Genomic DNA, 70,667 nt, shown 5'->3' with positions numbered 1-70,667 from the left:
CCACGTCCATGCTTGTGTTTACGCCCGTGTTTTTTATTGCCATGCCCATCATCACTGCAACTGCCACTATCACTGCTGCCGCTACGGCCAGGACTGCCACTCTCACGATGACGACGTGGGCTGTGGTCGTGATCACGATCACGATCACGGTCAGGGCTGTGTCTGTCGCCATGACGACCACCGCTATGTCGATCATCATCCCTGTGGTCCTTTCCATGACTGTCTCCTCCATGATGGTCATCATCGTGGCGATCTCTGCCGTGATCGTCGTCATTACGGCGCTGTCCTCCATGATGGTCTTCATCGTGGCGATCTCTGTCATGGCGGCCGTCGTCACAACGCTGTCCTCCATGATTGTCATCATTTTTAGAATCCTGCCCTGCACCTCGACTCCCATGACGGTCTTGGTCCCCTGGTTGCGGGCCAAGGTCATACCCAGATGGGTGGCTGTCTGTAAAAACAAAAAGTTCAAAGAAGTGAAATCCTTAGTCCTTTCTTTTTAGTATTGGTAAATCTCATGGTGGTTACATTGGTTACTTCTCTAGTCTTATAACAAGACAATCTCTATTGTAATCCCTAACGGTGACTTATTTATTCTCAGTTTATTTTGTGGAATCTAGAGTGGCACGGTGAGTGGATTCTTGCCCACCAGGTAGTTGGTGCTCTGTGTGATCCCACCTGATCTCCAAATCCCATGTTGGGTTGTGTCAGAAAGGGCATCCTGTGCACAAAGTCAATTCACTGTGATGACCACTGCAGTGACCCCTGATCAATGGGTAAGCAGAACGTCATTCTTCAGAAGATGGAGCTTGTAATTGGAGCATGCAGGGTACAAGCCCCGGTCTGACTGTTGTTTGATGAGCAAGCAGCAAAAATTGCTCCTTGCCCCCGCAGGCGTAAACAAACACGGACAGCCTCCCCTGCTTCGAAGTGAAGTTTTAACCAGTAATAGTCAAATTTTAATAACTCAGGTTTAATAAAAAAGGCTTTCTTAAAAAAGTTAATTTATTTACTGCTACCATTGACATGTAGGAAGTACAAGACATTAAGGTGTGAGAGGTTCATCCCATTAACTATCTACTTAATTTTTTTTAAAGCAGCTGAAACCTTTTTGCTGAACCCTTTTTCTTCACTTCTCTTCCACATTTTTCCAGCAGTTTTTCTGTTGTGCTGAATGATTTTTTGTTTTTCAGCCCGGGAATTTTACTGACTTATAGAACAATTGGACTTCTCTTAGTAGTTCATGTTAAATGAATTTAAACGGAACTCAATATATTGATAAATAAAACTTAAAAACTAGAAAAATGAATGCATCTTACCTGAGCTGCTGCTGAACATTTCTGGTGTCGATCGTCACTCTGGATGGTGACGATGATGATGATCTACTCTAATAAATACATGGTACTGGGTGGTGCCCTTTTGGTTCCAGCCAAACCAGTTTGACATGTCAGTAAAAGTAACCACATCAGGAAACGATACAAAATAACAAGGACTGAAAACATAACAGTAGGTAAACATAAGGACTTCATGTACTCCTGAAACAGAAGCTAAAAGTGATGCTAATTGGAGTCACATTGTCCTTTGTTGCTTCTATAACCGTGGGGTAAAAAAAAAGAGACTCTTGGTAAATGTGTTTCTTTACTGTGGTTTCTGCCAGTGCAGACAGAGGGCAGTGCCTGTATTAACCCGTCTGGCACTGCTGCATTCTTGTCTCATCCTGTCAGCAGGGAGGCCGAGGGAGAGGCGTTGGCTTTAACAGAGCGCAGACTTCACCACACGTAAGAAAACAAAGGAAAAAAAACCACATGTTTTAATTGTGTTCAACTAAATTAAAAAAGAGTAAAAGACATGTTGGATGGCAGCAGTTTTTAAATCGACATAGGTAGTAGAAAGGTACGGATAAGGATAAGTGGGCCTCACACGTACTAGAGCTGCCTCTACCACCTGCATAACAGTAACAGATTAGAAATATCTTTACACTGAGACAGTGGTTCCCAAAGTGAGGGCGGGGGGGTTATTTTGGGGGGCACAGCAGGTCAAATTAATTAAATTAATATTTCTTTATTGGTGCCACAGTGAGGGGAAAAATTCACTGTAATGATTGTCGTTTTTATGACATTAAAAAATACCTCATAAGCAAAACTATATGGCAATTTCTATCTCAGTTCCAAGAACTTCTGGGGGTGTGGAAACAGGAAATGGTTGACAGATTAAATTCAGAGGACAAATGTAGTTTTTTTGTGTGTCTGCATATGTACAGTGACTTTATTGGAGGGTCAAATAAGTCACTTATCTCTCTGTCTTTGTCAGTGGGGTCTGTTCTGGGAGTAACTAATCCAGTCAGCTCTGTGAATGACTCATGCCGTTGCTACGACATGGCACAGCATCCTCTCTTGATGTGACCTCAACACAACTGAGACACAAAAGCTGTGCTGTCAGGTTGACACGTCACATATGTCTGGTATTTAAGGTCCAATCCAGGTTTCCCAGGGCAACGTCAAGCACCTATCAAAGTCTATTTTTAAACTTTGTCGTCGCCTCAAAGTGGAGAAAGAACTACAAAGATGTGAGTTCTTAACTAACTTTTATTTTTCTAACTATGAACAAATAATTAGAGTGCTATAGGTAGTCGAAAATAAACAATAAGAAGGAACGAAAAAAAAATCACTGACACGTTACATTCAGAATATTTCATCTGCACGGACAGAGTAAAACAAATAAAAGAACATGGTTTCACCACTGACGCAGGATTGAAGTGAGCTGCCGAGTCAAAGATCACTTCAAATCAGTGACATCAAATTCAGTGGCTGACCTTAACTGACAGTTCTCTTATTTCTGTTGCTGATTCTCTCTTACAATCTCAGTGTTATGCTCCACTTTTTAATTCTGTTCCCCATGTTAGGGAACCACACGACACGAACATAACATCTGAACCACAGTTTAAGTACGGCAGCATCTTTCTGACATGGAATAAATAAAAATCTGTGCTGTTTCAGTCTCCAGTGTCCATAAACACACACACACACACACACACACACAGACAGTCAAAATGACATTGATACTATATATTTTTTGGAAACTAACTTTTTTTTGCTGTTTTGAGTTTTGTCATTAAGACTTTTGACTTTAAACTGGCAGTGTCAAAGTGAATACAGTTGCAGGACAACAACGACAGTTTCTACAATCAAATGATGAACTGACAATTAATAAAAACACAAAACAAAGTCCAATTGTAAACATTATCAACGTTAAAAATAATAATGCCATACTTCTTGAACATTAGAAAGACTTAGGATTTAATCTAACCTTTGGCTGAGAAAAGCTTGGAACTCATCTTTGATTTGATTGGCTGAAATTTTGGATCCAACTTAAGGGAGATTCAATAGTAACTAAATGTGACACTATGTACATATCAATCACTGACAAAGGGTTTACTGTCTTCATTGGTTGTGCATTGATAACAAAGGGCCAATACGCTGCAAATAAACATTAAGAATAAGCAGTAAGGTCGTAGTAATGTGCTCATTAACATCAAGTGTCACCAGGACTATAATACAGTACACACCTGTCTAAAGATACACCCGTACAGATGTGCCTACAGCATTACAGCTACACTTATTTACACTGAGATATCCACACACTAAATACTGTACACTTTATCTTAAATAGATGAATAAATATCACACACACACACAAATGCACACACGCAGTAAAGTGTTTTCAGAGGGGAAGATGCATTACTCCACCCTGTGATGATGGCGCTGTAACCAGGCCACAACAGCATGGTCAAACCAAAACCTCTGCCACAGCGGAATTTACCCAGCATTCCAATGGTGGCGCTGTCTTTTCCTACAAAGCTGACGCTAAAATACATTATATATATATATTTTTTTTTTATATATGTGTGGGAATATTTTTATATTTATTACAAAACTGACAACAGACACTGACGACCTTATACGAAGTTGAAAGCGGGTTCTGGTGTTGGGTGTTCGTGACCAGTGTCTCCTCAGAGCATACCGTCCAAGTTCTTCTCTGCGTTCTGTTTGTCTGCTGTGCTTTCCTGGTGGCTGTACTGGTTGTGGTAATCACGCAGGATGGTCACCACGTCGTGGTGGCCAAAGTGGACAGCCTCGTCCATCGGTGTGTTTCCCCACCTGCAGGACATTCATCAAATGATGTGTATTTACTTTGTTTTCATTTGAACTCTTAACCTTAGACCTCAGAAGCACATTTGACCACCTGAAGTAATTACTGTGCATCAAGAAGGGGGCGCTCAAAGCACAGTTTGACTCAGGATCCTTTATGAATGGTCAAAAAGTAAGCAATTGGAGTTCCTTAACTCTCCCTCAATGGGGAAATTCAGTCAGTCTTTGCAACCCACACAGGCTACCACAGGAGGCGCCATTAGGGATATGAGGTTCCTCTGGGGCTCAAACCTACAGCTCTCTACATGTAAGGCAGACGTGCTAACTGCTACACTATGGAACAAAGATATTAGTTTACTTTTACTGTCTGGGAACTGTTTCACAGTCCGTGTCACTCTCCCCTCAGCCAACCAGCCACAAGGTAATGTATACAATGTTGTTTCCTTGCTTTGCTAAAGGAGGACACATGGGCAATATCAACACAACAAAGCATCTGAGAAGCTTATGCTAAGCTAAGCTAGTTTGATTTTACATGTACAGTACAACTGATAAACCTGCAGAAATTAATGAAATTAAAATCAAGCAGTTTGTAGTTTCAAACACAGAATCCAAGAACTTTTCACACAATTACTAAAATATGGTTTCACTTTAAATATGACATCCACTTCTAAACTATTACTCATTTTATTGTCTTTACATTGTTTTTACACCATTTTTTATTAGTGCTCCATCCTGTGTCTGTCTGTGGATAGAAAATGTTACCTGTCCTTGGGAACTGGGTTGACTTTACAGGCCTCCAGCAGGAATCGAACCACCTCAGTGTGTCCTGAAAAATAAATTAAAAGCACAAATTGACTGAAAAAAAGAAGTTAAAATGGCTGACAAAAAAGAGCTAATAGGCCTTTTTGGTTAAAATATCTCACCAACAAAAATATCATAAATGTTTTGGCTTTAATACATGAAAATAAGGCTGTGGTTTCTACCTTCAGCCGCTGCCACATGCAGGGCAGTCCTGGAGTCGTAGTCTCTCTGCTCCATGTCCATGGAGGACAAAGCAAACCTATGGAATAATCACAAAAATATATGCTTTGTAAACCAAACAAAGGATGGAGGATTTGGAACAAGTGCATTAATGAAGTCTCTTTTTTTTACCTCCTCAGAGCTGAAACATCTCCAGTGTAGGCAGCAAACAGCAGGTTGATCACAGATTTGACCTAAAAATATGAAAAAGGCTAATTAAAAAATGTGCAAAATTTGAAATATTGAAATAAATTTGAAAATAGCAGAGGTCCACCAACACACATTGGGTGTAGAAATTAAGCATCCAGCAGATGGAGCTGTGGTGTGAAGTCATAACAACAACATGTGACAGAACGTTTGTCAGAAAGGCCATGTTGGGAACACACGGAAGTCAACTAGAGAGAATTTTGAAGAACGTACCCTCTGGTCTCCTCCCTCCCTGCGAGGATCGTATTTCTTTGCAAAGTGCCTCAGATTGTCGTAGTTGTGAAAGTTGAAGTGTGAAACCAGGTCCTGGAAAAACAATTTGAAACCTGTTAGTTTCAAATGAGATCACAAAGGACAACAAAAATGATAAATCAATATCTGGTGAAGGAAACAATGTGAACAGTGAATGTACCGTACAAAACTGAATTCCCCTGACACTGTTGCCCAGTTTGTCCAGAGGGGGCGACCAGCACATGATGCCCATAACATTTGGTACAACCAGCAGAATCCCACCAGCGACACCGGACTTTGCTGGCAAACCAACCTTTAAACAAACAAAAAAATGTGAACACAACTGCTAGGTCCCAAATTTTTCACAGAATTTTACAGTTAAAAGTAGAAACCAGAAAACTCACATGGAAAGCAAATTGTCCAGAGAAGTCGTACATTCCACAGGAGTGCATCAGGCTCAGGGTGTTCCGCACCGCCTCGGGGCTAAGAACCCGCTCACCTGTGATTGGGCAGAAGCCACCGTTGGCTAAAGTTGCTGCCATGACGCTGGCACTCTCACAGGTCACCTCGATGGAACACAACTGCCAGTGGGGAATCAAAAACAACTCACAAGTGGGACTTGAACAGTTTTTTTGTTTTGTTTTTTTCAAATATGCTGAGGTCAGTAATAATCCGATTTTATAATTTCATGGTGTTTCACAATTTATTCCAATATGGATGTACCTGGAAGTAAAAGTCGAGGATGGACGTCATATCCGTTCCCTCTGGAAAACACTGAAAGTGCAAACGCAAAAGTCAACTTGGGTAGATTAATTTGTCAGAAAAAAATGTAAATATGGGATGTGATGTAGAAAAAGAAAAGCACAAGAATAAAGCAGATTATTTTAGAGCTCACCTTCTTCTCTTTCAGGTAGTAACCAATGGCAAAGTTTCTGTCGCCAGACTCACGTTCTGACTGGAATCTGGAAATGTCACATAAATTATATGAAATCATCTGGAGTAAAGTAACTCCTGATGTTAATTAGAATTCTCTATCCTGGTGTTTTACTCACGTGGCGTTGCTGAAGCCCACATACTCATTTCCAGCCAGTTTGTTCATGAAGTTCATGACCTGCAGAGCAAAGCAACAGAGTAAGAGACATAGACTGACCATATTTAGACAGACTGGATCCAACTTACTAAAAATAAATAAATAAATAAACAAACAAGTAAAATAAAAACCACAAAAAAATCCGTATAATTTTATGTTCTGTAACTCTTACGCTGAGATCATGTCTAACTAGAGTTGTCCTGACAGATGGCACTAGTGAGCTTCTTTCCACTTTAAAGTGCAGTTAGAATCAAGTGTGTTCAGTCTGCTGCAGACCATCTTTTCTAAACTGCCTGTTGGCACTTCCTTAAAATAGCTTGGAAAAACAAATCTTGAAACCTGGGCCTGTCTTTCAGTGTCCTTGGGTGACTTGAAAGGCGCTTATAAATAAAATGTATTATTATTATTATTATTATGACTGTGGTTTAATCATCATATAAAAATGACAACAATCACACACACCTGACTGTAATCGTACACAACCCCTGACTCGTGGTGAGTGTGCAGATCAGCTGGATGTATTCCACTCCTAACTATTTATTGAAGTTCACATAAATAGATTTTTTTTTCAAATGTACTTTTTGTTACTACTATTTGTTCTTACTTTCATCTTTCTGTCCATCAACAATTGACTTGATATACACATCATATTACGTATATAACAAATAAAGTATAAATAATAAAAGCATAATACCATAAAATACACCCCAAAACACCCCCACCTACATACAGTACAAACATTAAGGTAAACGACAATATAAACACAAAGAAAATACAAACATCCTTTGGTTGAAATCAAACAAACTAAATACATTTTGCAACTTGAGTCAAACATTTTTTATACATTTTACTTCGATGACAGTGAGCTACGTATAGTTAGAGTCATGAGTTCACTTTCCTTTTCTAATGTCGTACAAGTTAAACAACAATGGACGGTCCACTGTTATGAATGCTTTAGGTCCAGGGCTGCACACATACTGTAGAACTGAGGGTTTTCTCTATGATTGAACCACCTAAAGCTGCAGTTATTATACAAATTAGACGTAAATTCTCTCAGATTAGGTTCCTAGATTTGTGGTCCTGGAACTGTGATCAAAATATCAAAGAGCTGCACGACTTCTGAAGTCCTTTACTAAAGTCTAACACTTCATAAACACGACAGCCATAAAAAGGGAAAATAGAATTAATGTTACTGTTAAAGTAAAAAAAAAAAAATATATACATCTATCAACAATGTTAAACAGATATACTCACATAGTCAAACTTCTCAGCATTGCTGGCTCCTTGCTAGAAAAACAAAACACATAATTTATTTTATTGTATATAAACATTCAATTGAATTTTAATATATATATATTTTTATTTAAACGACCAATCCTGCCTCTAATAAAATGTGTCTAATGCAGTGGCCACAGTGGGCATGTCTACCATTTTCCACAGCTACTGTTAAATTCTGTGTAGTACAGTAAGAAGCCCGGAGGTCACTGTCACTGGAGATGTTGTGGTAAAGTATTCTTTGTGTTGAGCTCAGACCCAGGTTATAAACTGACTTTATTTCTCTGTATCTTATGACAGAAACACAGTTGGAATAATTAGACCTTTTTCTATGCATTTCCAGGAATTGCATTCTTTTAAATGTGTGTAAACATGGACAACATGGGCATGGACCTCCACTACATATGGAGACCAAACAAAAGTCAATGAAATTTGGGTTTTAATTCTGCTGTATATTCCACATTTTTAAAAGGACATACAGTAAGTGTAGCCTGAGAAACACTGTATGATCATTCTTATTAATAAATACTGTATATGTTTTTAAATATCCCAACAGTATTCGACCTCATATGCTAAACCTCAATGTCCAATAGAACTGGACCAGCTTTAAATCTGTGTCTGAGGTATAAGCAGGTACCCTCGCAGTTTCCTGGATTTCAAGCTGATAATGTTTCTGATCTGACGTGACCTGCGGCCCACGCAGCTGTGTCTCCACCCACTCTCTCGCTCTCTTATACAGACTTGGTGTATTAGGTGCAGGCTGACGGAGAGATGCAGCTTTCAGCCAAATCCCCTTTCAGCGTGATTATCTAGAACCTTAATCTGCCTGCGTGCAGAAAAGTGTCAGAAACACATCCTCCAGATGACAGAGGGTTTAGTTTTTGGATGATTTTGCTTTTCTAGCTCGGTGGTTCTCATTTATTTTCTGTCATGCACCCCGCGCCTTAGGGACAGAAATGTTTCCACGCTCCCCAACCCACACCCACACGAATTGTAATACTATTGATAACTTGATAACATGTATATTTGTATCTGTACAGCCCACTGTATTATAATATACAAGATTTCCGATCATAACAACAGCAGACAACACTATGTGCTAATGGTTTTTTTTTAAACATACCTTAATGAGGGAGGTGCAGACGATGGCACCAGCGTTAACCATTGGGTTGTGAGGCTTATCTGTGAAAGAGTAGAATGATAAGGTCATTTCTTATTCAGAGTTTAAACCCAAAGTCACTCTCAGCATACAGAATGAAGAAAACAACAGAACAATTTAGTCTTTATTCACAACTAGACTTGATCCTTGTGTCCTTTGAATTCAACAGAGAAGACATTTTATTTTTATTAATGTATGAAGCACAGTAATGAATAATATCCACCAAATCTATGAAAACAAAATTAGAGTTATACTTTTTTTTTTCATATTTTTCATATCATATTAATTTTTTCTGTTCCACCAATTTTCTTGTTAGTTTTTTATGTTTAGAAATGCTGATTAACTAAATTGATTAATTTCAATTAATTACGATAAATCCACAGCTACCTCATCATTAATCAGATTAAAAATCTGAATTAATCATTTGACAACCCTACTTTACTAGTTTAATTTTCTTTATTAACTGTTCTCTCTTGTTCTGTCCTGTATCAGAGCTACAACCCCTCATTAACTTTTCATCACACTTTCATGGTACGGAGACCTTGATGGATCCTCTTACTTAGCTTGTCAGCCCTGCGGGAGAAACTCCAACGAGGGCTGACAGAGTCACCACACAGAGGAGAGGCTCTGGTCTGGCTGGCAGCAGCTGTATGTATCAGATTAGAAGTGAGGTGTCTGTTTTCTCACCATCCTCATTCAGGAAGAGCTTGTTGAACCTGAGGCCGCTGGGCTCTTTGCCAATGAAGCGGTGAACGTACTCTGTGCTGTGGTCGTGGACCGCCACGGCGTACTTCAGCGGTTTGACGCAGGACTGCAGGCAGAAGGGCACTTTGGTGTCGCCGACGGTGTGTCTACAAAAAGAATCACATTGAGATACAATGAAAACTAAATCAAATCCTTTTATGTTCTCGACTACTTGGCTTCATGATTAGGTCGGTTTTGTTCAGTGAAAATGTCAAAAGCCTCACCGCTGTCCATCAACAGTGCACAGGGCCACGCCCCACAGATCTGGACTGAAACGGGCCAACTGAGGGATGTAGTCTGCCACCTACAGGAACATCTGGTCTTTTAAATGTTGGCACAACAGCAAGAACAAGTCTGGTTTTTGCTCTATAATTTTCTTGTTTTCTCAACTACTGCACACTCACCTGACCTCCTGACAGGTTTTTGGCTTTGTCAAAGAGGTCATCGATGTGGGCGCAAAAAGGCTGAAAGTCCGGGATAACAAACTTCTTCCTGAATGCCTGGGTCAGCAAAACGATGTTGCTCTGGACACATCTGAGTGCGAAAGGAGGTCAATAGAACTCGAATTTTAAAATTTAAAGAACTTCATGTCTTCACCCTCCTGTTGTCCTTCGCATTTTGTACACACCCTACATCCTAGCAACAGGTTTGCATCAACTGGAACATTGATTTCTATTTACCAACTTTCTTTGTGAAAAATAAGCTATATATTAGGTAAAGTGTTAGTTTTTTTAAAGTGTTAGCAATGTCGATTCAGTATGACTAACGTCTTGACAAAATCCAACAATCTGTTGTATGTGGAATGTGATGTATGACATTCATAGCATATATTATTACTTTAGTAATGAAGTCAATTTTCTCTTGCTGAGACATTTTGTCTCAATAAGCTCATCAGTGCCGATGTAGTCCTTGTAGCATGTTATCCCTGCAGCAAAAACACATGCTTCACTCAGTGGCCGGCCACCGTGATTCCCTGTGTGAGGCTGAGCTCTAAAAATAAACCTGAAGAAGTGAGGAAAAATCCAGCTAGGAGCACTGAGGCTCCGGGGTCTGTTCGGTGAGGCCTCTGGTGAGACTTCATATGCCCTGACTCACCGTGCCGCCACAGCCCAAGCTGTTACTCTGTTGCCTCTCCGACGTTCTGTGCTGAAGCGAGGGGTCGCACCAATGGTGGGGCATTTAATGATGCGCATTATGTTATTACAACTAAATTAAATAATGCATGGTGTTTAGGAATGCATTTCAAAACATGTCTGTTTTGTTATATTTCAACGGCATGTTTCCTTCTTCTGGCTGCTTCATAATGAATTCAAACAGAGGTGGAAGCTGAGAGCTGATGAATAATTGATGACAGACAGAGACCCTTTACTGACGCTGAGTGAATGTGGACCAGACTCTGGTTGAGACCAGTACGACCAAGACTTTTGTATCTGCAGTTTGGTGAGAAAGCCTACTTCTTGAAGAGGTGTCGGTCCAGTGCTCCGTCAGACGTTTTCTTCATGGTCACCTTCAGCATCTCCATACATTCCTTCAGCCGGGGGTCTCCTGTGCGGAGCCCGGTAGCTTTAAGAGCCTACACAGAGACAGCAAGTGGAGAGGGTCATGATGAAGACAGACTGATGTTAAATCAATAAAGCTACGAGCCGTAGATATTGTTTCCTGAAAAGGAGAGTCTACTAAATCATAACACAACCTGAGGCAGGTCCAAGATTTATTCAGTGCAAATATATAAAGGGTTTAACCTACAAAAGCCACAGGAATTGTCATTTAACCAAACATAGGTGCAATTTTCTACAAATCCTGCAAAAACTATTTTTTGACAATACAATTAACTTTATTCCTATCCATCACTTCAGCATCTACCACCAAGTCAGAACTGTTTAAGTTTAGGACCAAAAATTATGTACGCCACAGGTTAAATCCACTTGTCTTCTCTGTGTCTCCTATGTTCAGTAGGACATGGTCTCCTACTTTTAGAGTCTCTGTGTTTGTCAGTAGTGCTTGGAGTAAGACTCACTGTAGTGAACTTGTGTGCAGGGATTTTCTCCTGGCCTTCGGCAATGGTGTAGAAAAGCAGGTCCTCCAGACTGGGCAGGATGCCTGCCTTTCTTCTCCTGGAGAGAACAAAAAGAAGAAAACAAAACAAGAGTGAGGCCTGTTTTTAGATGTAGACATTTAGCAGCAGAGGGACGGGGAAAAGATCTTTGACTGCAAAGAGAAGCAGTGAGTAATACATTAGTCACAAATGAATCCTGTAGCAGGAAATATAACCTCACATTTGCCTTATGTTAGTATTTTAAGCAGTGGAAGAATTTAATAATGCAGTGTTATACCAGCAACAAAACATTTAGGTCTATATTTAGGAAAATAAAATTCAGTTCCAAACTAGATACAAGATCATGAATTTTTCTTCCACAGGTTAATATGCTGCCATAAGGCCCATGTAATGTTAACAATAACTGCCAGAATACCAGCCACGATGGCAAATGACCCCATCAGGTAACCTTACCCAACAACACACTACAAGCCCCTTAACTCCAACAAATAGTTGAAGAGCACCAGTAATTTCTGCATGCACAAAGCCAAAAATATTTTGAACATTTCATGCATTTTTGTTATAATTCCTCTTTATAGGCAGAAAATGTGGTGTCATTTCTGGATTGTGACCCTTATATTGTCAGTTAAGATAAATTACTTCAATTTATTTTGCTATGGAATCATGTCTACTATAATGAAATGCAATATTTTGTTAAAACTATATTGCTAATTGTGTGCCGAGCGTTAGTTAAATTTTGTGATCTTGACAATAACCTTGAAAAAATGTTATCCCTAAATGCCTGATGACATTCATGAGTCATCTATGGTTTGGCTGGTATTCCCAGTATATCCATGGTATTCTTTTTGGAGGAAGGTTAGTGGTGTTAAAGGAAGGAAGAGAGAGTTGAGGTTAGCTGTTCACAGCAGCCCTTCTGCTATGATTCATGTTTACAGTTAATCTGATTTGCTTGAAAAGCCTTTGTGATGTCCTGCAGTGTATCAAAGCCCACAGCGCACTGCATTTAGGATGACAGACGATTCAGAGGCACAACTGTGTTTGAATTGTTTTTTTTAAGGCATTATTGTTATATATATATACACACACACATATACTGTACATATACATACATATATGTATATACATATATATACAGTCCGACTAAGCCCTGACACACTTAACTCTGGATCAAACACCCTGTGGTGTATACAAAGGGATGAAGGAATAGAAAACAAGGTAAGGAGGGGCAGGGACTCAAGTGCAGCCAATAGAGGGAATTGAGGTGGTGTGAAGGTCTAAGCAGTTTTGGGGTGATTGCAGGAAACTTCTACTTCTACTGGGAAAAAAAAGAAAAGAGAAAGATCTCTGAAACTGAAAATAATAAATGAAAAATATACTTACAATGCAAAACAAGCAGATCAACAACAGGAGAAAAGAGTGCAGAAGAAATATTGAATTAGAGACAGAGTAACAGTCACATTTACAGTACAAGCAGAATAACTGTGTTGCAACATTCCAAACTGAGAAGCGCTTACATTTTTTGAAAAAAACTAAAAACAAAAAAACAAACAAACAACAAAAGAAACAAAAAACAAAACTGTAGCAGGATGTCAGACTTTATTCTAAAAAGATACAAAAGACCGTCCTGCCTGCAGTCCAGATGTGTTTTCATTTTATTTTGAATTTATTGTACCTGACAACAATGCAGAAATGGCTTTACCTACCTGACTATATTAGCAAATTTACATTGGGTTGCTGTACTCACCTTCCAGGTTAGGATTATAAAGTAGGTCTGTATCTAAACAAAGGAATAAACCTTGTGGTAGAGAATCTGTCACTAAAAACCTGTGTGCTGACCTGAATTTAAAGCAGTGCAGTTAGCATAGTTAGCATATTTACAACATTTAATAAAGACTGTAGACATACAGAGAATGAAGGACAGAGAGTGACAGTACGTCCACATGTTAGCCACCTTAGAGATATAAAGGAAGCATCATCACCAATAGGTCATAAGTGGACATCTTGTAGAGAGTCATTAATGTATTCCCCACCAAAAGTCAGCTCTGTCAGTCATGGGAGTGAAGCAGAAAAACCAATGGCACAAAAAAGACACCGTTTTGTGCTGGGTTGTCCAAACTGTCTTCATGGGCTGCCAGGGCTAACTTCTACCTTTGTAAAACCTCAGCCGCTGATCATTGGTATAAAACACATTCAGCCTGTAACTAGAAACACTAAATATAAGATGTGCACCATTTGGGATTTTTTTGGCCAAGTTCTTTCCAATATTTGGTAGGTGTAATGTGCCAATCCTGTAGAAATATCTGTATCTGTAGAAGTAATAATCAGACCCAATCAATGGTTTAAGTGTTGGCTGCCTGACAGATGCCATGAAAAACAGGAGGAGGATGGAGGTAGATAAATATCTGGCAGTGGTGAAAGGCAGCACAGCACAAATCAATCTGTTGGAGTGACTCATCTGCTCCTTTGTGCCATTACAGCTGCTGGGCAGTGTGCCAACAAACTGTCTAACGCCAGCTACTACCGTCAGATCAATGCTGCCTGTGCCTTTGGGGTTCTGTTGTAAATGAAGAATCATTGTGGAAAATGTGGTTAAAACTGTAAAAAAAAGTATACTGTACATATGTATATATTTGAGGGGAGAAACAGCTTAGATTGGCCCTAACACAAAGTCTAATAATACCAAAAATACCTTAAAACAATATAAATACATACATTGAAATAAAATAAGTCAAAACAAGATTAATATGACAAAAAGGTATGGACTGGGTCTAGTACTACTATCTGCTGCCATGGAAAGGCAACATAATGAACAGTCAGTAAGTGCAGCAACACTGACATGGTAACTTGGAGGTAGTTAAAAATAAGCTCAGGATTACTAAATCTAGTACTAAAAAGGATCCCCGTGGACTTAGACGAAACTTAAATGTAACTCCAGGGAAACAAGGTGATAACTAGCTGTCCAGTTGGCTAATGACTACATAAACATGGACGACAGTTCAAGCAAATTGACCGTGAACAGAAACAAATTACGCATCTCCAGGCTGCTAAAGCAATGAGGCATTTTATTTCCAGGGAGAGTGCACACAGGTTGTACAGGGTTGATAGGATACTGAACTGATGTTAACATTAAAGATGACAAAACCTTTGTTCAATATAAGAAACATGGTGTACTAGAACATATATTTAGGAAGAACATATCTACGCCTTTGGGGTGGATAAGTAAAAATACCTTTCAGCTGATTTTTCACTATTGCGGAAGAAGCAACTGCAGATACTTTGACTATCAATAAAACAGCGAACGTTCCCTGCATCCCTGACACAGCACTGGTAAAAATATAGTTTAGTAAGTAGAAAAATTCCCAAAGGGAACTGAAGACTCAACACTGTCATTTTCTAAATACTGATATAGCACTTCACAGTTAAGAGGCAGTATGATGAGGATCACTGCCTGAAATGATGGTAACTAGTTTGAAGAGGAAATAGTGAGCTGCCCTGTTAACCTGTGACTTTGCTGTGATTTTTGGTCATCAAAAGCTTTTTGCCACAGAGTTACCTCTCAAGCTCTCTTCACTGTAGTCAAGCACTCATTTGCCCTCTGACAAAGTGATCATCTTCAGATTCATTCTACTCACTCCATATTTCCCCATTTCTGCGTCATTCTTATCGGTCACGTGTTGGTGGGTTATATATCGTATGATTGACCTTCACCAGACTTTATGAGCATGTTGTTGTGCTACTGATTTCAACAGTGACGTTGTGTTTGTTGACTGATTTACTGATAAGTGTTCCAACACAGTGAAACTGGTGCACCCGGCTAGTCACGACAGCCGTCTGCTTCAGTTTATCGCATCTTGCGGCCCCAATAAAAAAAATTCTTATTGATCAACTGGAAAGCACCACAACAAAGTAGTGATGTGCTTTAGTGTGGTTCTATTTATTACATTTATCGAGACAGTAGAAACTCGGCTTGTCCGATTATGGAAACCTTCGTGTACACCGCTACTTACATCTAGATGCCTAATCAAGATGGACTACTGTAAATTCTCACATATTCTTAATCATGGAAACCAAAAGAACAGCCTTTAATTATTTAAAAAAGTAATTCGACGTCAAGTCTGGTTCCATTCTGTGACTCTCGCAAAAATACCGAAACTTTATGGATCACCTTTTTGGTATCACATATCCATTCAAAACGAATGGTGAATGTATTAAAATCGCAGTTTTTCCCTATGGGATTCGGCCTACTACTACCTGCTACCGGCTAACACGCTCGCAACTAGCTCAAACGTCACTTACTTCTCCGTTGAAGAGTCTTTAAGAGCCTCATTCTGTCCGTCCTCCTTTGAGCAGAAGTTCCTCACGCCAGTCTTTCGGCCGATGTGCTGCGGAGCTCCCCAGCCCGTTAATGTCCTCTCTTTGCCGGTTGACCTCCCACTGGAAGCCCCGCTGCTGAAACAGGCGGCGGCTGCAGGTGCCGCTTTCACCGCCGCTCCGCAGGTGAACGGACGCTTCAGCTGGCATTGAAACAACTCAGTTAATGTTACTGTGGACCGAAAATGTAACATTTTCACCCCGCGGATTTAACTATGTAGAAAAAAATGAGCAGGTGCTATAGTAAAGCTCAATATACTAAAGAGATTCTTTCAGCAGAGATGGTCGGTTCAATTTTCTAACGGTTTCCTTAGTCAGCCGATGGCAAAGTCTGTGACAACCTACCCTGATGACACAACATGAGTTGTGATTGGACCGGCAAAATATGTCGCACGTGCCAGTGGTCAATAGAGCTGTCAATCATAAGGATAGCTTTGCACGCGTTTTATCGCTTCTTACAGTCAAAACAAAAAATGAAATTGAAGTTTTTCTAATTTAAACCTTAAACCTAATTGTTTGTCAGAATTATAGAATTTTAACAAAATAATTTGAGAAAAAATAAAACTAAAATTATTTATATAAAGCTATACATGTTGTCAGAATTGGCAAATACACATTGTGAATCAGATAAAAGTAGAAATTTATGGAAACTAAATTCTAGCCTTGTCGAAAGGCAAACATAAAATGTCTTGGTCCACACCCGGAAAACATTACACATTAAAAATAGCCTTCAACCAAATGTACTCATGCTTGGCCTAGAAATTAGGACACAGAAATTATGGAACAACATAATCTGGATATTAACACTACTATTTCATAAAAATGTTATTATATTATATTTAATTACGCATCATATCGACTCATCTCAGAACTTTCGATTAATGTTAAAAAGCAGCGCAGACGTATGCTGTTGCCGGGATGTCTAGTCATGGTCTGACACCTTGTGAAGTTTGAAGGTACTGCACATCATCTGGAGCGCTCCCCAGCAAAGAGATCATTTAGTTAGAGCGCCGTCTCCTGGTATAATACCATACTCTGACAGTGAAGTTGCGTATTCCTATTTTACCGCATTATTCTCAGATATGCTGCACTTAGTAAATGATAATTTAGTTTAGGGATTGAACTTCTGAAAGCCTCAGGTAAAAAATAGAAAACTTAGGTGAAGAATTGTTAATGCTCACAAAGTAGACAGACAAAGAATGAATACTTCTGCTACAGTGACATGTCAGAGTTCAAAGTTAGGGGATGAACATCACAGAGAATGATAACATAGACTTTAACCAGTTTTTTAAATGAAATGACGTGAGCTTAAGGAAGTAAGGGAGTGGAACAGAACTAGAAGCACGCCAGCCTCAGTGAAATACAGAATGTTGAGGTACTTCAGCCCATACAAGGTCTAATTTTGGAAACCTGAAGAACAGAAAATATTGAGAGTTCATAGAAAATACATTTTTAAATATATACAATTACTGAAATAGAAATGAAGGGTCTTGGCCCCTCTTCTAGTCACGCAGTACAGGGATATTCAAACTTTCCTGATGGCCCATGTGTGTGAAAAATTAAAAACTTAGAAACGGGATTACTGACTGGATTTTTTTCTTATTCAAATGTTGCTTCAAGTTTTAAGTTTACGACTTCCAACTTTTATCTGGCTACGGCTGATGAGCTGTAAACTCCACCCACCTGGTGCTCCAAGTGGGGTAAAACAAACACACTGATATGACTAATAATGGCGTATACTTGGAAGAGTTTTTTTTTAATTTGGACAACATTTACTGGAGGAAACACAGACTCTGCAGCTTTTTTCTGTGTCATCACTAAGAGGGGAATTCCAAACATTTGGGTGAGAATTTGTGAGAAAAAAACGAATGTTGAAAGCCTTTTTTTTTCTCGTTTTCGTCATAATATTACTAAAATGTAATGTTTATTACAGTTAAAAAAAACCTTGCTATGTCCAGTAGTCTTTTTCAACAACACAAAAAAGATATTACAGTCCAGTTGCCTTCTTCTTAAACTCCTTCAGACAGGTACAAGCCCACACTAAAATCAGATCGATCTTCCAGGCAATCAGGATAAGCTCTGTCTTCCCTTTTCCCCTCCACGTCTTAGGTGCACTATTGTCACGTGTATATTCTCTCTGCCTTTGGTGGGTGCGCTTACTGTTGAACTGTTTCATTTCAATATGCTGGAGCTACCAGGAGACTGGGATGACAAAAAAAGCTTAATTAAAGAACATTTAGAGCTAACAAAAACATATTAGAAAGAAGCTCAAAGTTAAAAATGGCAAATATCTGGAACCATTGACAAATAATTAAATCACAACACAATTTCTCATTTTGATATTTCTTTAACATTTCTGCCTCTCCTTCCACAGACGTTATCTTTCTTGACATTTATTCCTGGCTATTGTGCATTGTTCTATTTTGTACTGTTCTGTACTAGAATTATATCTATTTTCCTCAACGTGCTGCTCTCTGCCCTCTACATCACCCCTGGTAGTCTGATTCTGAATCTGAAAATAGAAAAATAGAAAATAGTATTGAGATATTAACAGAATAACATTTTAAGTCATTAAATATTTTTTAACTATAAACTATATATTTAGATATTTTATTCCATTATCAATGAAGTTTGAGAAAAATAAGGGAAGACTGAAATAACAGACTTAGGTGTTTTATTAGATTAGATTAAATTAGATTAGATTAAACTGTATTGGTCCCACAGTGGGTGAATTGTTATGTTACAGCAATTATTAGCTTTTATATCTCTATAATATTTTTTGGACTTTCAATGTGTTTGCTTTGCTTAGAAACGGCTCAAAACAAAATACTTTTTTTAAACTAAGAGCATTTCTCTAATTTTACACAATTATCCAAACCACGACGGCTGCACTTTCCCCACATGCAGCAGTAAAAGAAAGGAGAAAACAAAGGAAGGAAGGGAGACAAACAAGGCGATCCCTAACAAAGCTGCAGGGAGGAGAGGTGATAATTCACCCACACCCACACCTTCTCAAAGCCGTCAGCTTCCTGCTCCTTTCAAAATGAGGGTGATGGGTGCGCTCTGCACATCCCTCCTACGCTGCTTAGCGGCTGGCTTCCGCCCACCGCCCATGGAGCCACCCACATCCAGCGTTACCACAGCAACACATCACCACCACCATCATCATCATCGTCAGTGACTTGCACTGGAGGAGGAAGAGAAGGAGGAGGACAGGGAGAGGGAGAGAAGGGTAGGGGAGACCGGTTGTGTGCCAGGCAGGGCTGCCACTGTGAACAGAAACCAGCGTGGGTGTTCATGAGCCGAGCTATTCTCCGGAGTAAGATCTGTCCGTGTATGTGTGTACGTGTGTGTGTGTGCGAGATGGGATGGCGGCAGTGCAGGAGGGTGGAGGAGAGAAGAGAACGATGGGAGGTATGCGAAGAGGGCCTGCGTCACAGTGACTCATCAGCTGGTTTCACAATGTGTTGATGTGACGTGGATGCAAATGTGCTGCAAAGGATACTTGTTTCTTTAAAAAAAGAAAAGAAAACGGAGGGCAGAGAATCTCCTTTAAAGGAAGATCACTTAAGTTTCCTTATCTGTGAACCTGGGTTACAGTCAGTACAAGTTAAGGCTAATCTTTAGAGCTAATAAGATTTTGGTGATGAGATGCAGGTTTAGTGCATCACGTAGCACATACTTGATCCACTGTGGTGCTGTGACAGCGACCGGGTCAAAGTATCGACAAACTGATTTCTATAGAACGAAACTGTCATAAAACATTAGTGTTTTGTATACATTTGTATACATTAGGACACCGCACCTACTCTTGTGTTGAGAGACGGTGCTGTTGTAGCCAATTTAGATGAATAAAAGGTCAAAGTTTACCAAAGATCAAGGCCCCAGGAAATGTTTTGTCATGATTTGTCATTTTTCATCAGGTTCATAATGGTATATATTTTTGAAAAGGCCGGTGATGAGCCTTTTTAGAATTATATAGATTTTAGTGCAGGGGTTTCAAATATTCGACCTCCGGGACAGAAGTGGCCTCCCCACTCTTTAGATGAGTGCATGTGTTGCTGCTGTCAACTACCTGTTATAAAACATAATTAAGGCTCATGTTTAAATATTGTACTGTAATCTGTCTAGCTAATCTCTTTTTCTATCTGTCATAAAATTTCTGGGTGTACTTTAAGTTTTTAGTTTACTTTATTGTCAACGTCTAGATTGATAGCCAGGATCATAGAAGATTTCTTGACTGTTCTAAACTAATTGGTTTAGCATCATACAAATGACATAAATAACTTTGGCTAACTTCATTAATGGCTAAGTTTAGATCTGTTTAAAACTATTACAGGTATGATTGGGATGAAGATAAATTGTCTTGGGATTTTTCAGGATGTCTTTATTTTAAATGAGCTACTTTTGCTCACCTTTCTTGGTTAATCTGGTTAGTTTTTGAAAAAAACTTGACTTTTGTGAATTTTTCTTGCTTCTGTGGTAATCACTTTCCTAACGTTGATTAATCTACAACTTATATTTCTTTTCCTTTAATTAATGTATTTGTTAATCTGAAGCAACACACAAGAAAACCCTCTCGAAAAAAACAACAACTCCATTATTGCTTAGAAAAGGATTTTCAGGCAACATTGATCACAGACCCCACAACAACACAATACAGTTCAAAAATAAAGTTTAATGTTTATGTGTATAACAAATAAAATATATTAGTGTTTAAAAAAACTGGTGCATAACTCGGTGAAGCCTAATCTATCACTTTACAATAAACAGTGAGGAAAGGGTGATCAGTGAGTTGCCAAGATAGACACGTAAAAGCTGTTCTCTGAGATATTAGATGGTAGAAAATGTCAGTGTTTTTTTGTTTTGTTTTTTAGTTTTTACAGTGAACTTCACCTTTTTTATGACTGATAACAAACCTCCCTGTTCAGTACCAACCACCTCATGGTATCCTTTGTACAGACTGAGAAACAAATACAGTGCTTGTGTGCATCGTTATGCAGACGACACCCACATTTCCCACATTGTTGGTATTTTCCACTCTGCTGACAGACATACAGTAAACGATAGAATAACAAAGAGAATGCAAACTGACTTATTACTTACATTTATATTGCATCTGTCATTGTTGTCATTATGTTGACTAACGAGACTAAAGGACCTGCAGGGAGGAGGAGAGATTGACTAAAATTTATAGACATTATAACAACTTTTTGGACATTATAGACATATTTACACAATTGACAGGACACAAAGTAACACTCAGGTTGTTATGTATCTACTTCTTAACAGCAAAACACATTTGAAGTATACATTATGCACAGCCATCACATGTGGATTAAAAACTGCTAAGAGCTAAGGCTTAACAAAATTTTTATCACGCAAAGCGTGTTCTTTGTACACAACACAATTTCACACTGTTGAATTTGACACTTAAATGATGTGAGATTTTTTTTCTGAAGTGTTTTACTTTACATTTAAATGTTGTATTCGACACCAATAATCTACAGCAAAGTTACACTGAACAAAATAAAAACCCTGGTTGGGAGATAAGACTCACACTGTAGGTTACTATCTACACAACACAGATAGTTTTTGATTTTTTGACACAATTGTGGCCAAAACACAAAAACTTTTTTTTTTTTTATTGCTTCCAGGTGACAAGTTTCATACTCCGGAAATTTTACAACCTGAAAGCTGCTGGGATTATTTCTAAAAAGACACACACGGGCGTTGTTTTTTCCTGAAATAATCCCTGTCTGTACTGCAGACGCATGGTTTTGGTTCAACAGCAGTGTTTTGCTAAATTACAAAGTGAAATGAACCGATTACAGTAGCTCCGCCTCCAGCGTGTGCTGGTGGTCCTGAGCGTCTACTCCACAAGAGCTCCAGTACATCCTCTTATTTTTTTAAAACAAACCATAAATATAAACAATGCAGGTAAGAAGGAAAGAATTAATCCCACTCTTTATGTTTGACCATCAATGACCGAAAACAAGCATGATCTTTATAGGGGCTGAGTCCTAACCCAACCCACCTTACAGTACATGTTTACTTACAGTACATATTCATACGCCTGCTCTATGTTTCAATCCAGAAAGTGACAAAAGCTCAAAAGCATGTGATCTTTATAAATAAATGTATAAATCCTAGATGCGATAGGTTTGAAAATGTAAAAATACCTGAAGGCAAATGAAAACAATTTAACAATGGCTGGAGGCCAAATCTGTATCCACTTTATCTAGATGTTGAGAGCTTTTTAACTACAAAAGCAAATGAATGTAATAGCGTTTAAATGCTAAACGTTAGCAAAGGCATAAACAAGATAAACAAATAGGCCAAAATAAATAAACAATAATTTAAAAGATGACCACTGAAGTTTAGGCGAGCAGGAGTTAGGATATCGCAAAAAAGCCGAAGACTCATTTTGACAAAATGTAACCAAATAGAGCAAATATTACTAAAGATTTAACGTTAAAGATGGTCTGCACAATGATTAGACTCTGTTTTTTAAATAAACATATGCATTATTCATGTTTCACAAGCTAATCGTTAAAAACATTGAATTATTTTAATCTAACTTTAGATTAGAAAGAATGAGAAATCACTCAGTGTAGGGTTAAAAATAAACCTACAACAAAACCTGCAGCACCTGATGCCAGTGTAAGTGAAGTTAGCCGATGTTTCTGCTTTTGTCTACTGTTGGAGCTAACGTTTGAGTTAAGACTCAGCCCTGATGTCTCCCACTCACACCCTAACTGTAACTAACACAACATAATTAACAGCTAGGCAGAGCTAAAGGAGAAACAGACGTCAACACAGATCACTCTTAAATGACATGTATACAATTAATAAACAAATACCTGCAGAGCACTGAGGGGCTTCTTCACATGCTCTCTAAGTGAACTGGCACAAAATATATATATGTAAAAATTTAAGAAGACAAATCAAAGAAAAATAAATGCTATCCGTGAGGCATCGTTGGTTGTTAAGGCTCTACTGTGGCTGTGCTTGCTTAGAATCTATTGATGAGTAATAACTGCATACTGTGAGTAGAATGAGTCGGGAGTGGGTTCGAGGTGGGCATTTTGGATGAGGGGAAGGTGGGGGGTGGGGAGGCACTATGTGGAGTCTTCTGGCTCTGTCTTAATGGTCTTCTTCTCTGCGTTGCTGGCCAACCGTTGTGACGTACCGTTTTCTGAGGGGAAGGATTAATGAGAATATCATCAGCAAATACATTTATGAGCTGAAAAAGAACGCTGAAACTACACAGACTAAACTGATGGAGGTTTTTTTCATCACAGTTGACCTGATTTGGCCATACCAGAAAAACTTTAGGACGTTCCTTAATTAGAAGGTAGAGGTATTATTCCGTGGCGCTTTGGCCCAGAGGCAATGTCTCTGTCATTGGTGTGGAACCCCAGGGTTCGCCTCCTGGGCAAGTTCGAATCCCGGTTAGGGCGGTTGGTACCTTCCAGTGGACTCACCACCCGCAGGAAGGTTTGGGGGGGTTGGTACGGTGCAGTGTAATTTGGGTGGTGGTCGTGGAGACTGCTGCCCCCGCGACCCGGTAACGGATAAGCGGATGAAAATGGATGGATGGATGGAGGTATTATTCCTCGCTAGCTCAGGGGGCCTGGGTTCGATTCCCGGCCAATGCAGCGTTAGATCTTACTATTGTACAGTCTTTGCCTCAGTCCCCACAACACAATCCCCAGTGTGGGATCCATATAGTTCAATCTAATCTAATGTAGTCTCACTCTCACTCACACTTGGCGTAAATGAGGTCTTATGGCGCCCAGCCTTCAACAAATAAAAACAATGTCCATGAGCTAAGTTACAGAATAGCTTTCCTGTATTTTTATAAGCTTTCTTAAAAAATGTTTCTATTTAATGAACGCAATATAATACGTAGCACCTAGGCTAGTCATATACAGGACATGCTACTTCTTCCATGACTGGGAATGACAGCATTTTGAAACCACTCACCTGTTGCTGGTGTTTTTGTCTCATCTGTGCTGTTACTGTTGTTGTTGTGGTTGCTGTTGTTGTTGTGGTTGCTGTTGTTGTTGTGGTTGTGGTTATGATGACGCTTCAGTTCATTTGCCAGCTGCTTGCCCAGTGGGAGCTCCCCTTCCTGCATGTTTTGACTGACTACACGCAAGTTGATCGGACGGTCGTCTGGAAAAAGAAAAGAGGACAGTGTTTACGTGCTGTACCATGGACTTCATATAAGAAATGGTTGTTGTTATAGCGATGACACCTCATGTATCCAACTCAATGAAAATAAGGTTAATTCACTCTGATTCATTACATCTACAGTGGAATAACTCAATTTTTCTGGTGAACATTTTTGGCATTCACATGTTAGTTAGCAATAAATACAAGCGGTAACTTCTGCAATATTACTTCTATGTAAATTGTGTACACCTGTATGTTGAAGGTCGGTGTTTAGGCTAGCTTAATTCTGTTACTCTGTAAAGTGATTGTGAATCAAAGGGAGGGCAGCAAATATATTTTTTTACTACATGATCACATGATAAAGTTTCTTGTAACTCCTCAAGCGTAGTGATAATATGGTTTCCATGCTCTACTGGAATCAATTTTGGGGAAAAAAATATTAATTTAAAAGAAAATGCTTATATAAAACCTTGAATCAAAACATAGAGTAAACTTAAACAAACGACTTGTGACTGAACCAGGCATCGGCACAGATGTTGTAATGATAATATCCCCTGTGGAACCCTGGGTGTGTGTTTCTGACTTAGGCTGCGTGTCCCTGGTGTTAGCTTTCTATTCTCACAGAGAGGAAAAAAAACACACACAAAGAGATAGAACAGAGGATTCAAGTGTAGTTTCTGAATTGCCGAATGGGGATTTCATTAGAAGTGAATATATCTGCCTATAAATATCATTACAAAGTGGCTGATTTGGAGCGAGTTTTTATCTGATGTCAGAGCTACTTGACGCACACTGCAATCTGTTCACTCATATGTCTATATACACAAAATGTTAACGGGGTGTGAGCTATCTTAGCAACACAACAAGCTTGATGGCCTGGGAGCAGCATTCTGGGAGATTCCTTAATTAGGACGTTAGAAATGAGTATAACAGTTGTGTCCACCAACGACTGAGTCTTTGTAAGGTGGGATGGGTTTTCGTTTACCTCTTTGTAATGTGTGCTGTAGGACAGCACACATTAAGAAAAACAAGTGTTGTACTGTTTTTACTCTGAATTGGACTTTTGATCCAACTCTCCTTAGTTAGAACTGACAGTATGAGAACACAGGCTGTACAAGCCACCGTGGCTAGATGTTTCAACTTGCCCAAGGCCACTGTGGCATGTAGAACCAGCACCAAAACAATCAAACTTGGTTGTTTGAATCACCGCATGTTGGTCCGGAGACCAACATTCAGGTAAAGTTATCATTTTTGAACCCAGCTGCAAAGAGCAGATGTGGTAAAATGTGCACAAAAGAATCCCACCGTGACATGGTGTGTATAAATAGATAATGACAGAAGGGGACAAATTAACATTTAACAAAACAAAAAAAAAAACTAAAGTGAACTTGATGTTAGACACTGCAGCAGAAGAGAGGTTAAGACGAGTGGCAGACATGAAGACAAAGAGATGACATGACAAATGACAGGAAGGAGGAAAAAGAGCAGGAGAGGCAGAGAGGAGTGGGAGGCAAGAGGGAGAGGGAGAGAGAGATAGATCCAAAGAGAGAGAGAGAGAGAGAGACGCCCCCCTCAGGGCAACTGGCTGGAGGTAAACAGGCGTGGGTGTGATAATTACAGGTGCATTGTGGGATTTGTGGGAACAGTGTTATAATGAGCTGTCGGGAGTGGGTGAAGAAGGGAAAAGGACGAAAATGAGATGAGGCCTGGAGCAGAAGTGCAATCCTGAATAATGATGCGTCCCTTTCTTTCTCACTCCGTCTTCTGTCTCACATCTGTATCAAAGTGGAGATTGATAAAAAAAAAAAAAAAAGACAGCTGCCACCACTGGGTGTGAAAAAACCTCTGCACCTTAGCTGAACATCCTATAGCATTTATGACATGAAATAATCCCCTCAAAACCACGTGACATCGCAATCAGCAAGACGGAGAAATCCCTGACAGAGTTCTGGCATTAATTCACTCAAGACTGTAGTGGAGCAAATATTTCTTGTAAATCTCAACTTAAACTTTAATGTGACAAAATCATATACTGTATTAAACTAAAGTTGTATACATGTGTACCCAGAGCATGTGAGCAGTGTACTTTCAAAGTTATAATGTTTAATATTTGCTTTAATGTGAACTTAATACATCGCAGGCATTTATTGATGAGTGGTTTAACAAGATAATAATGTATTAAATGTTTGAGCTTTTTTTCTTGACATTTTTTTCCATATTAATAATTCAGTTATTTAAATTAGACACAAATAACAAACACAGACATCTATCTCCTGTCATTTCTCTTCCTGTTCCAAATTGATTTATTTCATGGTGATTTTTAACTGGACTCCATTGGGTTTTAATTATTACTGTGCTTTGGGCCATAATTCCCTGACAAAGCACCGGTTTAAAAGCACTGAGTTTAACTGTGCTAGTTTAGTGGAATGTGTTTCATAAACACTGGGTTTAGATCAAACGACTGTTGAGTTGATTTTAACCTGGGCAGTGTGTGCAAATAACAACACTTGTATCGACTGTGTGGATACAGTAAATAAACATCGCTCTCTGCACGTTTCTTGCCTTGGTTGTCTCTGCTGGTGTCAGCGGTGGTTCCGTTTGTGTTCTGGGCGTCGTTGAGGTACTTTAGCGCAGCAGGAGGGATCCTCCAATCCAGGGCCTGGAGCCGCTCCTGGACGGCAGCATCCTGCAGGATCTCCATCTGCCGCGCAAGGAGACGCTCAAGCTGCATCTGGAGGACACGGGGACATTTATGATCAGGGTATAATGCAACGCCAATGACGTTAGCGTTAGAGTGTGCTTGATTTGAATGCAACACAACAACAAAACATCAATTATTTAAATTTCTCATGATATAGTACTGCTGTACTAATATGTACTGTACGGAACACAGTAACAGACCAACGTCATCCATCTGACTGACTCACTGAGCCTGAACATAAAGGATGAATGAGAGGCAAAGACTGACAAACAGTTGATTCATTTCATTCTCAGCCAAACTACATGGGAAATAAAAGCAGGGATGTCTTTTTGTTTCCTCCCTGTCAGTCTGCCCTACACTGTCACTTTAAATTTTTTTCCTAAACATCATCTTCGAGACGTTCAACACGCACGGGAAAACATACACAAACACAGTAATGAAGGGTCAAATGCACACAGTTAACACTGAGTGTGTTTTGTGGCTAATGACTTATCATAAAGCTCTCCTCCCACTCTCTACTGACTCTAATTAGGAACAAAGAACAACAGCAGCAGCAGCAGCATGGAAACCAATAAAAGCCATTAACTGGGATCAAACTGGTTCCTGCTCAGTGAAAATCCACAGATATGGAACTCCTTTCACCATAAATCTGATCCTTTTAACTCAGCCACTCATCTACTCACATTTCAGCATTAGAGAAGGCAAACACCTGTTTATCACCTGTTATGTTGCCATTAACACGGCAGTAAGGCTTTAATATGAAATACTTTTTCACTGCAGCTGCGAAAAAAGACAACAGTTGCCCATGACCATTAGAGATATTGTACGCAAGATTTGCAGGTGGAATCATTTGGAAGTGATCGCCTCAGAGAAGTTTTTCTGTTAATATCTACCAGTGAAAAATGGTCTCAGTAGGTGGCAGTAAAGACACTAACTAAGATGCTAGTGAAGCTTCAAGAAGAAAAAAAAAAGTTAGCAGGATCAACTTAGCCTAATGTAGCCTAAAACCATGTGGTAAAAAAACAGTACTAATAATAATAATTGTAAGGATATATATATATATATATATATATATATATATATATATATATATATATATATATACAAGGTTTGACATATTGTGGTTGGAAAAGAAATGCTTTACAAAACAAAGAGGCTAATTTTAGCCAGTCAGTGCTATCATTACAACAGCTGTCTTTGTACTCAGTCTAAGGTCAACATTGATTTTATTTAGGTTGGTATTTCTTCACTCACATTCAGCTATTTTCTATACAACATTAGTAGATGTAAACGTAACTGTACAGTCCTGACTTTTAAACAAGTGTCCTCTCACCTGCAGATTTCGCCCAACCATCTCCTCTCCTTTCAACTTGGCACAGGCTAGCTGTTCCCTTAGCATCTCCTGTCTCATGTGGATGGCCTGCAGCGCCTCCTGGATGTCAAAGAAGTTCTCCTGATGGGGTTGCACAACAAGAGAGAGGTTAAAGCACAACTACAGTAAACCTTATAGAAGTGTATAAAGACCAAATATTCCTGTTTGTCTAATGAGGTTTGGGGGATTTTTAGTCAGAGGAGATCCCTTAAAAACAGGAAACTTTCTCCTCTAGGAGCTCAGAGAGAGTAGAGTTAGCGAGCAGGTGTCGGTTCTTCTGCAGCTTCTCATTCAGGCTGGAATCCCAGCAGAGTTTGTAGCGGCCACATGTTTTCAATCATGGGTTAACAAACTGAGAGGAGCCATTGACAGCTCAAAGAGGCAGCTTTAGCAGAGAGCGTCAGGAGATGTTTGTTGAGAGATCACTTTGTTCACGCCGTTCAAGGCTCCTGCGGCTGCTGCTGCTCTCTTTATTCTACCTCTGAATGTTGAGCAAAGAGCGACTCCATGTGAGGACATTATTGTGCTTTACTGCCAAAATGAAATTAAGTACTAATAAAACTTAAATGCCAAGTGATACAAGAGTTTTCATTTGCCTTTACCTCTGTTTTTATTCTCTTTGGAGACGGTTCATCTCTGTCTCCACATCGAGACCTGCAGAGAGACAGGAAACATTTAATCTCAGGTACAGTTAGAAATGAGAGATAACTGCTGTAATTAAAACAAATGTAAGCTACATTAAAGTTAGAAGAAAGCTGAAGATAAGTAAACGATGACAGTATATGTAAAGTTTTGGAAACAAATTCAGGATAAACGTAAGCCTGCTGAAATTAGCTCTAACAAAAAAAACAGAAAATTATTCAAAAGTTTGTAAAACTACGTTACTACCAATTAGTATTATTATTTTACCAATTATTATGTCACTTAAAATGCCAGAAAACAAACAGAAATAAAACAATTGTTAATTAAATTATGCTCTTTTTATTTAAAATGATGCAAATGCTGAGAGAGGAAATGGCCAAAAATATCTAAAGCAAGAGAAACGATCATTTTCTTTTTTAAACCAAACTTCCTAGTGAGAGGAGACACCACCAGTTCATTGTTAGCCTAAACTTACATAGAGTCATATAGTACTTTTGGTCAGCTTTCACAGCTTCAGCCTCACAGCAGCATGACCTGGTCTGTTTACATGTATTGACAGTTTTCGGTTGGCCCTTACTTGCTGGTCCTGTAGGTGTACTTGTAGGTAACCTCCCTGGAAATCTGACGTGCAAGTCCAAACAACTCGTCCCGACGTGTCAGCAGAGCCATGTCCCTCATACACAGCTGAGCTGCTGCCTCGTTTACAGTGAGCTGAAAGATATAAATTCCAAACAGTCAGACTAGGTAAGTAAGAAATCACCAAAACAAACGACACAAAACGACACAAGAATCACTGGTTTTCTACCTCATGAAGTGTCAGGTGTTTGCCGTCCCTTCTCTTGGAGTCAAAACGTCCATAGATGGCGCTGTATTTACGAATCTCTTCCTCCCGTCGGGGGTCGTCATCACTCATTTCGAAGATGTGTCCAATCATCTTGGCCAGCTTTTTGTTGTTTTTCAGTTGCTCTTTCACCTCAGCCACTTCTGTTTTGGGGAGTCCCGGTGCCATCCTGTCCACACACTCTAGAACCGACTGCACGGCAGCAGTGTCCAGGGCCTCCAGGGTGTCTCTGGGGGACGACGGGGAACCCAGGTCCGACGGTGACAGGCTGTGCTCGCTGTCATTGCTGTGGCCAGACCAGAACCGCGCCTCGCTGCTGCCCTGCTGTGGTGACCCTGCCGACACTTTGTCCCGAGCCACATCCAGTTTTCCTGGATCTGAGCAAGTGGCCCCAACGGCTTTGGGAGTTTTGACACTGGCCGTGTTGGCTCGGTCCTGGCCGCTGAGCAGCGTCGGCGAGCCCTCGGGCAGCTTGTACACAGGGATGCTGCAGACAGGCATTGAGGTCAGAGGCTGGTTGAAGATAGCTGGGTTGGTGACCCAGTCGCGCAGCGCCTTCTGCAGGCGGCGCACGTGCAGAGGTTTGCTGGCCATTCCGACCAGGGCCATAATCTCCAGGAACTCTTCCTCCCCGGCTTCGCACAGTTGCTGAACGTCATCGCCGCCCTGCTGGATGAAGGCCTCGTAGTAATAAAGGAGATTGGCTCGCTGCAGGATCCTGTAGAGCTGCAGCTCACCCAGGGTCCTTGGCAGAACCGCCGCCATGCCTGGAAACAGAACAACAACAGATGCTCTAGACAGGTACTAATCACATCACATTCAGCAATTTTGTTCTGCCACAAGAGTTTCAAATCATCCCAAAAATACTAAAACCTATTAAATAAAAATGATTTGACTCATGCTGGTCCAGAACGCAGACTTCCCCTATGATTCACAGACAAACTCAGAGCCTGGTCAACAGTCTGTGGTCTCCATTGTCTGACTCCGCTCAAACCAATGCCATGCTTATTAATTTGTTCAGAATGAGGCTTGGTAAACTATCACTGGAATATCTGGTGTATAATCCACAAAGTTTGAGAAGCATATGCCTCCGTCAGTTTATCTGTGTGCTGCAGGGATAGATACGCTACATTTCAAACAACAGACTTTACGGAATAGACCTTTCAAATTGGGCTTCAAACTTCCCCAAATCGACAAAGCCTTGTTTCTGACTCTTCCTATGAGCCTGAGAGTCTCTGCTGAAGCTTGGCCCACACAGGAGTGGCAGTCAGCAGGCCTGGATTACTGGGAGGACCACATGCCTCTCTCCACCCCTGCAGGATGTGTAGGTGGTGGGCTCGCCTCGCCCAGAATAGGCCCAGAGAACCTCAGCCCAGGGAGCCAGGCAGGCCTGGACTCAGGGGTTGTGAAACGACAACACAACACTGCTTCAGAGACGACCTATCAGATGCCATTTTCTGATTTATTTTTTATTTTTTTATGGCGTCCTTGGACAGAAAACACGATAAAGAAAAGAAAAAGGGTGACATTTTTCCTTATCAAATACGGAGTTCAAACATCTTTTTTAAGGTCAAATACCACACTGATCTTTTCTATCACGTCTTTCTCCCTTTATCTAAATTATTAAATATAATTTAATTAACTTTAAGCTATTTATTCTATACGTTTGGCAAAATATGGGTTATTGCGCAATATTTTTGTCTCTGTGGGAGCTGTTTATCCTATGTTTTTTGGCTAACATTTAGCGCACTTGCTAGATATTTCCCTGTATTACATTCAATTAGCAGAGTAATTACGCCCTTTAATATTTCAAATCACTGACTACTGTACAGGAAACAACTAACTAATGAATATGAGAGAAGTGCTTTGTTTGACCTTAAATCTGAGTTTGTTTGTTTGTTTATTTACACTAATGTTCACATCCATCAGTCTGGGGCTTACGTTAGCATACAGCTACAGTCAACTTAACAACTCCTCATAGTTTTTTATAACAAAACTGAGACTACAGTTGAGACAACAGCAACAACAGCAGCCACTGGTACACATAGACTACAGCATGGAGAGTCGATCACTGCATGAACTCATGGTTTCCCAGTCTAAGCTATGATTACACCGCTGTACTTCAACAGGAAATTTCCACTTGAATCACGAGGAAGTCGACTGATTTTGCTCAGAAAATCAGTCGACTTCCTCGTGAGTTCACCTCCTGAGGCTCTTTGAACCCTCACCTTTTAAATTTTAGTCACTGAATGATTTTATTTGATTTTTCCTCCAAACAAAATATCATTACATGTATAGTGCAACACGAGCTGCTTCCTATGCCACAATTGTGACGTTAACGTGTGTGTATGTGTGCGTCGTTGGTGCCCTTAAAGCAAGACTCGTTCAACTCGATCTGTAAAAGAGGACTTGAATTAATGATCACCCCACACACAGGAGCCAATTACACTCAGGACACACACCCACACACACACACACACACACACACACACACACACACACACACTGTGTGCTGTGATGGAGGTGAAGAACGATGGCAGGCCACAAAAGATCTGTCCATTTACATCGTCTTTGTCAACTTACTGACTGGTTAACCTAATTAGCTAATTACTGTACTAAACACGTAACTTCTCGTTATTTGACAGCTAACATGTAAATATAACTAAACGTGTTCAACCTGCTGAATCAGGCTAAATGTATGTTATGGTATATTATAGCTAATATTTTGGTGACTTCAGGTCAGCATTTTTATCTTACATGTTGTTTTGCTAAATATATTGATTTTTTAAACAATTGTCTGTCCATTTTATATTCTTTCATTTTTTTAATTTTTCTGCTAATTGTTAGCCAGAAGTTGACTTCTAGATATTTGAAGTTTTTTTTATATTTTAATTTTTTAATTTAACCGTATCCCCATCTATAATTGTCTGGCTTTGCTTCTGTCTAACATTATGGTATTTTTAAGGTTTACCTTGAGTTAACTTTAGCACATTTTTGCAACCGTTATCGGTAACTATTTGATGCCACAATTTTGTTACCATACTGGAGCTGTGACAAACACAAAAATAAACCAGTATAAATCTGTGTGTTGGTGTGAATTTTCCATATTTACTGTCAGAAGACAAAACATGTTGAGCTGCTGCCAGCTTGATTTAAATTCTACAGACACAGACTGAAGTTTGGCTCCGTAGTGATGAACAATTCACCTGCGGCATCAACACCTCGTCTCCATTCACGCTGCAGCTAAATATAGTTTTTTCACACTCAACTGACACTTGATGTGCATTTCAATACAGTCACAGACTTCACTAATGAGTGCCTTGTATTGTCACACTTCAGCTTGGTTCTTTTACCTTCAGTTTGTTTTTGCCTAAACTCACTCAATATGTTTGTATTTCTTTTCTTTTTCATTTTGCACCAAAGTCAAGCTAACTTTTAGCTGCTTTTGGAACAAACTGCTTCATATCCCTTAAATTATTTTGCTGTGTCCTTGAGTTAATTTAAGAACCAGTTATTTTTTTGTACAATAGTTATCTTTTTAAAACTACATTCTGCTAACTTTTAGCTTTTGCTCAATTAGCTAATAGTTATATTTCAGGAACGTCTTCAGTTTTTTTGTTCTGCTAAATTAAACTTTTCAGCTAATTTTTCATCCCTTTCACCTTTGTAAGTAACTTAATGTTTTGTACTTTGATTGTTGTTACTAAAACTTAAGCGGTTTTAAATTTAACATTTTAGAAAAATATAATATAGAACAATATAATATAACACTACAGTACTAAAATAACTCAATGCAACATTGTAACAATGTTTTCTGATGATTTATTGCATTGCAATAAAGTATCAGAAATGACCAGATGAGACTTAATTAAAAATAAAAAAAAAATAAAACTATTCAAATGAATGGATTGTTCACAATATTCCTGCATGGACTGTTTGAAGCCTGGCTAAAATTCAAGAGCATGGATATTGTCACCTACCTGGTGAGATTCTGGTCTTCCTTTGGTCCGACCTCGTCTCTTTCCTCTTCTCCTCCTTCTTCCTCACTGTTTATCAACAAAAACACTTGATGTAAATGTGGTACAAAACTTACGGTCCAAAAAAGGAGGAAGCTGACACCACGAGCAGGATGCGTTAGACTGAAAAAGGTTTTCTGATTTCAAATTAAAATAACACGTACGGTAAATTAATCCCAGGACAGATGCTGCAGATTTGGTTCTTCTCTTCTTAGAACTTTTTTGTGCTGTTTCGCGTTTCTTTCAAGAAAGGACAGAGACGTTCGCTGACCTTCGAGCGTCTTTGCTGCGTCTTTTCCTTCAAAGTGCGCGCTGAGTGCGTGCGCGTCCGGGTGTGAAGCCTGTGTGTGAGTGAGTGAGTGAGTGAGTGAGTGTGTGTGTGTGAGTCTCGTCTCTCCACTCCCCCTTCACCATTCACCACTAACTCAAACACACTCTTTTTTGACGCGCAAACACGTGTGCGCTTTCCGCTTGAATATTTACAAAATAAAAGCATCAAGACAAATGACAGTTATGCAGATTACACGAACGTTATTCCAAATTTTGTTTTGTATCATTGATATCGATACATTTCAATTACAATATTTGTTTTGTTTTGAAGCTCTATGTACGTGCTTGGTATATAATTTAAGACATCGATTAGTAAGTTTAATGTTGTCAACTTTATAACTTTGAATAATACACGAAGATTGTTATGCATCTTAACAAATAAAATGTTTAACTTCTAGCAATTTTCAACTGCATTTTTTGCTTCTTTAAATACATTGCCGGGCGTTTTTGCCGTATTATTGCTGCGTTGTAACTAACGTCGATTTTTCAATCGTCCTTCTGCATGTGAAGCTCATAGTTTTAGTGGCATATTCTAGTGGGTATATCGATGTCAATCTCGTTCAAACCAGTTTAGTAGTCGCAGCCGGATACCTTTATTTTGTCAGTATTTCCTGGTTGAATTGACAACACTACCGCGCTGTTGACGCAACTTCAGAATTAAGTGGGATATTCCGCTCTCTCTCTCTCTCCCTCTCTCTCTCTTTCTCTCTCTCCCTCTCGCCCACGCTGCTCCCTGCGTGACGCAAATCCGTGCGTGGGTGGACACACGGGGCGTGGGAGGCTTTCAGTGCGGAATAGCAAACACAGGCAGGTTCAACACCCACAGACACACACACACACACACACACAGACGCAGACACAGACACACAGACACACAACAGCAACGCGTCTTTCCACAGCTCTCTTTGTCATCACCATCATACGTCTCCTTATATTAATCGAACCCGTTCACTCGTCTGTTAATAAATGAATCCGATCCTATGTTACTGTAACAGAATACATCCAATCTCTGTGTTGACATGGTGTTGGTGTGCACGCTGTTCTCCAGTGAACTAAACTGTGACACTGGTCAGAAGTGCAGCGTTTAAAGGTTCTGTTGTGTTTCTTTGCTGTCGTTACCTCAGAACAAGCGCCATTCTCACTATAAACCTGTTCTCATTTATCTTTACTTTATGTTTTAATTGTTCTTTATGCTGTGATTTTTATTTCATCTCCCCCTTTGAGATACTTGGGAATTATCTTCGTGACATCTGTGTCAAGCTTCTAATTTTTAAAAAAGTAAATTAGCTCTTTTTTCTGAATTTAGAAATGAGTAGCTGTAATACCCTGAGTGTCCACAGTAGCGTTTGTACCCGTAGAAGTCAGTAACTGAATGTGTATAAATAGTTGAGGGAACTATAGTAGCAGAAGTATCAATGACACCTACTATTACAGTGAGATTTACGGTCGCAGCAATGCACTGTGGTTAAAGACACTGTCTCAAAACCAGAGATGAACTTGTTTTACCGTTGGACACAGCGCCCCCTCACTCACAGGACAAATCCTTACTGTCTGTTGGATAGACTTTGTTGACAAACAGTTCTAATGTATGGTGTCCACTAACAGGTGCTAGGATACAGAGGTACTGTAATCATAATATTATGGCAGAGTGCTAATTCAAGTGTCATGTAGCTTAGTTTCTCCAGTGATTGTATAACTACAAGTTGAGTATGTTTTCTAAGCAGCCAAATGAAATGATAACTAACAGAAGTAATCGGAGTAGAATAATAGCTAAATGTAATGTAAGTTAGGAATCAAACAAAGTAGAACAAGTGTTACTGTCCTCACAGGTCAACTATAATGTCAACTAGCAGAAACATTTGAAGTAGAATCAGTGGGATAAGTATCACTACTCAAATAACAAAGTATTCTAAGTGGCCAATGGTGTTGTCAATTAAGTGAATTAAAATATGTAGGATAAGTATTCTCAGCGCTAGCCAAAGCACGATATTAGAAGTAGCTGAGTTAGCATTAGCATGAAAATGAACAAACGTATCTGGAGTACAGAGCAGAGGTGTCCAACAGGAGCTGTTTAAACTGGATGACTGCCTTTTAAATTTAGATGAAGAGATCTGTAGATGAAATATGATAAAATATGCTATTTGTCTCCTGATGTAACTGAACTGTTGGATGTGTGAATTCTCTAACAACAACAACAACAAAAAAATAAATATAAATTAATTTTAATGTAAGAGTTTTAATGTTTCCAAAGCCAAAACACGTACTTTCCAGCCTAATATTTCAATCATTGTGAGTGAGATGTGGCTGAGAGGGAGGAGTACGGGCTTCAGAAATGTTGGTGTCCTGTCTGTCTGCAGATTAACCTCCTCATCATCATCGGCAGCAGCAGCAGCAGCAGCAGCAGCAGCAGCAGCTCCAGTCAGATCTTATTCTCACTCTGACTGATCCTGCATCACAGCGCTCAGCGAGTTATTTTAGGGAATTAGGCCAGCTGCCACCAGTATAAACACCCTGGGGATAAAACCAGAGCGACTTTTGTCAACTTCTCTCCCCCTCGCCCAAAAACGCCGCACCGCCGCCTCCATCCACCTACACAGCAGCAGCAGCAGCAGCAGCAGCAGCAGCAGCAGGCGCAGGAAATTAAACAAAAGTAGCACTACTCACTGCTGCAGCTGCTTTTTATGTGCCTTCAAAAGCCCAAATGATGGGAAAACAAGTATTTGTAGATAGTGTGTGTGTGTGTGTGTGTGTGTGTGTGTGTGGGTGGAGAGGGTGGAACGCCATGCATTTCTGATCCACTAATTAGATTCAGAGGGAAAGTAAAACCAATATCAAAGCAAAAGTGCAGAATCTGCTGAAACATAAAATCCGACGGGAAAACTCGGCTAACGCCAAATAATTAACGCGGTGAAGTGAAGAAACACAGTCAACGTATCATATTAACAACATGGACTGATGTCATCCTGTCTAAACACAACAACCCTGACATGTATTTGAGGATTGATTTATTGTCATTATTATTGAATGATGTTCAAATCCCAGGACTAGGGATTGATGTTTTTGACTCCTGGTAACAAACTCACTGGTTCCACAGCACTTCCTGTCCAGGGATGATACGGTGACAGGCCGCAGAGAAAAACACAATAACATATTGTTTACATTGTATCATATATCGACACAAAACAATGATTTATTCATGGTGAAATGGTGTCCAGAGATCTGGTGAGATTTACTTCACACACCTTGAGAACCGGTCAGTATACGTGACCTCCGACTAATGTTGAACATCCAAAGGTCATAGTACTTGTTCCAACAGCCTAAACACAGCTAAGACCTTAAAACTGAGGTAATGTTTTATTTTTTATTCTGCCAAGGAAGCTGGCGTTTAATTTCTACACTTCCGTTTCCAAACACTATTATTCAAATATTTTAAACACATTTGTAAGAAAGCTGAGATAGTATTGTCTTAGTCTATCGCGCTAGCATTTAACTAGTTTTGTGTTGATTATTATCCCTTAGCAGACTGTGAATTTCTTCCTCTGGTGTTTAGCTAATGCTAGCTATAGCATAGCATATTCGTTGTTGAAATTAACAAAGAGCTACAATTTTACTAAAACTCCAAACAGATTAGAAATATACATTTAGCTGAGACACGCTCACGTTAGCATTGAGTTCAACCCCAGATTACTTCTAACCCCAGCACTGCTTCATGGCATCTTTATTGTTCAAGTCCATGTGGTATATTTAGAAAAAGCCTATAAACGTGTCGGTCTTTTTAATGTAATGATCATTAATATGATTTCATGTGAATATTTTAACATCTGATGGGTTTTTTTTCCAGACGCACACATGGAGCAGGTAGCAGGTAGGATTCCAGTCCACCCACCATAAGCCCATAAATCCACATCTGCCTGCTGTGTGAGTGTGTGTGCAGAAATATATATATAGAATGTGTGTGTGTGTGTGATTCGGCTGATATGACCTTCTGATGCCGTTCCCATGGATCAGCCTCCAAGCAGACGGGGATCAAATCAAATACTGAGAGAAAGCAGAAGGAGAAGGAGTTTCAGCTCCATACCTCATTCTTTTTTTTCTGTATCTCCACCCTCACACACGCCTAATCCCTGCCTACACAAACAACACACACACACACACACACACACACACAGCATATTCAGTGCACTCATTGAGTGGGTAACAAACAAGAAACAAACAGAAAACAAATTAAAATGAGAGCGCCAGCAGGAAATGGGATGCCCACCCACACTCTGAGGTAGGTCGACACCCAGGCTGCGTGTTCCCACAAGTCCCAGCTTTTTTCCAGCTTTACCAAAATTTCACACCACTGCCCTGTTTCTTTCTGCTCCCGTGGCTGCTCTGGAGCACAGAGCTGATTGTTTTCACAGGAGACACCGCACTCTGCTATCACGTCTAGAAAGTACGAGGCTGAAAAACAAACGTTAGAGTCAGAGCCACCCAAAACAGCGCTCAAAAAGCTGCGTCTTTCTCTGTTCACGAGAGTTCAGTGCGTTATTGCAGTAGGACGTGTGACGTTTTGTAAATGCTACTATATTAGAAACACAAAGCAGTGAGAGAAGTCTGTTACCTGAAAGAAGGCACAATAGTTAGAAAAACAAAAAAAAAAAAAAACAAACAAAAAAAAAAACAATTAGATTGCCAAAATGTGAGAAACATTGCAAGTAGAGATTTTTTTTAGATTTTTTAGATTTTCTCACATTTTAGCCAAAATGTGAGAAACATTGCAAGTAGTATCAAGATGTCAGGCCAATTACACTGGTGTAAAACATACAGTTTAAAGTTAAGCAATAGTAGAAAGCTGAACAGTGGCTAAAAGCTGCTAAGAGAGCAAAAAAGCTCAAATACTACAGCTAATGGATGGCTTTTAATTTTAAAAAAAAATTAATTTTCTTTCTTTTTTATTTTATTTTATTTTTTCCCCATTGTGAATGTTCTGCTTTAGTTTTGTTTTGTTTTTTTTAAAAACCCCCATCTTCGTTATTTCCTTAATCGTTATTCGTTTTCTGTCTTTTCCATGTTATATTTTATTTACAATTCAAAAATAAATCAATGTTTGTTTGTTTGTTTTTTTTGTTTTTTTTTAGTAATCTGTCCCCAGGTACAGTATCAGGTCATCACCTCACTCTTTAGACAGTTTTACATATGAAATGCTTTAATCTCACCTGGAATCAATAAGAAGATTTTAAGGTCTGAGAACACACACCTTCACTATAATACACACTTGTGTCTTACAGTATAATAGAGTAGTTTTACCAAAAAGAGTTTTTTTTAAAGAACAGAAGAAGATGATGTTCATCTTCTCCTCATTTCTTCCTCCACTCCTTCGCCTCCTCTAACTTTTTATCCCCATCTTTCCTCTTCTTCTTCTCAACTTCAGCTGCTCCCCTCCTCCTCCACCTCATCCTACAGAGCTTCTCCTTTTCTTCCTCCCCTCCGCCCTGAGAGTAGAAACACATTTCAATGGCACGCCCACGCCTGGGCCTGTCAGCCTCGCGCCCTGTCACCGCGCCCACGCTCAGACGCTCCCCTCTTCTCCCCATTCTCCCTCCCGTCTGTCTGCTCCCTCCCTCCCTCCTCCCTCCCTCCCTCCTCCTCTTCTCCTCTTCTTCTCCTCTTCTCCTCTTCCCACCAGCCCACATCCTCAACACTGTTCAGTGTAGAAAGGCAGCTCCTTTCATCCAAGTTCCTCTTTTAGAGGAAAAAGAATAAGAAAAGAGGAAGAGTGGAGAATTCCACAGAGACAGTGGTAGAGCTTGTCCTAAAGTGTCCCTTTACATTTGGAGGAAATGTTCAGTATCAAGAAACAAATTAGAAAAGTCAGGAAGAAGCTCCTCTCCTTCACAGACTGATCCACTAGTCGAGGCACGGATGTGGTTTAACGTTGGAGGGAGAACACATGTCTGCAACAAACGAGGGCAAAATGGAACACTGTCTCTAGAACACATTAGGTACATGATCAGATTAGATCTTTGAAAGGGAGGAAAGTGAACTACCACTTGGCTGATTCTATCCATATCTGACCTTAAGCACGATCATACTGGGAAAAAGGCTGTGCAAAATTCAGAAATTGGAACGGAAGTGTCATAGATTCCTGCAAAGAAATGGACCGTGAAGTTGGAGAACAAGACAAAAATGTTGAAGGGCACCTCCACGACCAGACTGAGCTCTGCTGACAACAACCTGGGAAAAGGTGATTTTGATTGTCAAACAAATGGTGCCTTTGTCACGAAACCCAAAGAAACTGCGAGATGCTTCACGGCATCTGGATCACAGAATGGTGAGAACACCAGGTTACCACTAGAAGACTATCAAAACCAGTCAACGCAAGACCCCCAAAAAAATGTCCTTCAAAACTGAAGAATCTCCACAGGAGAAAGGTCAGGACGTTCAATCGAAGCTTGATGAAAAAGCTTGATGAAAACTCCAGCAGACGACTGTAGCAACAGTTTCTAATCTTGATCTCTGCTGATGCATGACACAACCTGCAACCAGCGTGTTACAATAGGTGGGAATCCTAGCACGGCATCACTCCAGCCCCTCTATATTCGTCTTGATCTGGGCTGTTTTTGTCCATGAGTGAACTCACGTGACCGTCCTTGATAAGGACAGGGTGTTCAGGAATGTCCCTGCTCTCTGTAAATGTGAGTGAAGGATATTTTGTTTTGTGAAAACTAAAGTTGTGTTCTTGAACTTTAGTTTTTCGTTCTGGAGCTCTGCTGTGACAGCCAGGCTGCTGTGTCTGTCTTACTTTGTGTGGGCTGGTCTGAGCAGCTTATGTCTGACTGAACACGTGTGTGCCTGCGTGGGCGGCGACCGTGTATGGGGCGATATATATATGCGTGTGTGTGTATGCGTGTGTGTGTGTGTGTGTGTCTTTGCACACAGCACAATATTGTGGGCGTTCTGGGCAAGGATGTGTGTGGGTGTAGTGAGTGTAGGCGGAGGTTATGTGACATACAGATAGAGACTGCAGTGTTCCTGTGTGTGTGTGAGTGTGTGTGTGAAACTTTGCTGCAGAGTGTTGACTGTGGCAGTAATGGCAGCAGCAGCTATAGGGGCCCCCCCCATAAACCAACCCGCCGGAGCACACCCCCACACACAACCACACACACACACATTAGAGGTGGACCACAGGACGACGTCCATTCATTTAAGAGACAGAGGTTAGCTACGCACCGAAGAACCTCAGGTTTTGTCTTGGGCTAAAATTGCAAGACACACTGAAAGTTGGAGATGTTCTGTTTGAGAAGTTTGCGAAGAAACAAGTAAAGTTGAGGACTGTGGAGGCTACGGCTGACCAAGAGAACCTGTGTGGGAGGAGGACGAGGAGGAGGAGGAGGAGGATGTGTGTTTTTCAAACGCCTTTGAAATCAGGAGATGTCCAGCAGTGCTGTCCGCCCAGAGCTGGAAGAAACCAGAAGGACCCGGAAACAACCGTCTGCTGTCCAGAAAGTCTGGTCAGACGTAGCTAGGCTAAAAAAAGAAAAGGCAGAAGTTAGCATGTACCTGGAGCAACAGCAGCACTGAACGATATTGTCACCGTTTGTTTTTAAACATTTGTTCTGGAGGTTTCAGTTACGACACGTCCTATATTTCAAGTATCAAAGGAGAAAATCTCTTCTTCTTCTTCTTCTTCTTTGTGTGTTTTTGGACAGGGTGTTCTGAAGGTCTGACTTTGTCACCTTGTTAACATTGTGCAGTGACAAATACTCTGTGGCCTCGTGGGTTTTTTTTTTTTTTTTTTTTCAAACGCCGACCTGCCGTCAGTGTGCGAGACAACAAACCGGTTTAACTGAGTCTGAATCATCACCACTGACACTGATTGAGATTCTGCTCAGGGTTTGTGTTTGTTTACCTGACAACCAGGTCGTCGGTTCCACACTGTCTAGTGTTGCGTGTTTAATCTGTTCAATGACTGTGGTTGGTGTGTGACTAATGCGCAGGAATGTTAAACGCTTTTCCATGATTGAGAAATGCCAATGATGTTGATAAGAGGATTAACTGATCCGGCCTCAGGATCCACATTTTCACTACAACGGTCAAACACACTATTTCGAAAATCAGTTTCCCACAAAGATTCTAATTAGGCCATGTTGTTTTTTGAAATTGTGCAAGTGGCAACTTGGGCCGTTGGTCATGGCAGGTGGTCAACACAGTGCACAACATCTAATGGTTACAGGCAGTACAGTAGTGAGCAGGTTTGACTATCTCAAACTCAAGGCCTGTGGGCCAAATGTGGCTCGCTGCGTCGTTTTATGTGGCCCACTAGAGCTTAATATGCTGTTGGTTGTCTTAAAATAAATGTCTATCTTAAGAGTCTGTATTTTATTTTATTTATTTTTTTGAAAATGAAGTGTGTTGACGTTCTTCTCATGTGTTGATTTGGCACATGACCCAGATGACTGTTCACTAACTGACAACCCTGTCTAGTCACTGATCACTGCCTGTTTCCTTAACTGATTGAAATCGTCTTCTGTTGCCTGATGTTCTGTATTCCCGCCGTGCCACCGGCCACCGCAGATGAAAAGGTCCATGATTATTTGAAAACACTGCATTTTACCAGAATTAAGTCAAGTTTTCCTGTCCGCCAGCAGAAGGCTCTGGGTTTAACACAGTCAGTCCCCAAATCCCAGTGTTAGATCAGGAAGGCCATCAGGTCCGATAACTCACTGCCAAATCACTGTGCAGCGACTACAGCTGTGGCGCCCGCTGATAAAGATAAAGGGACAATCCCAAAGTCGGTCGCCTTCTTCTTTAGACGTTTGCTGCAAAAATCCTTCGTACAACAATCACTTTTCTCCGAGAATGCTAAAAATGCTAAACTAGCTAACCTATCCACTTTGCTCCTGCATCCCCCTACAGTTCCAACAGTGCCACCTGCTGGTTCTCTTCTCTACTGAAAAATATTTTTGGACACAAACAACCACATCAGTCTGGGGGCAGAGAAGAGGAAAACACCATGATGACTAATAACAGCAGACTTCACTGTGGAACATTTGAAATAGAGTTCATTTGTTTCTGCAAACTTCAAATCAGTTAAACCACATTCAAAACTATTGTCTCTTATGTAACGGTTCAACAGTATTAGTATTAGAAATCGAGCGTCTCAAGAAACATTTTCGCCACTAAAACCATCAACACTGGAAATAAAATTAAAGAAAAGCCAGAGCTCTCCCAGCTTTTCACCTGCTTTACAAATCAGAGAAATGTCACATTTAAATGTGAGAGTAGTCAAAAAGTAGGCCAAGCGTCATTAATGCAGTGGAGTTTTTACTGGCTTCTGAAATGTGCTGCACCTCTAAAGCTTCAGTGGGAAGCCCAGCAGCTCCCCGCTGACAGGCCGTGGGCTGACGTGGAGGGGATTTGCCCATTTTGGACTGGTTTGGGCCTCAGCGACCCTCGCCGCCCACGTCATCCTCACTCTGAGACTGCTGCTGACGTATGACATGTCTGCAGTGGCCAGGCGGAGGCTGCCTCTCCCTCCACCACCACGACCACACACTGCAGTCAGAGAGAAACCGGACGGCTTTTCATGCAGTATGTGTGAGTGTGTGTGTGTGTGTGAGTGTGTGAGTGTGTGAGTGTGTGTGTGCTGCATGACAAAGACACATCATCGCCGTAGGTGTGATTGATCTGATGAATGTATTAATTTCAGGCTGCTGCAGAAAGGTCACGACCATCAGAACACCTTTAAAAGTTGTGAGTTGACACGCTCATGTGTGACAGACGATAACAGAGGTGGAAAGAGAGACAAAAAAATTCCCTCGCTGGAGGAGAAGAAGTGGCAGAAATGATGAAACAATGGTAGAGAGAGCTACAAGGGTGTGAGCAAAGTTGAGACGAGCTTTGAAGTGAAGCCGCGCACGTTTTGCATGATTATTGCCATGGAGGGTTTTTTTTTTTTTTTGATCTGAAGCCAGCAGGCAGGAAAAACAACAGCAGCTTGGGATTAGTCTCCCTCCCTCTCACACACGCCTACCTCTGCCAGCATAAGTCCCTGACTCAATTAGAAAAAAAACCTCTGCAACTTAGGGCTCCTCGCGCACAAGTACCACCATCAGCTCTGCCTACGTCCCTGCAGCAACATCACAACCAGCTCCTCTTTAATCAGCCGGAACAATGGAGGAACAGGGATTTGTCCTGGTGACAGTAATGCACTCATGTAGACTGGGCCGAGGCAGAGCGGAGACAAAGGGGCCACACAAACACAAACGTTAACGATGACACACAGAGGAAATCAAGACTGGCCTGATTTGATTTGATATCACAGACAGCATCCGCATCGTTGTCCAACTGTTGCTAAAATCGGGGAATAAGATGACTGCTATCTCCACAGACAAGACAAAGAAGTTTGTCTTGGCTGACAAGGTCAAGGCCCTGACTTGGACATGGACTTGAGACCCTGGAGACTCAATGTGAACTTTGTCCTCGGAGACTAAACTGAAACGATCGTGTAAAACCTGAACACAAAACTCCAAACTGTTGACTTGTGTTCAGTAACTTGGACTCGTCCCTGGGTCTCTCCTCAGACTCAACAAAAATGTCTTCATTGAGTTGGACACAAACATTACCTCCAGTGACTAATCTCAGGTTTACTCTAACTAGATTAAACTCTACCACAGAACCATTAGGACCGAACTTAAATTTCCCTCTGTGTTATTTAACAGATGTTGGTGAAATTGGCTAACAGCTAACAGATTTGTAGATCAAAAATAACCAAAAGCTACAAAATGTAAAAGGTAACAGTAAAAACAGTCACATAAATAGGGCTCAACATGACCAACACACAGCTAATAAGGTACCGTAGCTAAAAGTTAGCACAACAAGAGTGGAGTAAACAAATACACCAGGTGGAGGAGGACAGTGTGAGAGTAAGAACGGCAGCGCTCACCTGACGTAGTACAGATCACTGAGCCAACAGAGCAGGGTCCTCTGGGGACTGTGATGCTCAGGTTTGGTTTGGTGGACTGAGGAATCTGGAAAATGAAACATTAGAAATAAGAAAAGTTTCATCTGCTGTCGTGAAACCAAAGATTCAGGGTGAATACCAAGAAACAAACTTAAAACAATAAGCAGAAAAATCTCATTCATTGATATTAGATTAGTGCTGACTTAAAGGTAGACACAAAATTACTACAAGAAACCTAACAGATTCATTTCAGTTAAAAAAAATGGAAAACGTTAGCCAAAATCTGGGTTTTTGAACCCTAAATAATAATAAAAAAATGTGTCCCTTATTTATCCCAGGAGTGATAAACACTACACCATAGTAGGGCAAACGTAAAAAAAGACATAGCTTAAATGTTAATTTGAAGAAAGAAAATAAAATCAATCAACTAATCAGTTAATGTTGTCAAAAAGGGTAAAAGCATGGATTTAAAAGAGTAAATATGAGCTAAAAAGACAGACATTAAATTAAGATGTTTAGAGAAAATCTGGGAAAAAAATATATAAGAAAAATAAAATGCTTTTAAAAATACAAGAAAATAAACATTTACATATAATGTTTTTAGCCTGTAAACTGAGATTTCGAGGCTAAATGCTAACAATAAAAGTCAAAAATAAGCTGTCAAGTTATTTTGAAATGAAGAATCTACTTGTGTTGCATAGCACATGCGATCATATTGTGAGCATGTTCAGCTGGACCAACTGTGTGATCTCACCGTTCATCTTTTACACACAATCAAGATGAGAAAATCAACAGTGTCCACATCAGTGACACCAATTATTTAATAAGAAATGATTAATCTGACCAGTCATCCCCTCACTCACTCTCCTTGACCTCCTGCTGAGAGGGAATGTTTTTCCAGTCTCAGTGAGGCCGGACTGACTTCTCCTTTGGTGACTTTCAACTTCACTGTAGTCTCTGCTAAAGTGCAGCTCTCCTGTTGTGCAGGGCCCTGCAGGCTGCGGGGGCTGGAGGAGGGCCCAGGCGGGGCCAGATCAGGCTTACTGGGCTGCCGGCCGCCCACAGAGAGGCCTGGCTGAGTGGGCGTCATCTATGGAGCGATTGATCCCAGCAAGGACAAAAAGTCTCCCTGTTGTCCTGCTTGACTTACAGCAGGAGGAGGAGGAAGGAGAAAAGTTCTTAGTTCTCAGGAAAAAGTGTTGGGCTAAATCAACAAAGAGACATCGTACTAGATGGTAAATGACTGACAGGGACCATCTGTCTGGACCATCTGTAACTAGTTTGAAGATATGAAGAAAATAAAACAGCTGAGAAAAGGTTCAAGGTTGACCTAAGAAGTTAGCAAAGAAAAATCAAATGTTAGCACAGGAATTTTGTCAAGAATGAATACATAAATACTTAATAAAAAAACAAAATATTAAATAATCACCAAACAATAGCTAAATATCTAGATCTGTCCCAAATCGTAAAAAAAGATGATTTGAAGTAACCCAGTAGTCACCAAGTTCTTTTCCACAGCGCCCCCTTTTGTAAATAGGACTAATGTTCAAACCTGGACATCTTTACATTCAAACTCTTCAAACGTCAACTTCATTACAAACACTGTCTCCTGTGTCTCCTATAAAACTGCTGTTCAAATGTCTTTGTTTGAAGGATTAAGGCCAAAATAAAAAACTCAAAACAAAACGTTCAGATTTTCCTCTCAGACGAGCTCACCCCGTGAGGGGGCAGCACACCGGCTCAAATGCTGACACATGGGTTAAAATATTAAAAATACTTCATAGACTAGTCATAAACAAACCTGCAGGTGTGTGTGTGTGTGAGAAAGCACAGTCGCAGCATTTAAATACTAATTCTACTGACAGCAGCAGTGTGAGCTGAAACACTCTGTTCTCGTCCATGATGAGACAGTGGTAAAGGTCAGGGCTGTCGGAGCGTCTGTAGACTGTCGGGTATTCTGTCGCAATTAGTAGACGTAGTGAAACATCACTTGTGTCTTCACATCTCAGTGTTATCATCATCACCAACCATCGTTAGCAGCATCATAACAGTACAGCTCTGAGCTCAGACTTCCCGCTCCTATAGATTCTTATTGAAGCTGTGAGCTCAGTCTGCTCTGTACATGTGTGTCTGAGTCATTTACAGACGTAAACAAATCAGAGCTTTGCCTCATTATTGATGTCAGTGAAACTCACAAGGTACATTTTTACATTATGTAAGATGAAAAAAAAAGCTACATCAGAAATGTGTGAGCATTGGTACTCACACAGACTGGAACCACAACTGGTACCAGGTACTGTTTGAGTTTGTCTACACGGATCATTAGAATTGAATTTCTGAGGCTGCCAAATACTGTGCCTGCTCCGTGTTGGATGTTCTGTAAAGCTGCCAGAAACTGAGCCAGGTTCTTACTGGACGTCGCCTCTACATGTTACGAAATGTCAGAATAGTTAAGACTTTTGGGAAAACTTTCAGGGGACGTGTCAGGCACCGGGCCAGGCTCTGGCTGGGCTTCTTCTGAACCCACCAGGTTCTTTAACTGGATCTTACTGCTGGTTTCGTGGACCAGTTTGGAAGGAATTACACACACTGCCTGGCCCGGCCAGACTCTTGTTAGAACTGCCAGATACTGAGCCAGGTTCTCACTGCACTTTGTCTCTTGCCGTCTCCACATCTTTTTGTGCTGCCAGTCACTGAGCCGTGGTCTTGATAGACGTCCTCGTGACTTTTATTAAATCCTACAGATATTCATGGAAGTTCTTCCTGCTTTTCCAGAATGATTTGAAGGAAATCAAATGCAATTCCTGGTTCTTATTGGATGTTTTGTAGAGCTGCTGGAAACAGCTTTGATATCTTCTTCTTGACTTCTTGTTTTTTGTTGAGACCTTGTCAGATCCTGGTTTTTTAAAAGCTGCTGCTGCCCAGCTGGTTTCTTGACAGACGTCTTGATTTTTACCAAAAGCTGCCAGATGTTGAGCCTGAGGTCCTGGTTGTTTTTCTAGAACTGGTTTGTTCTTGTTGGAACTCTTCTGTTCATGTTTAAAAGCTCTCCAATGTTTTCTAATGCTGCGTTCAAAAATGACATTAAATATGTTTTTTCTTTTGGCTGTCATTGTGTTTGGTTCCATTGTTTATATACAGTATATATTTTTGCACCAGATTACATATGACAGAATGGAAGTTATAGTTTGATGCTACATTCAAATTTGTTATTCAGTGGTTTTAAACAAAGTCACACTAATGTACTGTGAATTATTTTACTGTTCGCATTCTAAATCTCTGTTACTCACCAGCCATGATTGCTTGAAATTAATCAGTTTAAAATAGAAAAATAGTCAGATATATTGTGCATCTATGTCTGAAGAAGAAAATTAGCAAGATGTAAGAAAGCCATCAGAGGCTTCCCTCTGTGCTGTGATGGCTCGGCTCCACTCTTGGCTGCAGCGACTATGAAGGATTCAACCATTGGAAGGCATCAACCATTGTGGCCTTTGGATGGAAATGTTAATTTGCTCCCTTGATAATGATGCATGTCACATTCCAAATGTGATTACAAGAACATAATGCCGCACACAACACGCTTGTAATGTGCTTAGGATATTTTAAAACACATCACTGTGGCGGCACACTGTGAAATATAAAGGTATACGGCGCAACAGGAGACATTCCTTGAGTGTGGTTGTTTATTGAGGAGCCGACATGGAATTAGTCAAAGTGTAGTCGTTGGCTAGCCTGAGCCACACTCAGACCAGACGTCACTTAGACCAGATTTATTTTTGATAAAGTTTGCATTACATTGCATTGCAAAAGTAGTTTGAACAGCATTAAAACAGGCCTGTCCAGGAGTTTTCTAACAATCTATGGACGGAACATCTACGTTTTGTGGAGTTTTCGACTTGAGTGGTTGGGATTCTTTATATCTTTCTAAATAAAGCAGGAACTCTTCTGTCGCAGATTAGTTTCTTGTCACAGTTTGAACTGTGTCAGTGTCGACTTAGCCCTTTCTATTTAGAATGTAAGGAGCCCGAGGGCGATACCCTGAGGAACACCCCAGGGTATCGCCTATTGACTGATTGGAAATCAGTGAGGGGTTTTTTTCTATTGAAATTTGACTAAGATGTAATATGAAACAATCGTCAGTGGAAATTAAAGTATTTGAACTTGTTTGATATTGTCCCATGGCGTTGATGTGATTCACCAAGCAGCTGAGACTGAGGGTGTGATCAATCAACTATTTTGTCTATTGGATTCTATCATGATATCAACTCAACAAATAAAACCCATCTGGTGGAATACACAAATAAACAAATCCATATGGTGCAAATGAAGATGATTTTAGTGAATGATGTTATTTAACCAAATAAATAATGACTTTGTGATCAAATCCAACAGCAGCTATTGTAAGATTACTGTGTGCTGCAGCAGCAGAAGACAACAAATGTCTCTTTTTTCAAGCAAATAAAAAATATTATAATGTTGCCTCCAACAGAACACAATTAAAGTTGTAAGATTTAATGAACACTTGTTCGGGTTTCGACTCCAAAGAAATGCAATAAATCCCACACACTAGCTTTTGCTGTTAACAGTATTCCAACTAACAATATTTAACAAAGCAAGGTCATCTTTAAACCACAGCACCGTCAGCAACAGCAGCAAGAGTGGGGAAGAAAACCAGCAGTAACTAAAACCAACTTTCTGGTGGACTGCAGTAAATAGATGGAACCGACTTGCCAGTGTAAATACTGCAATATTTCTGGTACTTAGGTTAGAGTGGTGCAGTGGTAGAATTTCTGCCTGCTCTGCATCCCAGGGGATCCTCTTTAAAACTCTGCCAAATCACTATGTGATCTAACACTGTGACAGCACCTCGTTCAGGAACAGATTTATTAATTAGTTTGATGAACTGGGATTTCAGCTACGCAGTAGCACGAGCCAGCTCAAGAAAACAAGCAGAGCTGAAAATAATAGACCAAGGAGTTAACCAAGGAAACTTGGGCCAGCAGCTCAGACATACTGACCCCTCAAACATATCATGCAGTGCTATTAGCTTCAACCTTGGAAAATATAACCAGACACTAGGAGGGTTCCAAACCATCAGGGGAGTTTGACCCACGACATACAGTATATAAAGAAGACAATGAGACGTAGAACAATATTTAGCAAAGAGATTGACAGGGACACATAAGGCTGACAATGAAGGAGTGTGTCATGAAGAGACAGAAAGGTCTCAGCCAATCAGCATCTTCATATAATGTGTCGTTTGATTCTCCAACATCTCTCCAACAAACACCAGACCATAAGATCATCAAATCAGATCAAATTCCCCTGAAAGAAGGAGCAGATCCAAAATCACCAACATGTAAATTCATTCTGTGAAGACTTGTCCTGGATCATACTGTAATCAGACTGTAACAATTGTTGGATTGACTCCTTTTTTTAAAAAAAAAAGTGACACTTATATCTAAGTTGACTTGAGCAATACCAGACGTGACATGAACACAATCATCGACAAAGAAACAAACGTCCTAGTAACATCGACAAGCAAACGTCTGTAACCAGCGATGAAGAAAATGATCGTGCTCCGATCTTTGTTCTCCTCGACAGACATAACTGTGAGTCAGTGTTGTAGTCATTCTCCTCATATTTTCCAAGACATATTAGAGAATAAAACATTCCGACTTTGCCTTTTCTGTCAAATCCCTGTTGTGGCACCAGAACAAAGCTTATTATTGAAGATTAGCAAAGACAAAAACAGTGTCTGCAGCCATTAAAAGGAGAGGAGACGTTGAGGCTGGCACAATGTTCCCAGACCTTTCTGATTTTATCCTCTTAATTTTTCATTTATTTATATTTTACAACAGCACAAGACCACTTTTATAAAGGAACCGTATTACTGTCCTCCCACACACACACCCATCAGTAGCAGGCAAACCATGACCTCAATAACCTTCCACTCTGTCTCACATCACACGCTCACACACAGTCCCACTGAACACCAACACCAGTCTTGGTCACTCGTAACATTCTCGTAACGCTACTGCCATCAAGTGGCTGCTTTTTTACTACAGCATATTCGTCAAACCATCAGCAGTAACAAGGAAGGATGAAAAAAAAAATCAACATTTTTGCCTTTCTCTTTACACATTTGATCAAACACCACAACAACAATAGACAATATAATATATATCATACTATATATCGTATAATATATAATAATACTGTAACTTTGACAAAATGATATAGGAGCTGCAGGTTGTTGAAAGCACAAATAGTTGAAACACAGTTAGCACACACTGTACATCGCAACGTTCGGAAACGAATTGGTTAAGATTAGCTAAACGATTAGCTAAGATTTCGAGGAAACATCAATCATGGTTAGCTTAGCAATTAGCCTATAAAAACCAAAACCAAAATTGACATTTTGACCATTAAAACAATACAAATTGGCAGCATATAGCCTTATAATCACCAAAATAAATACAACAAAAAAGGCAGACAAAAGTAAACAGACAGCTGTTGGAAAAAGTTAGAAACACCAGGTGAAAGCTAGGCTAAAAAGAAAAAAGAGTTACCTGAGAGTTTAAAAAATGGCAAACAGCACTTCTTTGATAAAAAATGGTTATATTTAGGACAGTACAAATTTGGTGTTTGATATATTTATTATATTTTAATTCAAATAAAACAGTTCCTTCAGTCATGAATGATTCCTAAAACCCAGTGTCCTGGGAGGGAGTGAGAGACTGCCGATTTAATGTGTTTGCTTTTGGCAGTTTATTTAAAATCCCCTCAGGACGAGCAAATCTGTTACTTTAACAATTCTACTGCTTGTAAAAATGAGGTGTAGACAAAAGTGAAAGACGAAAATGCTTTTATTTGGTCCAGACGAGGCACTTCTTCACCTGCAGCCTCTCTGAGTGCTCATCAGGGACATACAGTAAATACGTGGGAATGTGTAACTCTGTTGGAAACATGAACTAGTTTTGGGGGTTTTTTTTAGCTTCTGTACAACACTGTTTTATTCATTTTTGAAAAATGACAGAGGTTCCCAAACCCAGCACCAAGGAGAAATATGGTTAAACACTGAAATACGAGGCACACAAAATGATTCACTTATTAGAAGCAGGTTTTCGCTAAAGCGTTATATATATATTTCTACCGTACAAGGTGGCGATGTACATTTGTGCTGCACAACATTTATTCTCCTTCTTAGTATTTATTATTCCTCAGTGAAACGTGACGACAGTGTCCTCACCTGTGGACAGAACTTTCCCCCTCTGTTGTTTCACCCATTTCCTACACAGAGTCTATTGTCTCCAGGCATCTGCTTAATGAGACGAACAAAGTCAAATGTAGCAGTGCAGGTTTCTTTGACAGTACGGGTGTGTGGCCTCTCTTCAAGGCTGCAATTACTGCACGAGTGCTGGCAAACATTTTAAAGTTAGACAAGAGTGGAACAATCAATCAGTTTCACAATGTCTCATCATGAGACTACAGCACTGTGCAAAGGTTTGCAGGCAGTGGTGAAGAAAATGGTGTGAGGTAACAATGCCTCCACCTGTATCAGTTTAAAGAGTTTATCCACAGAGTTTCCGGATGTTTCCACCAAATGTGTATAATAATAGAAACTGTGTTATTTGTTGTTTTAAATCCATCCAAAGGTTGGTACAAAAAGCAAAGGAGCAGAAAGAATATATAAGATCATGGTCAGGAGTATAATTAATGGACATCTTTTTAGTTGGATTTTTCCTAATGTTGTTATTGGCAAAAAATGAATCATCAGCGTGAGGAACAATAAAACTGAGTTGGTTGAAGACAGGTTCATGTCACACTGTGTGACAAGACCAAGAGTGCAGCAAAGAGCCACAGGTTGAGCCACAACTTTAAGGTCTCCTGCAGGTAGAGAATAATGTAAGATTGTGTCAATCAGCTAAGAAATGTCCACAGTTTTAGCAGCAGGCAAACACACAATACACCACCTGTACTTCTATATAAGCCTAGGATATTTGCACAGCAGTGTATTTATTTTATTTCTTTTAAATATTTTGTGCGGCTCAGGTGAGCCAGTTACCTCAGAGGGAATGAAACCGACATTTTCTTACTAAATCTTATCTTTTTACTTCACCTCAACAACAGTGTGAACTTGTTACTTCATGAGTCTGGGATCAGCCTAAAACACCTGTAATAGATAAAGCTTTGTCCCATTTGTATTTGTATTTGAATGAACTGTAATTTGTTAAGCTGTGTGAGGTTTGGCTCCATCCGGGGACACTGAATGCATCGCTCTCTCTCTTTTGAATTTTGAAAAGGACTTCTTATCTTTTTGTGGCTGTTACTTTAACTCACCAGGTTAGCGGGGTTAGCTGTGATCAGGAGCAGTTAGAGGTTAGAGAGGAGCTAATGATTCATAACAACACTCTATACTTCATTCAAACTGTCAACACTGTGTCAACCTGGTCACGTTGGGAACCTCTCCATTACAACGTGTTTAAGTTAAAACCTTGATCCACCGATGCAAATGAAGGTGACGCTCATTTTGTGCTCTGCAATAGCTGAATTCAACGATTAAAACGTCCTACGCCTGGTACAAAACAAAGAATTATCCACTCTGTCAGAGTTCCTTTACTAATTCCAATAAATAAACTGAAAAATAACTTAAAAAGGCACATGAGGAGTTTTCCTTCCTTCTCATCCACGGCTGACAAACGTCACGGGGAACATAGTGCACGTCGCCGAGGGTTGGATTTGTTTACCCCCTGAAAGGACATGATGCTACAAAAAAACAACAATTATAATAATTTTAAATACTCAAAAAAGTTCCCACAGAAACAACCCAGTTAAAAGCTAATATACATATATGTGTTTTTTATTTTTTATATTTCCCCACTCGTTCAGGGACTCCTGCCTCCTTTTGCGATGAAGTTAAATATGCATCAGTGTGTTAAAGGGTCATAACACTGAACCTTGGCTTCAGTTTTGAAGGGCTAACAGAAACAGTTTCTAAAGCTAACGTCAGTCTGTGTTCTCTGCCACAACACCCGCTCCTTCTGACGGCTCCTCGCTGTCTGTGGGTGGGTGTGTTTGCTCTTCATCGGTTTGGGAGGTGTTGGTTTGGGTGGTGTCTGGCTGTGTGGGTGGTTGTGAGGTAACTGGTGCTGGATCTGTGTTGTCGGTGTCACCTGAATTTGACATCCCTGTTTCACTAATGGTCGACGCCTTATCGCTAAGTATCTGGAGACAAAGAGAGAGAAACAAGTGAGTCTCGCTGACAGGGAATTATTGTGCAAAAAACCCCCACAAACAAATAAGAAACAAACACATACAGACTGTTACTGTGTGGCAAAAAGGAAACTTCAGGAGAATCATAAAAAAATGAATTGCTAAAGGAATGTTTACATTGAAATTTAACTGATGTACAAATTTATATTCTGTGGCCGTTGTTTAATGAACACCCTTTGTTTTTTTATAAAAGTTTTTGTCCGTTGGCAATTAACTAAAAAAAAATCAATTTGTTTAATTAATATTTGGTAAACATCATTTTGTTACTACTACTACTACTTGACTTTTTAATATTAGAAAATTCCTCTCATATTTGACAGTTGGCTGAAATATTATAATCTCTGAGTCAACGTGCCACGAGCTTTACACTGAACACATACTCGGATGTGGAATTCAGTGGAACAGAATGATGGGGACTCAAAGTCACCAGAGCACAGACAGTGACAGCAGAAAGGCATTTGGAGCAAAAACAACAGGTCAAAAACAGAAGCTCTCAAACAAACAACTCACTCATGCAACACATCCAACTGATATAAAAAAACCCAAACATCTCCACCCAATTTTCACAGAGCCATAAATGATAAATGATTCCAAAATTTAAATGGAGATTTTCCCTTTCTTTTGGGAAAATCAACATTTACAATCACAAAGATTAACATCACACGCGTAAGGTGTATATATGTCATCGTAGCTTCAACTGGCTCAGGTGTAGTGTGGCACTTTTAATGACTGTGTCACGGTGTTGTTGTTTTTACCTGGTCTGTTTGACATGACAGAGATCGATTTTTCTGAACAAGGAAAAAGCACACAGACACAGGAGCAGTGCCATGACGAGGTGCATGTCTGCAGCTGTTCTGACTTTATCAGCACAGAGGTGCAGCGCTTCGCCATCCTTACCTGGATCAGTAACACTAAGCATATTAGTGATTAGCTGAAGCATGTGCACAGGAGGTGAAAATGAGACAATCACTGCTAATCACTGCTCTGCTTAGAAACAGCAGAGGTGACGAGAGAGGTTTTATCAGCACCGTGTCAAATCGGTTTACAAGATCCAGACGTTTGCTTGAAGGCCACATTCTCAGATTCCTGTTTTATTGTTTAAAAGTGAATAATCATCATCGTCACGTAAGGGTGGAGTCAGGGAGCGGGGAGGGAGGGGACTGACGTCACCATCCGTCCATGCGTGCATGCACCTGACAAGACGTCATAGCTGAAGGTGTGGGAGTTTTCTCACAAAGGCACGGACGTTCACATGCACTTACACGCCCACATACCACACGCACATGCAGACAGGAAGCCCCGGACGGCCCCCTGCAGAACACACATGGTAGTTTTCCATCTACCTTTTGCGCAAAAAGACGTCTCACCTCTCTTCAGTGTGTGTGTGTGTGTGTGTGTGTGTGTGTGTGGGCAGATGGATAAAAAGAGAAAGCACCAGAAGAATTGGGTTATTAATAAAATAAAAAGATGATGCATTTGCCTCAGTCATGACACTCAGCAGACGGACTCCAAAGACATGACTGTATCAATAATCAGCCTCTGACAACAGCTGCTGCTGCTGCTGCTGTTGTTACGTCAGCGACCCTAGGCGTCCAGACAATACACCAGAGGCAACAAGAGCCTGAAGTGTCAGGGGTAAATGAACACTGTATAGGATTTAGCAACTACTACTACTTCAACTACTACTACTACAACTCCTTCTACTACTGTCACCACTTTCAGAAAAGTTGATACAACTAGTGTTGACATGATAAAAATCTGTATTTTGTAATATAATAATAATAAACATTTTTATTCATCAGACAAAAGAACAAAAAAAATTGTTGTCTGTAAACTAATTGTAAATATCAATTACAGAAACATATGTAAAACTTTGGGCAAACACATTTATTTATTTGCGATCTTCTTACAGTTTTTGTAGGTTGATGGTTTCTTTTGCCAATCTATATCACATGAATGACTTGAGCTGTTCAATTGTCAGGGCCACCGTTGTCTGATTGACCTTTTTAATCTGGACTGCAGGCAGGCAAGTCCACTAAACATATTCTAGTCTACTAGATAATTGATTAATAGTTTCTTTGTATGGACAATTGTATCAACTTTCCTGGAGATGGCGTTTGTAAAAAATTCATACAAATGTATTTCTACCTTATTCGTACACAGTGCATGTTTAAAGATCTGGGACCAAAGGTAATTTAATTTTAAATTAGTTTTTTTTTTTTTTTGTGGTATTTTTCTGTGACAGAAATATCCAGAGAAGAACTTCTGTCAACATTTAACTTTCATTTAATTTAAATAAATTATGAAAAAATTAGGAAGAAGAGCTCAAAATTTCTTTGAAAGTGTTTTTAAAAAAACAAAAAAACACTTCAATTGCTACAGTCATCTTCGTTCACCTGTAGGGGGCGAGTCTCCTGTGGTCTGCTTGATTTCAACAGCTTCATCATCTCTTTGATTTGGCAGATGGCAAAGGCGAAAGTGACCCAGGGGGAGCCAGAGAGCATCCAGGCAGGCTGGGTGGAATCCTCCTGATCCTCCTGGTGCTTAGTCTTCCTGAAGGGTGGAGCTCCTGCCTGGAGGTTTGGGGCTAGGCTACCAGCTGCTGTTGGGCCTGGTACCAGGTCGATGGTAGCGATGGGGACGGGGCTGGACGGCACTGGGATGTTTTCTGCTAACATTTGGTCCTCTGTGAAGAAAACCCCCCAAAAAGACTGAATAAATAAATTAAATGAATGAATGTGGCCTTTTTGTATTCAGACCGGCTGCTGCCCCCTGGTGGTTTACGTTCGTCCAGATTTTTTTTTTGTTTTTTAATTTTTTTTAAAAAGTGAGGAAAAAAGGAGTTCTCTCCATCCATAAATAGGGATTAAGGGCTTAATTTTAAATTTCCAGAACGACCATCAAAGGAAACAACTATAGCTGGTCCAATCCTGTAGCTAGGCCCAAATACTCAACTGAACTTTGTATGACATGCCGTAAATAGGGACAAATATGTCACGACTGATTATTGAAGTTGTCAATTTAAATGTTAGTTGTGGAAAATTAAATAGATTTTTGTAACCTTTTTCTTCTGTCTCTGTGGTCAAAAACTGGATAAAGGCGAAGATGAGGAGGATGACAAGAGAAGCCATTCCTATTCCTCTGAAGGTCTCTGCCACACCTGCAGAGCAACATAAAGACGGTGTTAAATATTATCTCTGAAACACCAGCCGTATCAGTGTGACAGTGGCTGGTTTATAACGTGGTTTATAACGTATCCTACCAAAGAAATTGACGAAGACTCCTCCCACCATAGCCCCACAACCTCGGCCCAGACCAAGGTGAAGGCCCTGGAGGATTCCCTGTGCTGACGTCCTCAGTGCTGGGGGCACTGCAGCACTGAGGAAGGAGATGCATGCAGCCCAAACAGACGCGTGGGTGATGCCTGAGGGATGTGTGGATAAGAAACGTGTCACAGTTGGAAAAACAAATGTTTTGCAAACAAATCTTCTAAGGCATTAACCAGTTGTAACCAGTTTCCCCTGAAACATTCTCCTAATGTCTAACTGGAGAACTGCAGGTCAGATAATGATGTGCCACCAGAAAAGACAAAGCCTTCATAAATATTGTTTGTTTTTGGAATAGAAACTTTTAATGTAGTCTCTGCCTCCATCTAAATTAAGGGATTTTGCACACAATATAATGGCAGTAAATTTATTTTCCTTTATGACGCAAACCTGGAGATGTGGAGGTTTGATTTGTAGTGACACAGAATATATCAGCTGGCCAAGAGTGGGAGAATAAAGGTGAGTGTGGTAGAAGTGAGTAATGAGTAGAGGAGCTAATAATGGACTGTAGATGAAAGAGGTGAAGAAAAGGGCGCAGTCAGAGTGGAGTGGATGGAGACCAGTGTCAGGTGATTTGTGACAAAAGAGTAACAGAGAAGTTGAAATGGAACGTGTCAAAGCCAGTAGTGAGACCTGCTATGACGTATGGTTCAAAGACAAAGTGTAACAGACAAAAGGCTAAGTTGGAGGAAGATATGGAGCAGAGATGAAGAGACCAGGATGAACAGAACAGAGCAGATCAGAGGGACAGTTAAGGTGGAGCAGTTTGAAGAAAGAAAGTTAGTGAGGAGAGATGGTCGGTGGCAGACGATCAGCTGAAGGGCACGGCCGAAAGAAGAAGAAAGTCAAACACTCTAAACTGAAACTGATCCAACTGATTTTGACAAATCGAATGTAAGCACATATTAAATTGATATCTACTGATTTGTCACATATTTGAACAGTGACTTAGTAGATGGTATTATTTACTTATGTCTAAAATGTAAAGTGTTTACTTATATTTCAGTTTCGCACTCCAGCTGACATTGGGATTAACATGTTTACTCTGTGAGGCGTTACCGCATTACTAAATGTTTTCTGACACTGACTATACAAAGGCCAGGGACACCTGTGTTACCACTGAAGACTGAACCACAGGTACCAAACACATGGGTTTTGTGGGAGAGATAGGAACTGGTAGGAAAGTTTTTGAACAAATACTTTAGAGAGACAAATCACATTAAACATCAGGGGTTATTAAACCTGACTCTTTGCCATTATTTTCAGAACTTTTGTGTTAAAAAAAAAACTTGCTCAACTTAAAAAGAATTTGAGAATATCCTAAAAAAAAACTCTCAAAAATATACTAGTGGTTGGATAACTTATTATCCATTTGTTTGCAGTGTTAGCTGGGTAATTTAGGTGTAGTAGACTCTGGCCTGAGGGTTAAATTTGAATGTCAATATGTTTTCTTCTCAGTGTTAAAAATAGACTTAAGCTGGCTCACTGCACTGTTTGAATTACTTAACTCCCATCCTGAACATGAACATTTTTTTCCCTCTTTCCTAAGCTTCCTTCATTAGTGTTCTTCGGCCGCCTCCTACGATCCAGAGGAAGAAGTCCGTCTGATAAGAGTCCCGCTAAAACAAACAGCAGATTACTGCCCTGTCGCCTGCTTTGACGGACAAATGAATGGTCGTTACCTTGAAGGACCTCCATTGGCAGCACGATCCAGGCATTCTCCAAGTAGGAGATGTACAAATACCGAGCCGTGTTGCAAGCCAGACCGATGTACAGCACTCTGAGAGGGCAAGATCAGAAGGAGTAAAAACTTTAAAACCAGACATATATGTAAATATTTGCTTCATGTCAGGCACCTAAATCAAACCGGTCTCCATTTCTTTTTAATTGCAACAATGTTAGATCAAAGCCTTTGTTTTTGGTTTTTGTGGATTTGTTCCCAAGGACAGACATGTTTATTTTAGACCTCTATTGGTTGTGTGACAAACAAGTTAAGCTGACACTGAACAGAGAGCAGACAAACCTGAATGTGAACCAAGCCACACCCTCAGGTGGGTCACCTGATTATGGCTCATCACTTGACAGGATTTCAGTGTTTGTTCATCCAAATGTACATATGCTCCTATGAAGAACACTGTCTGTGCTGCTGATGTGAGAGCTCAATAAATAAAGGGCCAATCCAAACGGGATTATATCTTTTCTAAATGAAAAAAAAAAATAGACAAAGCAATAGTGGAGATAAATTGCTGTATTTTGAGTTGTTATTCTGCAAGTACTTGGTTTTTGAAGGTGTGCAGCTCCACATAGCGGAGAAGCTCTTGTTTCACATTGAAGGTGAGCAATACATGTTCACCACCTGACATTTATCCAGAGGACAGTCAGTCACCGAAGTTTATGAATTTGATTAGACCAGGGCTCAGCAAACTTTTTAAAACAGAGAGCTAACTCATGGTACTGAGTAATACAAAGAGCTAGAGTACTGAATAATGTAATAATATCAAAATAATGCGGCTTCTTGAAGTTCTGGGACGCGGTATAGTTGCACCTAACTGAACTGCAAGTATAACTGACTCAAAAACAACAGCAACACAGTGAGATTACATTTTTAGACCATCTTGTTGACAAGTTTAATTTTTTAGAACATACTCTATGGCAGCCTAGGGTACGCTAGGGTACCACATTGTTGACCCCTAGACAGAACTGAATATGTTGAATAGTAATGTTATACTAGTGCACTCAACCCATGGAAAATGTACATTTTCACTGTGTCTATAGCGCCATCTGCAGGCATTTATACAGTAAACAAAACCACCATTTAGTACTACTGTAACAAATCATGAGTGGTTTGGGTCACTACTACATGACTCAGGATAAAATTTTAGAAGTTCAAAAAAAATACCACAATTACTGTGGTACTTTGCGGTCTAATAAATAACGTATTTTAAACAAAGTACTCCTTTGACAGTAACTAAGCAAAGTAATCAACATTAAGTACACTTTACTGCACCACGCCTCAGTAGGTATTGTTCACTGTCAAGTGTGCCGAGTGTAAGGCTACACGTCATGCAGAGAGAGAGAGAGAGAGAGAGGAAGAGTGAAAACCACACGTTTCCACGTGGAGGCAAACAGGTCAGTTTTATAGCAGTTGCAGGTTTAGCGTTAAGGTTGGTGAGCAACAAGGAAGCCTCAACTACAACTACACCCAGCGACTGTGCGAAATGTTGATTTTTGTTCTGTTCACTGTTTGATGTCATCCCAATAACAATCAAGTTTATTCCATTCCATTCCATTTTTCTCTGATTTCAGTCTAAAAAATAACCTTTCTGGCCCTTTAGAGTGAAGTTATACAACTTCTTACATTGAGAAATATTTGAAAGATTACTTTACGTGAGAGAACTTGATGATTAATGTTGAGCATTTTCAGAATATTCACCTAGTTCTAAACAGAACAGTTATGGAGTTTTACTGCTAAACATGCATACAACGGTCCCAGCAGCACATTGTGTTTTTCACGTGATCCTGATTCTGTTGTTCAAAACAAAGACAAACACAGTGACAGTGATTAGACTGCGCTATTTCTCAAAAGACAGGGAGATAACGCTCCACACGTCAGAGGCAAGCACTTCAAAAATAACTGCACAGGAAACATTTTCACAACAGTTTCAGTGTTTGCGCAAAATGACAAAACACTGAACTGAAACCAAGTCGTTTGAAATTAGTTTGCACCTGGACCTGATTTCCACTACAACCAAACATCTGACAGTGAATCCTTAAACTAGGAGCACCTTCTAAAAAACACCTAAAACACTGACAAGTTTAAAGTAATTGCAATCAGAAGTGATCAAAAAAATGTACTGCACTTTTTTTGTGTTTTGCATTTCAAATTAGGGGTGGGAGATGACCTGTCCCTGAAACATGGCCTCAGGGGTTCTACAGGACTCACCAGGGAGGTGGTGTGTGTTTTGTGTGTCTGTCACCTAACACCACACTCTCAAATGTCCCTGCTGCCTGAGAGGTCCGGCCATGAATTCCTTCTGAGAGAAACACTGAGCATCAATGACAGCATTGTCTTTTTTGACAGTCTGACGCTGGTGCTGGAAACTGCAGCTGCTGCTGCAGCGTAACGGACGACTGATAACAACGGACACATTTGAAATGAAACTCCCTGTGTGTTTAACAAAACAAACGTTTGTGATGTGCTTCAGCAAATAACAAAGTCTACTTTATACTAAATATACAGATTGTATTTAACCCCACAGTGCTTGTTTCTAATGGAATATTTGACCTAATGTTCACATTTAGCTAAAACACATGGTAGTTGGTTTAGGGTTTTTTTCCACCAGGCAAACATGCCCTTCCTGATGCAACCATTTCCTGTTTGGGTCAAGAGTTGGGGCAATACAGTAAGTGGTGTGAAACCCAGAGCTGCAGCAGGTGGTGACTAAATTTCCTCCACATTAAATATAAAGAAAGCTACAGAAGAAAGAACACAATAAGTTAAATCATCCATGCCTGTACAGCACCCCTGTTGACATCCATCCTGTTACCTCTTAACTTCCTGAATGAGGAACATCCATGAATGCTATGTGTATAATGTTGGCTAATCTATTGCCTGTATTGTGACTTTACATTTTGTATTGCATTATTAGTTATTTCAGTTGTGTAACTGAGGTGAGTGCTCAATTTTGCTTTTTTTACCTGATATGTCCAACCAGCTCGATGAACTTGTGACTGGTGAAATAGGCGGCGAGCTCAGAGACGTGGCTTAAAATGGAGCAGATGCCAAACAGCGTGTTGGTGCCTTTCAGGTCTTCCAAATGCCAGTAGAGGAAGGTGAAGACGAAGCCATAGCCAAAACCCATGAACCAGGCGACAAACAGCACAGCACTGTATCGTACGCTGCACAGAAGCTTCAGAAGATCAGTGAAGTAGAACTCCTGAGGCGGTTCAGAGCTGGTAGAAGGCTGCTCAGAGTCCAGGCTGGATTGAGGTCTCTGTTCACTGTCCACAACTGCTTCTGGGAGCTCATGGTGGTAGCTTTCCAGATTTCCAAAGGAAAACTGTGTGGCAACGATGAAGGCCATGGACATCAGTACACTGAAGACGATGAAGGCAATCAGGTAGTTGTGGTATTCAGGCAGACTGCAGCCTTCACCCTCCATATCAACCTTGATGTGCGTGTGGTCGATCCAGATGCCCACCAGCAGCATGGCCAGGCCCCAGCCCAGGGAGCCCCACATCCTCTGCAGGCCGTAGCGGTCACGAACTTTGCCAAGGTACTGCAGAGTGACGGTGTCAACAATCGTAACAGCTGGGGCGCTGAAAAACTCACCAATGATGATGACGAGCAGGATGATGAGGAAGATGTTCTCCACCTGGTCCTCGTTGTAGACAATCTCATGGTCTGGGTTTGGCGTAGGAGAGGCTGTGGTGGTTGTGTTCGGAGGCTCAAATGTAGGAGATGTTGTGTTGGTGTCAGTGTCCCGTTTACGCCTGTAATATGAAGAAAACTCCAGGGCCTGGTAAAATCCAGAGGAGTGTAGATAGCTTCGCCGACTGCGGGTGTGGTTAGTTGAGTCGGTGGAGTTGCCGTCTTGGGTCTCATTGCCGTTTTGGGTCTCATTGCTCTGAGCGAATGTTGTTGGGATAGGCATTAGTGTTGTGGTGGGAGCAGTGTTCACTTCCACACACTTCATTGATGCAGGTTTGACAAAACCAATGCCACAGTTGAAGAACAACCAGCAGAGCACAGAGAAGAGCAGAACAACTTTTCCCTTCTTAAAGCGGTCAGCAACTACACCCCAGAAGGGGGCGCTGCAGAACTCAATGAAGTAGCGAATGCCAACAAGCAGTCCACTGCGACTGGGCGACATGCCAAGTTGCTTGTAGTACACAGCCAACAGAGGGTGCAGTGAGCCATAGGCGGCGTAAAAGAAAAAGTAAAATATTTTGGAGATGAGCAAGCGGCTGTTTATCTGGAGACACATTCTCTTGCAGCAGTTCAATGACTCTGGCTGCACAGGTGGAAGCTGCTCTCCCTGTGTGTCTGTGGTGGGTTCAGGTGTGGCGGTGGTTTCCACCTGCTGCTCCACCGGCAGCGTAGGAAACGGCTCAGCCAGCACATACTTCCTCTTCTGCTCCTCCTCATCGTCTGTCAGGATGGCAACCTTGTCGTCAGCTGGCATATCTGGAAAACACATTGATAAGGTTTGAGCCACTGCAGTCAGCAGCTGTCTGACAGTCAATGTCTAAACAGCTGTCAAAACTGACCAACCAATAAGTTTTACATAAGTTTTTCCTGTCAAATTAACAGCTTTTTTATTGTTTGAGTTTTAAAAAATATTGAGTAGTTTAGTTTCCATGTTAAAAAGAAATAAAAACTCAAATAAAGTATCTAAAGGTTATATGAGGAAAAGATGAAATTCAGCTAGTGGGAAAAAAAGACAAAAGTTAAAATGTAAAATTATATACTGTATATTATTCAGTAAGTCAATTCTTAGCCTGGAAATGTCATGGTTAATCAATGTGACAAACACTATTAAGGTTTCAAAATACATACATTTTCCTGTAAGGCCTGAATGTTTTAATGGCTTGTTTTAACATAGCGTAAACTAAGCCCAAGGAGAAACATTTTAAATTTTATTTAAATTTTAAAAATTTTCATTGATGCAAAAAGGCAACTTAAAGTGAGCTCAGAAATCTCTTTAAATTGATAAAGAATCTATAATGAAAGGCAAAATATGTGCACGAATCAAACAAGTGTTACAACTTATTAATCCAATTATCTAGACATATATCAAAGACAATGTAAAAACATTATTTCAACATTGCTATCCTCTATGGACGTTCATAGTCATCCCAGACATTTACAAACCAGTAAAGTAGGGCAACTGGCCTGTCTTGGTTTCTTAAAAGGTTCTTGTACAGTACCGTCTTAGTTGCTAACATTAAACAGAAGCAGAAAATGAAAAAAAAAAAGTATGTGTTCGTTATCTATCTTAAGCCTCAATAAAAGGGTGGCTAGGGCAGAAATAGGTGTGGCTAAGTAAAAAACTTTTATAACCATCTGTGACGTGTACTTGTCACAGGACTATATGTTCCTGCTCAATATTCACAATATAAAAAGAAAGGCAAACACAAGAAATGTATAATGTACAAAGAGTACAATTGAATATTCATTATAGTTGTGCTAAGAGCTACTGCTTTAGAAAGAGCCGTTGGTATTAATGCTAGTTAGTTGTTATTCTATTGATATTTTATGTGGGTATTGTATGTCACTTTTAATGTGTAACTACAAACTATTGGTGTTCTTTTAATTGCAGTGACACTGCCCTGTGTCTATATTTTCTCCTTTTCTTTTCTTTTACAATTAATAGGGATAACTCTTTATCTTCTGTTGCTTCATCCTTATAGGTGGGGCACTGAAAAAAAGACGTCAGACATCCTCATGCAAGCATGCGGTACATTCTGGACAGCACATATAATGACACAACTATTCACATTTAATTAGGAATGAACAATTAACCAAATCCTCAAACTGAATAGGTTAAGTGTGTGGGAGTAACCTGCAAATACAGGAACAAAATTAAAACTCTTTTCAAGAAAATCAAAAGACTGAATTTGTGATATTCTTGTAAGGCAAGCTCACAAATCACTCTTCTATTGTGCAGTAAAAATGCTCATGTCATCGGTGAAAGGAAGATTAAGTAGAGGAAAGTAATTCAATTAACTTAGGATTTCAGTTCTGTGTTTTTAGCCTCTTGATCAAACATTTTTTTGTGTTGCAGAATACACTTTCTGATGAATGGAAAAAAGATTATTGGTATCATTATTATTATTGTTGTTGTTAAGTTGTTGTGAGGAGTCCAAAAACAAAAAACAAAAACACGTGGGGCTCACAATACAAGTCAAATTCTGGCTTGGTGGTCAATAGAGTCCAAATTTTGACCAACATCTTGGCTCATAAATAGCGGCCACGGTAGGTCCGCGAACCGCGTTCTGAAAACACTTTGTTCGCCAATGCGGAAGTAGATGTCAGCTGCACGCTATCTTCAATCGAAACACACTGACGTCACTTTTTAAAAGGCGGAAAATCGAGACAATTTTTCTTAAATGCTGTTTCCATTCGAAATAGATGAGACAGGAAATGACTCTCTGCTGTTGTACTGTCTGCCATTACACACAAGCACCTCAGTTTAATGAATAAGAAGTGCATTTCACATTAAGACAAAAACTAATGGAAAAAGATCGGACACTAACAGAAGTACAGTCATTTTCTCACCTGCTCAGGTCACCGCTCCCATTAAACTGACAGCGCACTTGAAATTTTCCTCCCTTCCTCGGTCATTGTTTACGGGGAAAACCTCGTGGTTTCTTCAGTATTTCGTAAAACGCCTTCTTTAGAATAAAACCTTCATGGTTTTCATTCAAAATTTTAAATTTAAATAGTTCCTCCGCCTCTCTCCGCTCTCTGGGTAGGGAACAACAGAGTCTCGTTGAACCGGACCTCCCACCTGTCCCTAAAGTGACATCGACCAATAACCCTACTTCCTGTTTGATGTTTCACACTAAAAGTGCAGTATATATAATAATATACGCAGTAATATAAGCATATAATATAACAATATAGTATCATATACAAGAAAAACAATACAACATCATATAACAATTATTATACAGCACTTTTACGTTGTCTGTAAATAACTTTTACATTTATAGTACGTCACCGGACAAATACACTTCCGGTCATTGACTTGGTGACAAAAGCCAATGCATTAAAAGAAAGTTATTAGTCAAATGAACAATATTGCGAGAAAAAAAGTTATACACAGAAGCAGTTATATACTACGTTTTACCGGTTTTTTTTCAGCCATTAGAATATAAAATTAACCTTGGGCCTCTCCTATCCGTATTATAGTACTATTTATAAATACTACAAAGAATAGCATTCTAAGGAAAAACAACCCAATACCAAATAAAACAATTTTGCTTTAAGAAAGCTCACAAACTGGATGGACTATTCCTTTTTTTTACTCTATATTTGCATCGAAGTGGTCAAAGCTTATACAAACCTTGTGTCAATTGTTAGTGAAGAGTGGAAAGTGTAGACCTGAAATCTCCGCGTAATTCTATTGAATAAAACAAGCTCTGCAAATGTTCTGGTTTAGTAGAAAAAACTGAAACGTTAAACGCATTTAACAAAATCAGTTTTAAATGAACATTTGAAATCAATGTACGGGACAATGTTTTAGAGAAGCTAAAAAGTATATTAGTTGACATAATATACACCATTGCATTTTTGCACAATATATATAAAAAAACTTTTCGGATTTAAGAGCAGCATTTATATACATTTTTATTTATTAACATATAAACACCACACCATGTAAAAAGTAAAAACTAAGGTAGAACGATTTCTGAAAAGCTAAAGGACAGAGATATTGATTCCTCATCTGTAAACAAACCACACCCATACGTTACACTGGGGAAAAACAGTGCAGCTTCAGGCTGTTCCTACACAGTTTGTATAACAGGTTGTAACCAGCAGAGGTCGCTATAGGCTCTACTGTAACTGCCCCGGTGCGGTCTTCAACCACGAACACACACACAATACACGCACGTGTATCACGTTATTCTGTTTTATTTATAGTTACACAAGGGACATTAGCAACACACAAACACTGCTTTATATAAAAATATACTTAAAATAAAAATGTATTTATGAAATGTATTTTTTTGTTATATTACAGAGACACTAAAGCAATACTAAAGCACACAAAGAAGATTGTGAAAGATTAACCAGTTCATTGTATTCTCTTTCTACCTTACAGAACTACAGTTCTCAGGGTCAGGGTAGTCTGACTCATCTGAAAGTCGCATCCAGCTCCTGTAGAGGGGAAAGAATGGTAAAATGGACATGTTTAAAAGAGGTAATGGTAGAACCAGGAGTGTAGATCACCTAACCAGGAAACCCATCTCCTCTCATGTAGATTAAGACTTAAGAAAGACCTGTTACTTGGAACTACACTTCTGGTAACCAGGTGGGATTTCACCTCGAATACAAAGACCCTGGAGACAATACTGAATTTAAAAATAGACACAAAAAAGAGCATAGAACTTTTAAAAAAAGACCCTAAAGGAAAGGTTGTGTCTCAGTAGTCTGACTCATCTGAGAGCTCCCCCTGCTGCGTCCAGTGCTTCTTCTTCTTTTTCTTCTTCCTTTTCCTCTCACCCATCAGCATGGCGGCCAGCACTGTGATCACCACCGTGACTGTAATGATGAGCACCGTGACTGTTTCAGCAATGCACAGCTCCGTGTCCACGTCCATCAGCCTGTAGTCCTGCAGGACGGGTGGTGTCCTGCAGGTCAGATTGAAGTAGTCGTCCAGGAAGAGCCTCTGGATGCTGCGGAGCTTCCTGAAAAGTCTCTGAAGGTCGCAGTCACAGTTCCAGGGGTTTCCGTACGTGGGTGCTGTAGGTGTGAATGCTCTGGAAGGTTTTGAAGGACAGAGTGGAGAGCTGGTTGTTGGCGAGGTTGAGCAGAGTCATGCTGACGAGCGGCTTAAAAACAGACATCTCCATGTCACTGATGTGGTTTCCAGCCAGGTTAAGGACTTCCAGAGAGCGCAGCATTGAGAAGATACCACTCCTCAGGGATGTCAGCTGATTGTCCTCCAGGTGGAGCTGCCGTAAGGTGCTCATGGAGGAGAAAGACCTCACCTGGATGATGGAAATGGCATTACTGGTCAGGTTTAACCTCTGGAGGCCATCCAGATGTAGGAAGCTCACAGTGTCCAGGATGGTCAGGCGGTTGTGGGCAAGCAGCAACTCACGCAGGGAAGCCAGGCCGAGGGTGAAGCCCTCGGTCAGGACGGAGATCTGGTTCCAGCTTAGGTCTAGCTTTTGAAGGAACTCCAGGTGGGAGAAGCCTCCATCTTCCACAACGCTGATGTTGTTGTTCTGTAGAAGGAGGACTCGGAGTTTGCGGTTCTTGCTGAATGAGCGCTCAGGTATGATGGAGATGTGGTTGTCCGACAGATCCAGGAGCTCAGTGCTGGGCGGGACCCTGTCGGGCAGCTGAGTGAAGAGAGCCCGGGAGCAGATGGTGAACTTGAGGTCTCCTCGACAGTCGCAGCCCAGGTCACACCAGCTGCTGCGAGTCTTGCTGGTGGAGCCCGCCGTCAACACCAGCAGGAGGAACACAAAGTTCCTCATGACTGCAACAGCAGAGCCACCAGACAAAGGAGTTAGTAACTTTGAAAAACGAGAGCAAACACTTATCTTCTACTGAATCTTCTCTGAGCAAAACAAGATAACCAGTATTTGACTGTTTGTTTTTTTTTGTATTTAATGTCAGATTACACAAAAAAAAAACAACTAAGAAATACGTTTATTAGTGAGTCACAAACAATCAACGAAAATGATATATTTGTTGTACTAGCTTAAAGGAATGTTAGAGTGGAGTAATACTAACAATGAAAACACACATAAGCCAAAACTGGTTTGGTCAATAGTGAGCGAGTAAGGACAGCTAAGAGTTAGCCAAAACAATACCTTGAACTGAGCTAAAAGAGCATATATACATTGGCTAATAGGAAACGTGTTAGCAAAATACAGCAAAAGCCTAGCTATATTTTAGGATACATTTGGATAAACATTACCAAAACAAATATACAGTACAATATACATCCTTTCTAAATGTGACCAAATCATCTACAGGTGAAAAAAACGTACTGCAAAACACAAAAAAACAAAAAACAAAAACAAAAAACAAAAACAGATGCTCAACATCTGACCCTGAAACATATTTCACAAATATATGAAAATATTGTTCAAATGTTAACTTCCTAACAGTGTAAAAGTAAATTTCAGTCCTCTGATTTAGAAATGAAGAACAACAATGATCTGGATGTGCTGTCTATTCAAAGAGGCTTCTCCTTCACTGACACATGGATGTACATGTGGGCTACGTGCTGAGACCCAATCCTGCAGCACTGCTTGAGCTTGTGTATCGATTTCAGCTCCGTCCACCCATCAGTCAACCATTGACTGACACTTTTATAAACAAAGAGACCGAACAAGGTTCTAACAATGAATTGGTATTTAGGAAAAATACAAAAACAAGAGAAAGTCTAGAAACAGATGGTGACGTAACCAGATCTGAGTTCTGTTTAATGCTGATGCCTCCAGAGTAGGCAAACACTGAAGGCCAAACAAGATCAACAGTCATTCAAGTCTAGTGCTGAGAACGCTTTCATCAGAAATATTGAATTTGAATGTCTTTTTTTCTTAATAAAACAAATTAAAATTGCCAGGCATATATTAAACATTTGAAGGATTTGACGACAGCATGACACCAGACTATACTCTCTAGACAGACTCTGTGTGGTCGGGCTCTATGTGGTGAACATGAGCACCTCAGATTGTTTCCAATAAAAAAAAACAACTTTCTGAATCTGAATCTAAAGCCTCAGCAGCCCTGTCCTGACCTGATGCTGGTTGTTTGCTCTCTTACCAGCTGCTCCGCTGCTGCTGCTGCAGCTCCTGCTGATGTTTCCGTCCAATCACCTGCCGAAAACAAGCAGCTGCTGCAGGTGGAGACTGTTCATGGTGGTGGACGCAAAGAGAGGGGCGGGGGGGGAAGGGGGGAGGGAGGGCGACGAGCATCAGCACAAAGGCAGAGTGATGGAAAGAGACACACAGATGAGAGAGAGAACGATGAAGATGATGATGA

The 70,667-nt window shown here is 40.2% G+C and overlaps 5 protein-coding genes and 1 long non-coding RNA gene across 12 annotated transcripts in view; 1 reads left to right on the top strand and 5 right to left on the bottom strand.

Moving 5' to 3' along the window:
• LOC103389516 (growth/differentiation factor 8-like) overlaps positions 1-1,411 on the bottom strand; it is a 10,197-nt gene extending 8,786 nt beyond the window's left edge. The window contains exons 1-2 of the mRNA XM_008324952.3: positions 1,320-1,411; positions 1-451 (exon numbers count right to left, since the gene is read on the bottom strand). The exon at positions 1-451 is cut by the window's left edge and continues 41 nt beyond it. The gene's annotated coding sequence lies outside the window, so the exon portion shown is untranslated. The remainder of the gene's footprint in view (positions 452-1,319) is intronic.
• A 186-nt stretch (positions 1,412-1,597) lies between these two features.
• On the top strand, positions 1,598-2,701 carry LOC112488078 (uncharacterized). Its single transcript, XR_003051796.1, has 2 exons — positions 1,598-1,778; positions 2,311-2,701. It is a non-coding gene; the product is annotated as an uncharacterized LOC112488078 (long non-coding RNA).
• Positions 2,568-16,654, bottom strand: LOC103389519 (glutaminase kidney isoform, mitochondrial-like). Of its 4 annotated transcripts, none has more exons than XM_008324955.3 (18): positions 16,227-16,495; positions 11,892-11,988; positions 11,329-11,447; positions 10,279-10,408; positions 10,099-10,178; positions 9,818-9,981; positions 9,095-9,153; positions 7,951-7,983; positions 6,659-6,717; positions 6,502-6,568; positions 6,330-6,380; positions 6,011-6,187; positions 5,788-5,919; positions 5,589-5,681; positions 5,301-5,362; positions 5,132-5,208; positions 4,911-4,974; positions 2,568-4,157 (listed from the first exon to the last, which is right to left on the bottom strand). In XM_008324955.3, the coding sequence occupies exons 1-18, from the start codon at positions 16,493-16,495 to the stop codon at positions 4,010-4,012; spliced, it is 1,881 nt and encodes a 626-aa protein (XP_008323177.1). In that variant the 3' UTR covers positions 2,568-4,009. The 4 variants fall into 4 exon arrangements, with proteins under 4 accessions (XP_008323177.1, XP_008323178.1, XP_024918310.1 ...); XM_008324956.3 differs by having other exon boundaries at positions 4,010-4,157; positions 11,892-11,982; positions 16,227-16,654; XM_025062542.1 differs by having other exon boundaries at positions 4,010-4,157; positions 11,892-13,305; positions 16,227-16,364.
• A 4,305-nt stretch (positions 16,655-20,959) lies between these two features.
• Positions 20,960-34,440, bottom strand: nab1b (NGFI-A binding protein 1b (EGR1 binding protein 1)). 2 transcript variants are annotated; one of them, XM_008324959.3, is made up of 9 exons: positions 34,219-34,440; positions 34,019-34,084; positions 30,003-30,805; positions 29,775-29,908; positions 29,158-29,209; positions 28,517-28,636; positions 27,045-27,213; positions 24,291-24,482; positions 20,960-23,499 (listed from the first exon to the last, which is right to left on the bottom strand). In XM_008324959.3, the coding sequence occupies exons 3-9, from the start codon at positions 30,801-30,803 to the stop codon at positions 23,423-23,425; spliced, it is 1,545 nt and encodes a 514-aa protein (XP_008323181.1). In that variant the 5' UTR covers positions 30,804-30,805; positions 34,019-34,084; positions 34,219-34,440; the 3' UTR covers positions 20,960-23,422. The 2 variants fall into 2 exon arrangements, with proteins under 2 accessions (XP_008323181.1, XP_024918287.1); XM_025062519.1 differs by having other exon boundaries at positions 34,326-34,420.
• Positions 34,441-52,183: 17,743 nt separating this feature from the next.
• On the bottom strand, positions 52,184-66,501 carry LOC103389521 (major facilitator superfamily domain-containing protein 6). Of its 3 annotated transcripts, none has more exons than XM_008324961.3 (8): positions 66,216-66,501; positions 62,633-64,121; positions 59,617-59,714; positions 57,871-58,032; positions 57,670-57,768; positions 57,005-57,294; positions 55,952-55,979; positions 54,429-54,560 (listed from the first exon to the last, which is right to left on the bottom strand). In XM_008324961.3, the coding sequence occupies exons 2-8, from the start codon at positions 64,117-64,119 to the stop codon at positions 54,553-54,555; spliced, it is 2,172 nt and encodes a 723-aa protein (XP_008323183.1). In that variant the 5' UTR covers positions 64,120-64,121; positions 66,216-66,501; the 3' UTR covers positions 54,429-54,552. The 3 variants fall into 3 exon arrangements, with proteins under 3 accessions (XP_008323182.1, XP_008323183.1, XP_016894419.1); XM_017038930.2 differs by having other exon boundaries at positions 55,976-55,979; XM_008324960.3 differs by lacking the exon at positions 55,952-55,979 and having other exon boundaries at positions 52,184-54,560; positions 66,216-66,500.
• Positions 66,502-67,025: 524 nt separating this feature from the next.
• Positions 67,026-69,192, bottom strand: LOC103389548 (reticulon-4 receptor-like 2). The gene is given in 2 exon segments (XM_025062374.1): positions 67,026-68,395; positions 68,397-69,192. Coding segments are annotated over 2 exon segments (1,062 nt in total). The 5' UTR covers positions 69,149-69,192; the 3' UTR covers positions 67,026-68,085.
• Positions 69,193-70,667: the final 1,475 nt, after the last annotated feature.

Source organism: Cynoglossus semilaevis, chromosome 14, assembly GCF_000523025.1.
Source record: "Cynoglossus semilaevis isolate Cse_v1.0 chromosome 14, Cse_v1.0, whole genome shotgun sequence".
In the NCBI taxonomy this organism is placed as follows: Eukaryota; Metazoa; Chordata; class Actinopteri; order Pleuronectiformes; family Cynoglossidae; genus Cynoglossus; species Cynoglossus semilaevis.
This window is presented reverse-complemented; position numbering and strand designations above follow the sequence as displayed.

Coding starts and splice junctions, on each gene's coding strand:
- LOC103389521 (XM_008324960.3), bottom strand. CDS start 64,119: ATGCCAGCTGACGACAAGGTTGCCATCCTGACAGACGATGAGGAGGAG. Junction 57,769..57,870: donor AGTCTTCGTCAATTTCTTTG/GTAGGATACGTT, acceptor GTTGCTCTGCAG/GTGTGGCAGAGACCTTCAGA. Junction 54,561..57,004: donor AGGAGACTCGCCCCCTACAG/GTGAACGAAGAT, acceptor CTTTGTCTCCAG/ATACTTAGCGATAAGGCGTC.
- LOC103389519 (XM_008324955.3), bottom strand. CDS start 16,495: ATGTTACATTTTCGGTCCACAGTAACATTAACTGAGTTGTTTCAATGC. Junction 9,154..9,817: donor GCTCTTCCTGAATGAGGATG/GTGAGAAAACAG, acceptor ACTCTTTCACAG/ATAAGCCTCACAACCCAATG. Junction 5,363..5,588: donor GGGAGGGAGGAGACCAGAGG/GTACGTTCTTCA, acceptor TCATATTTTTAG/GTCAAATCTGTGATCAACCT.
- nab1b (XM_008324959.3), bottom strand. CDS start 30,803: ATGGCGGCGGTTCTGCCAAGGACCCTGGGTGAGCTGCAGCTCTACAGG. Junction 29,909..30,002: donor AACACCTGACACTTCATGAG/GTAGAAAACCAG, acceptor TATATCTTTCAG/CTCACTGTAAACGAGGCAGC. Junction 29,210..29,774: donor TACACCTACAGGACCAGCAA/GTAAGGGCCAAC, acceptor GTCTCTCTGCAG/GTCTCGATGTGGAGACAGAG.